Source organism: Triturus cristatus, unplaced genomic scaffold (assembly GCF_964204655.1).
Source record: "Triturus cristatus unplaced genomic scaffold, aTriCri1.1 SCAFFOLD_222, whole genome shotgun sequence".
Taxonomy (NCBI): domain Eukaryota; kingdom Metazoa; phylum Chordata; class Amphibia; order Caudata; family Salamandridae; genus Triturus; species Triturus cristatus.
In genome coordinates this window covers 1,235,834-1,305,289 of record NW_028187493.1, presented here as the reverse complement: position 1 = coordinate 1,305,289, position 69,456 = coordinate 1,235,834, and positions in this window count along the sequence as shown.

The window sequence follows — 69,456 nt, the reverse complement described above, 5'->3', positions numbered from 1 at the left end:
CTGGTTCTAGGGTTCTAGAGCAGCTCTGCTGACCTGATTCTAGGGCTCTAAAGCAGCTTTGCTGACTTGGTTCTCTGGCTTTGAAGCAGCTCAGCTGACCTGGTTCTCTGGCTCTAAAGCAGCTCTGCTGACCTTGTTCTTAGTCTCTATAGCAGCTCTGCAGACCTGGTTCTTAGGCTCTAGAGCAACTCTGCTGACCTGGTTCACTGGCTCTAAAACGGATCTGCTGACCTGTTTCTATGGCTTTGAAGCATCTCTGCTGACCTGGTTCTCTGGCTTTAGAGCAGCTCTGCTGACCTGGTTCTCTCCCTCTAAACCCGTTCTGCTGACCTGGTTCTCTGGCTCTAAGGCAGCTCTGCTGACCTGGTTCTCTCCCACTAAAGCAGCTCTGCTGACCTGTTTTCTCTTGCTCTACAGCAGCTCTGCTGACCTGGTTCTCAGGCACTTGAGCAGCTCCACTGACCTGGTTCTTAGCCTCTAGAGGAGCTCTGCTGACCTGTTTCTCAAGGCTCTAAAGCAGCTCTGCTGACCTAGTTCTCTGGCTCTAGAGCAACTCTGCTGACCTGGCTTTATTGCGCTAAAGCAGTTCTGCTGACCTGGTTCTCTGGCTTTGAAGCTGCTCTTCTGACCTGGTTCTCTGGCTCTACAGCAGCTCTGCTGACCTGGTTCTTAGGCTGTAGAGCAACTCTGCTGACCTGGTTCTCTGGCTCTACAATGGCTCTGCTGACCTGGTTTTCTGGCTTTGAAGCCGTGCTGCTGACCTGGTTTTCTGGCTCTAAAGCAGCTGTGCTGACCTGGTTCTCTGGCTCTAGAGCAGCTCTGCTGACCTTGTTCTTAGGCTCTAAAGCAGCTCTGCATTCCTGGTTCTTACGCTCTAGAGCAGCTCTGCTGACCTGGTTCTCTGGCTCTAAAACGGCTCTGCTGACCCGGTTCTCTGGCTTTGAAGCAGCTCTGCTGACCTGGTTCTCTGGCTTTGAAGCATCTCTGCTGACCTGGTTCTCTGGCTCTAGAGCATCTCTGCAGAGCTGGTTCTCTCCCTCTAAAGCAGTTCTGCTGACCTGGTTCTCTGGCTCTAAAGCAGCTCTGCTGACCTGGTTCTCTGGATCTAGAGCAGCTCTGCTGACCTGATTCTATGGCTCTAAAGCAGCTCTGCTGACTTGGTTCTCTGGCTTTGAAGCAGCTCAGCTGGTCTGGTTCTCTGGCTCTAAAGCAACTCTGCTGACCTTGTTCTTAGGCTCTAAAACGGCTCTGCTGACCTGGTTTTCTTTCTTTGAAGCCGCGCTGCTTACCTGGTTTTCTGGCTCTAAAGCAGCTCTGCTGACCTGGTTCTCTGGCTCTAGAGCAGCTCTGCTGACCTGGTTCTTAGGCTGTAGAGCAATTCTGCTGACCTGGTTCTCTGGCTCTACAACGGCTCTGCTGACCTGGTTTTCTGGCTTTGAAGGCGCGCTGCTAACCTGGTTTTCTGGCTCTAGAGCAGCTCTGCTGACCTTGTTCTTGGGCTCTAAAGCAGCTCTGCATTCCTGGTTCTTAGGGTCTAGAGCAGCTCTGCTTACCTGGTTCTCTGGCTCTAAAACGGCTCTGCTGACCCTGTTCTCTTGCTTTGAAGCAGCTCTGCTGACCTGGTTCTCTGGCTTTGAAGCAGCTCTGCTGACCTGGTTCTCTGGCTCTAGAGCAGCTCTGCTGACCTTGTTCTTAGGCTCTAAAGCAGCTCTGCATTCCTGGTTCTTAGGGTCTAGAGCAGCTCTGCTTACTTGGTTCTCTGGCTCTAAAACGGCTCTGCTGACCCTGTTCTCTTGCCTTGAAGCAGCTCTGCTGACCTGGTTCTCTGGCTTTGAAGCATCTCTGCTGACCTTGTTCTCTCGCTCTAGAGCAGTTCTGCTGACCTGGTTCCCTGGCTCTAAAGCAGCTCTGCTGACCTGGTTCTCTGGATCTAGAGCAGCTCTGTTGATCTGGTTCTAGGGCTCTAGAGCAGCTCTGCTGACCTGATTCTATGGCTCTAAAGAAGCTCTGCTGACTTGGTTCTCTGGCTCTAGAGCAGCTCTGCTGACCTGGATCTCTGGCTCTAGAGCAGCTCTGCTGACCTGATTCTATGGCTCTAAAGAAGCTCTGCTGACTTGGTTCTCTGGCTCTAGACCAGCTCTGCTGACCTGATTCTATGGCTCTAAATCAGCTCTGCTAACCTGGTTCTATGGCTCAATAACGGCTCTGCTGACATAGTTCTCTGGCTCTAGAGCAGCTCTGCTGCCCTGGCTCTATGGCGCTAAAGCAGCTCTGCTGACCTGGTTCTCTGGCTTTGAAGCAGTTCTGCTCACCTGGTTCTCTGGCTCTGAGCAGCTCTGCTGACCTGGTTCTTAGGCTGTAGAGCAGCTCTGCTGACCTGGTTCTCTGGCTCTACAAAATGAGGAAATATGAATTTTGTGATCAGTTATGTCCCCTATCGTAGACCCCAACGGCTCCATGTGCATGCTATAAGTACATGTATGTTCCCTCCTATTCCAGTTTTGAAGACGCAAATATATGTGTGTCCACCGTCAACATGTCCTCTTTCAGATCCGCCATGAATGGGTCAGATATTCCATTCCTAAGTATGAAAGGCCACCGACTTTATATGGTTCACTTTCCACATTTTACAGATTCAGGCGAGTAGGCCCGAATTCTGTCATCAAGCCTTTTCCTGCCTTCTGCCTCTGAAAACTCCAGTCTGAGCCCGCATCTGTGACCATGAACTTTGTCTTACTCCTTGCGCGGCTAACGGAGCCTGATCCAGCCTGTCGACTGCCAAAAACTGTATTTCACCTTCGAGATTATCTCCTTCGCTCCTCATCCGATGCATTCCTGTCTAGTAGTTTAGGTAAACATTCTTCCAGCTCCCGTGCAAAGGGCCAGGCTTCGCTGCCCTCATGCAAGTCATTCATAGCCCCGTTACCATGGAATATTCCTACCCCCTCGCATCTAGTGTAGACACTTAGACGCTTGTACACGCACTAACAGTCAGTATAGTCAGTATAGAATAAGATTCTATCCTAAGAGGCCTCTCTTTTTGGATAACACAGTTCTTTAAACATAGGATATTAGATATGATTCGGGATTAGGTTGACATAACCCCAGACTTCTGTCTCCACATGTAGAGCTAAATGTCAAGTCCCCTTCACCCTCTAGTTGCACGTCAATCACACGTCATGCGGCTGCGCGCGCATCTCTGCCAACTATTTCTGCTGACATTGCAGGATTCTCTTATGGATCCACCCACTTATGACGTCATGTATGATGACGTTTATTAAATTACGCCCTCTATTAGTTACGTATGCACCTTTTATCAGCTGTTACGCCTCTTGCATCTGTTTTACTGTAATGTGTTTTCTATAAAACTGCCTATCTGTTAATAATATATGTTCCTTCCTTCCTGAACTTTCGTGGTGATGGAATAGAAGGCCCACAATTCGAATTGTCTTCCTTTGTACAGGAATAAAGCATTTTAAAACCTCTAATACCACGGATTCTGCCTCTTATATTTACTGAGTTATTCTCGATAGATTTTACCGCATAAAAAATAGTACCGGTAACGAAATATTTACCACATAAATTGGCGCCCGAATAGGGACACTTTCTCATCTCACGCGCCGGCGGTGCGTTGCAGGCCCGGTCTCCTGCCACAGCTGAACGGACAACAAAAACGCGTATCTGCAGGATTTCCTGTGTCTCCTTCCGGCCAAGCGGGGACGACTGAGGCTGCGATCAACACCCAGACGAGGCGGTGAGAAGTGCGAAGTATCCCGACCAGAGCCTAGCTGAGAGAGCAAGATCCGAGGTATACAGAGACCCGCCAGGTTCCGAAGTTCCGAGTCCAGTCGAGTCGAATCCAGTCCGGTCCAGTTTCAAGTTCCGTTCCGAGGCCTTCCGTTCCGAGCTACCCGGTGAGTACCATTACCGGGGAGGCATTTAACGTGCACATAGTCTGTGCCGGTCAAGACGGGTTTGGGTACACAAATCCGGTCTGCACTGTTTTAGCAGTGTATCTGTACTGTTTAGCAGTATATATAGTATGTCTTGCATATAAATAAGTATTATCTAGTGTCAGTATTATGTCAGTAACCAGTTTCCTATTAGTTATCATTGTTCATAAAACTGTTAAGCGTTAAATGTTTTAAATACGTTCTATATACTGTGGTGTGAATGACTGTTCATTATTGTGTTTTTTTGTATAAAGTGTGTTCTAGTAATAAGGTCTAAAAATGCCGCTCTTTTCGAAACTAAGACAAATCAAAACTAGAAAAGGGGTACTCGAAGAAGCTGTTCCCATCCCACCGAGGGACACTCCAGGGTACTTTATGTATCATAAGCATGGCCTAGATGCCGTATTATTTCTTGATTTATGGGTGGACTACACGAAAGAATTACCAGAGAGTCAGAGATGGCCCGCAGCGGGGACCTGGGATGCAGATTGCATCATGAGAGTAGAAGAAGAATTATGGAAAAAGAAAGCCAGACAGTCACAGAAAGATGCCATTGAATTATGGCGTAAAGAATCATATAGACGTACAGAAAAAGCACTTAGACAGGAAAATAAGGGTAAGGAGAATTCAAATAAAGTCCGAGAAAATCTATTACTTGAGGAAGGTACCCGAGTAAAATCAGAACAAGTAGATAGACAAAGAAACGCCCTTATGAATGGTATGTATCCACTTCTGGCCGAAGGGTTACCTAAGGCTACTCCGGAAATACCAAAAGACTTGCCAACTCCATTGTTTCCGATAAAAGCACATCCCAAGGGACATCCCAGAACCGCAGAAGATGTTTTCCTTTCCCGCTATTTAGATGACGCAGCTCCCGAGTATGCTAATACCGCACCACATAGACTGCTTGCCGATGATGCTCATCGCCAAGAACATTCGTCTGTACCTCCGCAACAACACGCTTCGACACACATTCCGACAAGCACATCTGTTTCTACCGCTTTTCCCGCAACGACGGTTGCTGTCTCACCCTCAACCAATCCTTTCACGTCCAGCACCCCAGACGGTGCTACAGGAGGTACGACAGACATTTTTTCTACGCCACCCAGAGGAAATAAATTTTCCCTTAGAGAATTAGCACACCAACGTACGCCCAAACTAGCAACTCCCGACATGCTTAAGGAACTTCTAGTAGATTGTAGATATGATCCTGTACCCGGTAAACGGGACGAAATGCTGCTGTCATCATTACGTATTAGACGAGCTGCAATATATTTAACGAAGCTACCAGGAATGAATACACATTTAGAAAATATATATCACTTTGTCCAGTCAGGACGAGGTCCTGAAAGTATTAGCAGAGCCATGGAGTACCAGAAAGCGGAGGTACAGGGACAACTGTTACGTTTCCTCATAAACTGTGTAATTAGAAATCAAGACCGGCCTGGGGTAAATCCGGAAGAAATGCAAACACTTGTCACTTGGGGCCGGAATATATCAGAAGGAAGACATGATAGACAGTTATGTATAGTAGCTATGTACCGAAAGATCCGCAAAGAGGTAGAACGAATACACGAAGAAAGATCAGAGGTGCCGACGATAATTTCACACGTGTGTTTGTATACACGCCTATAACTAAACTGGAATTATTAGAAATGAAGAAAGTAGTACCCAGTCATGACAAAGATCCGGCAGGTTTCCACCGTGAGATAAAAGACATGTTACTCATGGGAGAGTATACCTACCCCGATATTATGAAAATATTAAAAGTCCTATTACCCGCAGGTGTTTATGAAAAACTCAAAGAAAAAGAATGGGAGGTAGGAGACCAAAAGATAGATTGGACAGCATTAGAAAACGAAGAAAAGGCCCGAGCTGCAGGAGCAGGGCTTGGGGATAAGACTACAGCACTAGCAGGATTACTAATACAGGTACTGCCACGTTTATTAACTACGAAAAAGGAAGACTGGGGTGCAATCTCAGCCTGTAAACAAAAACCAGATGAAGACACTAGTGATTTCTATTCCCGATTTGAAAAATGTTTTAGTATAAATAGTGGCATAAAAGCCAGTAGTGAGTCATATCCACATCTGTTTGTGACAAAATTAGTTGAAAATTCTCTGCTACAAGTCAAGAATAGCGTATTGAAATTCGAAAGTACCTGGCAAGGTAATACCCCATCACAGATGTTACAGATGTTACAATATCATCACAATAGAATTAGAGAAGAACAAGAACACGAACAAAGACGTATGAAAGATACGAAAATGAAAATGCTTGTTGCACAGTCAGTTCCAGCTGATAGTCATCAAAAAGGTGATTCCACAGGTCCTGCAAAAGGGACATGCAACTATTGTAAACAACCAGGTCATTATATACACGATTGTCCAGTCCTGAAACATAATATAGCCACAGGTAGAACACATGAGAGACCACGTCCACCCAGACAGGATCAGAATCAACAACAGACGCCTCAGCAGGCACAACCTAGGTTAGCTCCGCAACAATTAGCTCCGCAGCAGGCAGCTCCACAACAGATCGTAGTACCACCACAAGCGCAGCCTACTGCTGCAACTCAAGCAACAACACAACAAATGTATCAGTATGCACAAACAGATTATCCCGATTATCAGCGATACTCATGAGATAGCCTAGAGAGGGAAGTTGGCTTACCCCTTATAGAGGTTCCTGTAGACCAAGAGGGACCTTATGTACATAGTGAACTATTAGGGGAAGACAGAAAGTTTTTACTTGATACAGGGGCAAGCAGAACAACTATAAGACGCAGTGAAGTTCCAGGGGCACCCCTCTCAGGCTCACAGAATATTTCCCTTGGATTCTCAGGAAAACCTATAATTAATGACGTAACACAACCTCTTGCACTCACAGTAGGTCCATTAACACGTACCACAGATTTATTGCTTACTAAATCATGTCCAGAAAACTTGTTAGGTATAAAAACATTGAAAGCTCTAGGAGCCATAATATGTTGCTCTCCGGAAGGAGTACGACTATTTTTACGTGACTTTAAAGGTCACTACGTATCCAGAGACATGGATCACCGACTGCAGAATTTACCTACACATTTATGGGCACAAGGCCCCACTGATGTTGGTTGCATGAACATTACACCATATCGAGTTACACTGAAATCAGGAATAGTACTACCACGAATGCGACAATACAAGTTACCACCAGATGCTGTAGTGGCTTTACTGCAAATCATTGACGAGCTCATTGCACAAGGAGTGGTTGTCGAAACAGACTCCAATGTATGTAATTCTCCGATAATTCCGATTCTTAAAAGAACGGATCCAAAAGCTCCACCAGTATATCGATTAGTTATTGATCTGCGCGAATTAAATAAATGCATTGTACCACAATACCCTGTGGTCCCAGATATCTCTTCATTACTCACAGCTATTGACTCAGAAGCAACGTTTTTCACTGTAATTGATCTCAAGAATGCTTTCTTTAGTGTCCCAATCGATCCGGAAAGTCAATATTTGTTCGGTTTTAGTTTAAATGGACGAAGCTTTAAATTCACACGCGCACCTCAAGGATTTACAGAAAGCCCCAGCATCTATAGCCAAGCACTGAAACGAGAACTTGACAGTATCCACATGCCAGTTAACACTGCCTTGCTTCAATATGTCGATGATCTGCTGATCACCGCCCGAAGCGAACCTGAATGTGAAACAGCGTCACTGACGGTTTTGAAATTTCTGGCTGACAAGGGGCACAAGGTGTCCCCTTCTAAGCTGCAATTCTGTGTCCAGCGAGTTGTTTACCTTGGGCACTCGCTGTCCAAGGAGGGAAGGCAGCTTACACCCGACCGCATACAGTTAATTGCTAACATGCCACCACCCAAGACACAAAAGGAGGTACGGGCTTTTATAGGCCTCACTTCATACTGTAGGCAGTGGATCCCTCAATATGCATTTCTAGCAAAACCACTCATCCAGTTGACAACACAGGAGGCAGCCACATCGACTGTCCTCCCTTGGACTCCAGAACATACACACGCCTTTGAAAGCTTAAAGAAAGCTTTATGCCAAGCACCTGTCCTAGCAACACCATGTTACAGTAAACAGTTTACACTCTTTGTTACAGAACGCGAAGGTACTGCTTTGTCAGTACTCACTCAGGAACAAGCAGGATCGCACAAACCGTGTGCTTATTTCTCTAGTACATTAGATCCAGTAGCTCAGGCACTTCCAGCGTGCCTGAAATCAGTGGCAGCAACAGCTTTAGCAATCAGACAAAGCGATGCCATAGTGTTAGGACATCAATTGACAGTACAAGTACCACACGCAGTAGAGGTTCTCTTGAACCGCACACAAACACAACACTTGACTATAGCGAGACTCACCGGTTACGAATTAACACTGTTTCAGCCACATATAGAAATCAGACGTTGCAATACGTTAAATCCTGCCACACTGTTACCAGTGAGCGGAACAGATCCATTGGCACATGATTGTGTCGAAGTCATTACTATCACGACGAAACCCAGACAAGACTTGACAGATATCCCTTTGACAGATCCGGACTTGACATTGTATGTAGATGGGTCATGTATGAGAACAAGTACAGGAGAGTTAGTGGCCGCTTACGCAGTCACAACAGACACTGAAGTCATTGAAACAAATTGTATTAACACTTTGTCAGCTCAAGCAGCAGAGCTCACCGCTCTGACACAAGCCTGTATTCAAGCCATAAATAAAAAAGTCAACATATACACAGATTCACGTTATGCATTCGGAGTCGTCCATGACTTCGGCGTACTGTGGCGAGAGAGAGGTTATTTAACTTCTCACGGTGCCCACATCCAACACGGACCCCTCATTCAAGCCCTATTAGACGCGATTCATCTACCTACTGCAATATCGATTATGAAATGCAAAGCCCACACAAAAGTTATCGATATCATTTCCCAGGGTAATGACCTAGCTGACAGAACAGCTAAACAGACTGCTCAGAATCAGACTCACACAACTGACATGACAAAGACAATAGTTCCGACACCAACACATTGCATGACAGTTAAGGATCCCGCCCTTGATGTAATTGATATACAGACCCACGCTACACCAGAAGAAATAAAGAAATGGACTGAATTAGGAGGGATCCAAACAGATCAAGGATGGATGACGAAGGAAAAATCTATATGGTTTCTTCCCGACTCAATGGTCCAAGTCATCATTAACACTATACATAGTCCAGCGCACCTAGGAGAAAAAGCTATGCTAGACAGCATTCAACACATTTGGTTCAACAAACATTTACGAGCCGCAGCTAAACAAAAAGTTCGTACCTGTATGATATGTTGTCAGTTTAATCCAGGTAAAAGCATCCCCGTAGAACAGGGTGGATTTCAAACTCCCGATCATGCTTTTGAAGTCCTCCAGATGGATTATATCCAGATGGAACGATGTCGAGGATTCAAATATGTTCTTGTAGTTGTCTGTGCTCTTTCCCGTTGGACAGAAGCATACCCGGTTTCAGATTACACTGCCCCGACTACTGCCAAGCAGTTAGTTCGAGAATTCTTCCCACGGTACGGTTTACCACGTGTTGTCTATTCAGATAACGGCCAGCCGTTCTCATCCGAACTAATGAAACACGTTTCTCTTCTATTAGGCTATCAATGGAAATTTCACTGTGTCCGACATCCCGAGGCAGCAGGTCTCGTAGAACGCCATAATCAAACTCTGAAAATTAGATTGTCCAAAATATGTAGAGAAAAAGGAGTCGATTGGATAGTAGCCTTACCAGTTGCGCTCTTTTACATGAGAATGGTAGCACATTCTCGAACAGGGCTATCCCCGTATGAGGTGATCTTCGGTAGACCACCAAATATGTGAGGGACGCCTATACCTCGCAAAATCACTGACGTTGACTGTAATATGCTGACAGATTACCTGGCTTCCTTGATGTCTGCACTACAATCTTGTCGTTCACAGGTATCCGCAGCTTTTCCCGACAATACTGAGGTGAAACCCCATGACGTGGTTCCTGGGGACTTGGTGTTGGTCAGGAACTTTGACCGGAAGACCCAACTGGATCCTAGGTGGAAGTCACCGAAGTTAGTTTTACTCACCACAAGGACAGCCGTGAAAATCGAAGGAAGAAAAGGGTGGTTGCACTCGAGTCATATCAAGAAATTTTATGGACTACCACCCAGTATAGAGACTCAACCCTGTATTCCCTCACAGACAGACTCAAAGCTCCCCTTGGTTGAGCAATCGAACTCAGAACTATATAAACTAAAGTTGAGGTCCAGTAAGTCAGACAATTTGATTGTTTAAGTCCTCTCCAAGGTGAATCGGTTGAATTTGTCTCTGACATGTATCCTCTGGACCGGAATAGAGAAAGAAATAATCAAATGCTGCTCAAGAAGCAAGCGTATTGTAAATCATTTCGTAGTCATTGTACAGTAACATTATTAATTTTGTTTTTTCTAAGTCTTTTGATCATCATTGTCAGCATCCTATTGCACATGTATTACCCTATTCCTAAGCATGCTTATAATATAACTGCAGAACATTCTTTTAGTGAATTACCTCCACATGAATTGTCTTATAGATTTGCGCTGCGCAATAACACTTTCATTAGTATGTTACATCATTCCCATCAAACCAGCAATGCCACAAATTGTTGGATATGTGGCCGACTCCCTCCCTATCAGAACTATAAGGGAGTTTTGCCCCTCTTTCCCTATCCGTTTACACACAATGGCTCCTGTGGAGCATGGTTTAGTTTGATTAATTCCCTAGATTCAAATTCCGCGGTTTATCAAGACAACTGGGTATGGGGCAACCTGAACTTAGTTTTGCTTAAAGTCTGCTACCCTAACAAGGAGGGACTTCCCAAAAGAACAGGAACTGATCTAGAAAATGAAGTATATGGATTAGGTAATTTTACACTTAACCTCATGATCCTGAACGTTGAATCTGAAGCTACACCAATCTTGCCCGCCATGTCAGTATTCCCAGTAAAAGGGGAATTATGTATAAGAAAGAATGGCTCCATACACATGGGCCATAGTAAATGCACCACTGTAATAAAATTCAGTGATTAAGGCAAGTCTACATTTAGAGCTTCTCGTCATTCCTACTTTATATGTGGCCAGACCGCATATATATGTCTACCTTTAGATTGGGATGGTACCTGTTACATAGCATTCCTTCTACCACCTGTTTTCCTAGCTCCTCCTGATTATCATAGAAATACCCATTTAGTACACAATAGACAGCAGAGAGATCTCCCAATTGTCGATTACACTGAAACAGCATGGGAGAAATACACAGATTTCAATAAAGGTTTCTTTCCCTATATAGGTACAGTCACTAATAGTAAGCTGATACGTAGATTAACTAGAACCCTTGAAGCCGTAGTGAATGAAACTATTTCCGCCTTAGGCAATTTAACAGAAGAGCAGTCTGCTATGCGGATTGTTGTGCTCCAAAATCGTCTTGTCCTTGACGTCATCCTGGCCGATAGGGGCGGAGCTTGTAGGGTCATCGGATCAAGTTGCTGCATTTTTATCCCAGAAAATTCGCCGTCAGTATATAAAGCTATAACTCGCCTTCATAAGATTGTAAGCCAGATACACCAGAGTCCAGGCACCTGGACTTGGTCCGGTTGGTTCTGGGGCGTGTTGTCAGCCTGGGGATGGAGAATCCTATCCTTCCTAGGTATTGGCTTTCTCATACTATTCAGTTGCTGCTTATGTCTACAATGTGGGCCAGCGATTTGTGGTCTGTGTGCCACCTCGTGTAACCCACATCCAAGTATTCGTTCGAGATCCCGGAAGAAGAAAGAAGAACAAATGATGCTATATGAACAGATCGATGGATTTATGAAGATCGATATCTCCTAAGGGTCCGAAGGGGACAAGGAGGGAATGAGGAAATATGAATTTTGTGATCAGTTATGTCCCCTATCGTAGACCCCAACGTCTCCATGTGCATGCTATAAGTACATGTATGTTCCCTCCTATTCCAGTTTTGAAGACGCAAATATATGTGTGTCCACCGTCAACATGTCCTCTTTCAGATCCGCCATGAATGGGTCAGATATTCCATTCCTAAGTATGAAAGGCCACCGACTTTATATGGTTCACTTTCCACATTTTACAGATTCAGGCGAGTAGGCCCGAATTCTGTCATCAAGCCTTTTCCTGCCTTCTGCCTCTGAAAACTCCAGTCTGAGCCCGCATCTGTGACCATGAACTTTGTCTTACTCCTTGCGCGGCTAACGGAGCCTGATCCAGCCTGTCGACTGCCAAAAACTGTATTTCACCTTCGAGATTATCTCCTTCGCTCCTCATCCGATGCATTCCTGTCTAGTAGTTTAGGTAAACATTCTTCCAGCTCCCGTGCAAAGGGCCAGGCTTCGCTGCCCTCATGCAAGTCATTCATAGCCCCGTTACCATGGAATATTCCTACCCCCTCGCATCTAGTGTAGACACTTAGACGCTTGTACACGCACTAACAGTCAGTATAGTCAGTATAGAATAAGATTCTATCCTAAGAGGCCTCTCTTTTTGGATAACACAGTTCTTTAAACATAGGATATTAGATATGATTCGGGATTAGGTTGACATAGCCCCAGACTTCTGTCTCCACATGTAGAGCTAAATGTCAAGTCCCCTTCACCCTCTAGTTGCACGTCAATCACACGTCATGCGGCTGCGCGCGCATCTCTGCCAACTATTTCTGCTGACATTGCAGGATTCTCTTATGGATCCACCCACTTATGACGTCATGTATGATGACGTTTATTAAATTACGCCCTCTATTAGTTACGTATGCACCTTTTATCAGCTGTTACGCCTCTTGCATCTGTTTTACTGTAATGTGTTTTCTATAAAACTGCCTATCTGTTAATAATATATGTTCCTTCCTTCCTGAACTTTCGTGGTGATGGAATAGAAGGCCCACAATTCGAATTGTCTTCCTTTGTACAGGAATAAAGCATTTTAAAACCTCTAATACCACAGATTCTGCCTCTTATATTTACTGAGTTATTCTCGATAGATTTTACCGCATAAAAAATAGTACCGGTAACGAAATATTTACCACAAAAGGCTCTGCTGACCTGGTTCTCTGCCTTTGAAGCTGCTCTGCTGACCTGGTTCTCTGGCTTTGAAGCAGCTCTGCTGACCTGGTTCTCTGGCTCTAGAGCAGCTCTGCTGACCTTGTTCTTAGGCTCTATAGCAACTCTGGAGACCTGGTTCTTAGGCTCTAGAGCAGCTCTGCTGACCTGGTTCTCTTGCTCTAAAACGGCTCTGCTGACCTGGTTCTCTGGCTTTGAAGCATCTCTGCTGACCTGGTTCTCTGGCTCTAGAGCAGCTCTGCTGACCTGGTTCTCTCCCTCTAAAGCCGATCTGCTGACCTGGATCTCTGGCTCTAAAGCAGCTCTGCTGACTTGGTTCTCTCCCTCTAAAGCAACTCTGCTGACCTGTTTTCTCTGGCTCTACAGCAGCTCTGCTGACCTGGTTCTCAGGCTCTAGAGCAGCTAAACTGACCTGGTTCTTAGGCTCTAGAGGAGCTCTGCTGACCTGTTTCTCTGGCTCTAAAGTAGCTCTGCTGACCTAGTTCTCTGGCTCTAAAGCAGCTCTGCTGACCTGGTTCTCTGGCTCTACAACGGCTCTGCTGACCTGGTTCTCTGGCTTTGAAGCAGCTCTGCTGACCTGGTTCTCCGGCTCTAAAGCAGCTCTGCTGACCTTGTTCTCTTGCTCTAGAGCAGCTCTGCTGACCTTGTTCTTAGGCTCTAAAGCAGCTCTGCATTCCTGGTTCTTAGGCTCTAGAGCAGCTCTGCTGACCTGGTTCTCTGGCTCAAAAACGGCTCTGCTGACCTGGTTCTCCGGCTTTGAAGCAGCTCTTCCGACCTGGTTCTCTGGCTTTGACGCATCTCTGCTGACCTGGTTCTCTGGCTCTAGAGCATCTCTGCTGACCTGGTTCTCTCCCTCTAAAGCAGTTCTGCTGACCTGGTTCTCTGCCTCTAAAGCTGCTCTGCTGACCTGGTTCTCTGTCTCTATAGCAGCTCTGCAGACCTAGTTACTAGCCTCTAGAGCACCTCTGCTGACCTGGTTCTCTGACTCTAAAACGGCTCTGCTGACCTGGAACTCTGGCTTTGAAGCAGCTCTGCTGACCTGGTTCTATGGCTCTAAAGCAGCTCTGCTGACCTGGTTCTCTGGCGTTGAAGCAGCTCTGCTGACCTGGTTCTCTGGCTCTAGAGCAGCTCTGCTAACCTGGTTCTTAGGATGTAGAGCAAATCTGCTGACCTGTTTCTCTGGCTCTACAACGGCTCTGCTGACCTGGTTCTCTGGCTTTGAAGCAGCTCTGCTGACCTGGTTCTCCGGCTCTAAAGCAGCTCTGCTGACCTTGTTCTCTGGCTCTAGAGCAGCTCTGCTGACCTTGTTCTTAGGCTCTAAAGCAGCTCTGCATTCCTGGTTCTTAGGCTCTAGAGCAGCTCTGCTGACCTGGTTCTCTGGCTCAAAACGGCTCTGCTGACCTGGTTCTCTGGCTTTGAAGCAGCTCTGCTGACCTGGTTCTCTGGCTTTGACGCATCTCTGCTGACCTGGTTCTCTGGCTCTAGAGCATCTCTGCTGACCTGGTTCTCTCCCTCTAAAGCAGTTCTGCTGACCTGGTTCTCTGGCTCTAAAGCTGCTCTGCTGACCTAGTTCTCTGTCTCTATAGCAGCTCTGCAGACCTAGTTATTAGCCTCTAGAGCACCTCTGCTGACCTGGTTCTCTGACTCTAAAACGGCTCTGCTGACCTGGAACTCTGGCTTTGAAGCAGCTCTGCTGACCTGACCTAGTTCTATGGCTCTAAAGCAGCTCTGCTGACCTGGTTCTCTGGCGTTGAAGCAGCTCTGCTGACCTGGTTCTCTGGCTCTAGAGCAGCTCTGCTGACCTTGTTCTTAGGCTGTAGAGCAGCTCTGCTGACCTAGTTCTTTGGCACTAGAGCAGCTCTGCTGACCTGGTTCTCCGGCTTTGAAGCATGTCTGCTGACCTGGTTCTCTGGCTCTAGAGCAGCTCTGCTGACCTGGTTCTCTGACTCTAGAGCAGCTCTGCTGACCTGGTTCTCTGGCTCTAGAGCAGCTCTGCTGACCTGGTTCTCTGGCTCTAGAGCAGCTCTGCTGACCTGGTTCTCTGGCTCTAAAATGGCTCTGCTGACCTGGTTCTCTGGCTCTAGAGCAGCTCTGCTGACCTGGTTCTTAGGCTCTAGAGGAGCTCTGCTGACCTGGTTCTCTCCCTCTAAAGCCGATCTGCTGACCTGGATCTCTGGCTCTAAAGCAGCTCTGCTGACCTGGTTGTCTGGCTCTAAAGCTGCTCTGCTGACCTAGTTCTCTGGCTCTAGAACAACTTTGCTGACCTGGCTCTATTGCGCTAAAGCAGTTCTGCTGACCTGGTTCTCTGGCTTTGAAGCAGCTCTGTGGCCCTGGTTCTCTGGCTCTAGAGCAGCTCTGCTGACCTGGTTCTTAGGCTGTAGAGCACCTCTGCTGACCTGGTTCTCTGGCTCTACAGCGGCTCTGCTGACTTTGTTTTCTGGCTTTGAAGCAGCGCTACTGACCTGGTTTTCTGGCTCTAAAGCAGCTCTGCTGACCTGGTTCTCTGCCTCTAGAGCAGCTCTGCTGACCTTGTTCTTAGGCTCTACAGCAGCTCTGCATTCCTGGTTCTTAGGCTCTAGAGCAGCTCTGCTGACCTGGTTCTCTGGCTCTAAAATTTCTCTGCTGACCCGGTTCTCTGGCTTTGAAGCATCTCTGCTGACCTGGTTCTCTGTTTCTATAGCAGCTCTGCAGACCTGGTTCTAGGGTTCTAGAGCAGCTCTGCTGACCTGATTCTAGGGCTCTAAAGCAGCTTTGCTGACTTGGTTCTCTGGCTTTGAAGCAGCTCAGCTGACCTGGTTCTCTGGCTCTAAAGCAGCTCTGCTGATCTTGTTCTTAGGCTCTATAGCAGCTCTGCAGACCTGGTTCTTAGGCTCTAGAGCAACTCTGCTGACCTGGTTCACTGGCTCTAAAACGGATCTGCTGACCTGTTTCTATGGCTTTGAAGCATCTCTGCTGACCTGGTTCTCTGGCTTTAGAGCAGCTCTGCTGACCTGGTTCTCTCCCTCTCAACCCGTTCTGCTTGACTTGTTCTCTGGCTCTAAAGCAGCTCTGCTGACCTGGTTCTCTCCCACTAAAGCAGCTCTGCTGACCTGTTTTCTCTATCTCTACAGCAGCTCTGCTGACCTGGTTCTCAGGCACTTGAGCAGCTCCACTGACCTGGTTCTTAGCCTCTAGAGGAGCTCTGCTGACCTGTTTCTCAAGGCTCTAAAGCAGCTCTGCTGACCTAGTTCTCTGGCGCTAGAGCAACTCTGCTGACCTGGCTTTATTGCGCTAAAGCAGTTCTGCTGACCTGGTTCTCTGGCTTTGAAGCAGCTCTTCTGACCTGGTTCTCTGGCTCTACAGCAGCTCTGCTGACCTGGTTCTTAGGCTGTAGAGCAACTCTGCTGACCTGGTTCTCTGGCTCTACACCGGCTCTGCTGACCTGGTTTTCTGGCTTTGAAGCTGCGCTGCTGACCTGGTTTTCTGGCTCTAAAGCAGCTCTGCTGACCTGGTTCTCTGGCTGTATAGCAGCTCTGCTGACCTTGTTCTTAGGCTCTAAAGCAGCTCTGCATTCCTGGTTCTTAGGGTCTAGAGCAGCTCTGCTGACCTGGTTCTCTGGCTCTAAAACGGCTCTGCTGACCAGGTTCTCTGGCTTTGAAGCAGCTCTGCTGACCTGGTTCTCTCCCTCTAAAGCAGTTCTGCTGACCTGGTTCTCTGGCTCTAGAGCACCTCTGCTGACCTGGTTCTGTCCTTCTAAAACCGTTCTGCTGACCTGGTTCTCTGGCTAGAAAGCAGCTCTGCTGACCTGGTTCTCTCCCTCTAAAGCAGCTCTGCTGACCTGGTTTCCCTGGCTCTAGAGCAGCTCCACTGACCTGGTTCTTAGGCTCTAGAGGAGCTCTGCTGACCTGTTTCTTTGGCTCTAAAGCAGCTCTGCTGACCTGGTTCTCTGGCTTTGAAGCAGCTCTGCTGACCTGGTTCTCTGGCTCTAAAACGGCTCTGCTGACCTGGTTCTCTGGCTTTGAAGCAGCTCTGCTGACCTGGTTCTCTGGCTTTGACGCATCTCTGCTGACCTAGTTCTCTGTCTCTATAGCAGCTCTGCAAACCTGGATATTAGGCTCTAGAGCACCTCTGCTGACCTGGATCTCTGACTCTAAAACGGCTCTGCTGACCTGGAACTCTGGCTTTGAAGCAGCACTGCTGACCTGGTTCTATGGCTCTAAAACAGCTCTGCTGACCTGGTTCTCTGGCTTTGAAGCATGTCTACTGACCTGGCTCTCTGGCTCTAGAGCAGCTCTGCTGACCTGGTTCTCTGGCTCTAGAGCAGCTCTGCTGACCTGGTTCTCTGGCTCTAGAGCTGCTATGCTGACCTGGTTCTCTGGCTTTGAAGCATGTCTGCTGACCTGGTTCTCTGGCTCTAGAGCAGCTCTTCTGGCCTGGTTCTCTGGCTCTAGAGCAGCTCTGCTGAACTGGTTCTCTGGCTCTAGAGCAGCTCTGCTGACCTGGTTCGGTTCTCTGGCTCTAAAGCAGCTCTGCTGACCTGATTCTCTGGCTCTAAAGCAGCTCTGCTGACCTGGTTCTCTGGCTCTAAAGCTGCTCTGCTGACCTAGTTCTCTGGCTCTAGAACAACTTTGCTGACCTGGCTCTATTGCGCTAAAGCAGTTCTGCTGACCTGGTTCTCTGGCTTTGAAGCAGCTCTGTGGCCCTGGTTCTCTGGCTCTAGAGCAGCTCTGCTGACCAGGTTCTTAGGCTGTAGAGCACCTCTGCTGACCTGGTTCTCTGGCTCTACAACGGCTCTGCTGACTTTGTTTTCTGGCTTTGAAGCAGCGCTACTGACCTGGTTCTCTGCCTCTAGAGCAGCTCTGCTGACCTTGTTCTTAGGCTCTACAGCAGCTCTGCATTCCTGGTTCTTAGGCTCTAGAGCAGCTCTGCTGACCTGGTTCTCTGGCTCTAAAATTGCTCTGCTGACCCGGTTCTCTGGCTTTGAAGCATCTCTGCTGACCTGGTTCTCTGTTTCTATAGCAGCTCTGCAGACCTGGTTGTAGGGTTCTAGAGCAGCTCTGCTGACCTGATTCTAGGGCTCTAAAGCAGCTTTGCTGACTTGGTTCTCTGGCTTTGAAGCAGCTCAGCTGACCTGGTTCTCTGGCTCTAAAGCAGCTCTGCTGACCTTGTTCTTAGGCTCTATAGCAGCTCTACAGACCTGGTTCTTAGGCTCTAGAGCAACTCTGCTGACCTGGTTCACTGGCTCTAAAACGGATCTGCTGAACTGTTTCTATGGCTTTGAAGCATCTCTGCTGACCTGGTTCTCTGGCTTTAGAGCAGCTCTGCTGACCTGGTTCTCTCCCTCTAAACCCGTTCTGCTGACCTGGTTCTCTGGCTCTAAGGCAGCACTGCTGACCTGGTTCTCTCCCACTAAAGCAGCTCTGCTGACCTGTTTTCTCTGGCTCTACAGCAGCTCTGCTGACCTGGTTCTCAGGCACTTGAGCAGCTCCACTGACCTGGTTCTTAGCCTCTAGAGGAGCTCTGCTGACCTGTTTCTCAAGGCTCTAAAGCAGCTCTGCTGACCTAGTTCTCTGGCTCTAGAGCAACTCTGCTGACCTGGTTTTCTGGCTCTAAAGCAGCTGTGCTGACCTGGTTCTCTGGCTCTAGAGAAGCTCTGCTGACCTTGTTCTTAGGCTCTAAAGCAGCTCTGCATTCCTGGTTCTTACGCTCTAGAGCATCTCTGCTGACCTGGTTCTCTGGCTCTAGAGCATCTCTGCAGAGCTGGTTCTCTCCCTCTAAAGCAGTTCTGCTGACCTGGTTCTATGGCTCTAAAGCAGCTCTGCTGACCTGGTTCTCTGGATCTAGAGCAGCTCTGCTGACCTGATTCTATGGCTCTAAAGCAGCTCTGCTGACTTGGTTCTCTGGCTTTGAAGCAGCTCAGCTGACCTGGTTCTCTGGCTCTAAAGCAACTCTGCTGACCTTGTTCTTAGGCTTTAAAATGGCTCTGCTGACCTGGTTTTCTGTCTTTGAAGCCGCGCTGCTTACCTGGTTTTCTGGCTCTAAAGCAGCTCTGCTGACCTGGTTCTCTGGCTCTAGAGCAGCTCTGCTGACCTGGTTCTTAGGCTGTAGAGCAACTCTGCTGACCTGGTCCTCTGGCTCTACAACGGCTCTGCTGACCTGGTTTTCTGGCTTTGAAGGCGCGCTGCTGACCTGGTTTTCTGGCTCTAGAGCAGCTCTGCTGACCTTTTTCTTAGGCTCTAAAGCAGTTCTGCATTCCTGGTTCTTAAGGTCTAGAGCAGCTCTGCTTACCTGGTTCTCTGGCTCTAAAACGGCTCTGCTGACCCTGTTCTCTTGCTTTGAAGCAGCTCTGCTGACCTGGTTCTCTGGCTTTGAAGCAGCTCTGCTGACCTTGTTCTCTCGCTCTAGAGCAGTTCTGCTGACCTGGTTCCCTGGCTCTAAAGCAGCTCTGCTGACCTGGTTCTCTGGATCTAGAGCAGCTCTGCTGATCTGGTTCTAGGGCTCTAGAGCAGCTCTGCTGACCTGATTCTATGGCTCTAAAGAAGCTCTGCTGACTTGGTTCTCTGGCTCTAGAGCAGCTCTGCTGACCTGGATCTCTGGCTCTAGAGCAGCTCTGCTGACCTGATTCTATGGCTCTAAAGAAGCTCTGCTGACTTGGTTCTCTGGCTCTAGACCAGCTCTGCTGACCTGATTCTATGGCTCTAAATCAGCTCTGCTGACCTGGTTCTATGGCTCAATAACGGCTCTGCTGACATAGTTCTCTGGCTCTAGAGCAGCTCTGCTGCCCTGGCTCTATCGCGCTAAAGCAGCTCTGCTGACCTGGTTCTCTGGCTTTGAAGCAGTTCTGCTCACCTGGTTCTCTGGCTCTGAGCAGCTCTGCTGACCTGGTTCTTAGGCTGTAGAGCAGCTCTGCTGACCTGGTTCTCTGGCTCTACAAAGGCTCTGCTGACCTGGTTCTCTGCCTTTGAAGCTGCTCTGCTGACCTGGTTCTCTGGCTTTGAAGCAGCTCTGCTGACCTGGTTCTCTGGCTCTAGAGCAGCTCTGCTGACCTTGTTCTTAGGTTCTATAGCAACTCTGGAGACCTGGTTCTTAGGCTCTAGAGCAGCTCTGCTGACCTGGTTCTCTTGCTCTAAAACGGCTCTGCTGACCTGGTTCTCTGGCTTTGAAGCATCTCTGCTGACCTGGTTCTCTGGCTCTAGAGCAGCTCTGCTGACCTGGTTCTCTCCCTCTAAAGCCGATCTGCTGACCTGGATCTCTGGCTCTAAAGCAGCTCTGCTGACTTGGTTCTCTCCCTCTAAAGCAACTCTGCTGACCTGTTTTCTCTGGCTCTACAGCAGCTCTGCTGACCTGGTTCTCAGGCTCTAGAGCAGCTCCACTGACCTGGTTCTTAGGCTCTAGAGGAGCTCTGCTGACCTGTTTCTCTGGCTCTAAAGCAGCTCTGCTGACCTAGTTCTCTAGCTCTAGAGCAACTCTGCTGACCTGGTTCTCTGGCTCTACAACGGCTCTGCTGACCTGGTTCTCTGGCTTTGAAGCAGCTCTGCTGACCTGGTTCTCCGGCTCTAAAGCAGCTCTGCTGACCTTGTTCTCTTGCTCTAGAGCAGCTCTGCTGACCTTGTTCTTAGGCTCTAAAGCAGCTCTGCATTCCTGGTTCTAGGCTCTAGAGCAGCTCTGCTGAACTGGTTCTCTGGCTCAAAAACGGCTCTGATGACCTGGTTCTCTGGCTTTGAAGCAGCTCTTCTGACCTGGTTCTCTGGCTTTGACGCATCTCTGCTGACCTGGTTCTCTGGCTCTAGAGCATCTCTGCTGACCTGGTTCTCTCCCTCTAAAGCAGTTCTGCTGACCTGGTTCTCTGGCTCTAAAGCTGCTCTGCTGACCTGGTTCTGTGTCTCTATAGCAGCTCTGCAGACCTAGTAACTAGCCTCTAGAGCACCTCTGCTGACCTGGTTCTGATTCTAAAACGGCTCTGCTGACCTGGAACTCTGGCTTTGAAGCAGCTCTGCTGACCTGGTTCTATGGCTCTAAAGCAGCTCTGCTGACCTGGTTCTCTGGCGTTGAAGCAGCTCTGCTGACCTGGTTCTCTGGCTCTAGAGCAGCTCTGCTGACCTGGTTCTTAGGATGTAGAGCAACTCTGCTGACCTGTTTCTCTGGCTCTACAACGGCTCTGCTGACCTGGTTCTCTGGCTTTGAAGCAGCTCTGCTGACCTGGTTCTCTGGCTCTAAAGCAGCTCTGCTGACCTTGTTCTCTGGCTCTAGAGCAGCTCTGCTGACCTTGTTCTTAGGCTCTAAAGCAGCTCTGCATTCCTGGTTCTTAGGCTCTAGAGCAGCTCTGCTGACCTGGTTCTCTGGCTAGAAAACGGCTCTGCTGACCTGGTTCTCTGGCTTTGAAGCAGCTCTGCTGAACTGGTTCTCTGGCTTTGACTCATCTCTGCTGACCTGGTTCTCTGGCTCTAGAGCATCTCTGCTGACCTGGTTCTCTCCCTCTAAAGCAGTTCTGCTGACCTGGTTCTCTGGCTCTAAAGCTGCTCTGCTGACCTAGTTCTCTGTCTCTATAGCAGCTCTGCAGACCTAGTTATTAGCCTCTAGAGCACCTCTGCTGACCTGGTTCTCTGACTCTAAAACGGCTCTGCTGACCTGGAACTCTGGCTTTGAAGCAGCTCTGCTGACCTGGTTCTATGGCTCTAAAGCAGCTCTGCTGACCTGGTTCTCTGGCGTTGAAGCAGCTCTGCTGACCTGGTTCTCTGGCTCTAGAGCAGCTCTGCTGACCTTGTTCTTAGGCTGTAGAGCAGCTCTGCTGACCTAGTTCTCTGGCACTAGAGCAGCTCTGCTGACCTGGTTCTCCGGCTTTGAAGCATGTCTGCTGACCTGGTTCTCTGGCTCTAGAGCAGCTCTGCTGACCTGGTTCTCTGGCTCTAGAGCAGCTCTGCTGACCTGGATCTCTGGCTCTAGAGCAGCTCTGCTGACCTGATTCTATGGCTCTAAAGAAGCTCTGCTGACTTAGTTCTCTGGCTCTAGACCAGCTCTGCTGACCTGATTCTATGGCTCTAAATCAGCTCTGCTGACCTGGTTCTATGGCTCAATAACGGCTCTGCTGACATAGTTCTCTGGCTCTAGAGCAGCTCTGCTGCCCTGGCTCTATCGCGCTAAAGCAGCTCTGCTGACCTGGTTCTCTGGCTTTGAAGCAGTTCTGCTCACCTGGTTCTCTGGCTCTGAGCAGCTCTGCTGACCTGGTTCTTAGGCTGTAGAGCAGCTCTGCTGACCTGGTTCTCTGGCTCTACAAAGGCTCTGCTGACCTGGTTCTCTGCCTTTGAAGCTGCTCTGCTGACCTGGTTCTCTGGCTTTGAAGCAGCTCTGCTGACCTGGTTCTCTGGCTCTAGAGCAGCTCTGCTGACCTTGTTCTTAGGCTCTATAGCAACTCTGGAGACCTGGTTCTTAGGCTCTAGAGCAGCTCTGCTGACCTGGTTCTCTTGCTCTAAAACGGCTCTGCTGACCTGGTTCTCTGGCTTTGAAGCATCTCTGCTGACCTGGTTCTCTGGCTCTAGAGCAGCTCTGCTGACCTGGTTCTCTCCCTCTAAAGCCGATCTGCTGACCTGGATCTCTGGCTCTAAAGCAGCTCTGCTGACTTGGTTCTCTCCCTCTAAAGCAACTCTGCTGACCTGTTTTCTCTGGCTCTACAGCTGCTCTGCTGACCTGGTTCTCAGGCTCTAGAGCAGCTCCACTGACCTGGTTCTTAGGCTCTAGAGGAGCTCTGCTGACCTGTTTCTCTGGCTCTAAAGCAGCTCTGCTGACCTAGTTCTCTGGCTCTAGAGCAACTCTGCTGACCTGGTTCTCTGGCTCTACAACGGCTCTGCTGACCTGGTTCTCTGGCTTTGAAGCAGCTCTGCTGACCTGGTTCTCCGGCTCTAAAGCAGCTCTGCTGACCTTGTTCTCTTGCTCTAGAGCAGCTCTGCTGACCTTGTTCTTAGGCTCTAAAGCAGCTCTGCATTCCTGGTTCTAGGCTCTAGAGCAGCTCTGCTGAACTGGTTCTCTGGCTCAAAAACGGCTCTGATGACCTGGTTCTCTGGCTTTGAAGCAGCTCTTCTGACCTGGTTCTCTGGCTTTGACGCATCTCTGCTGACCTGGTTCTCTGGCTCTAGAGCATCTCTGCTGACCTGGTTCTCTCCCTCTAAAGCAGTTCTGCTGACCTGGTTCTCTGGCTCTAAAGCTGCTCTGCTGACCTGGTTCTGTGTCTCTATAGCAGCTCTGCAGACCTAGTAACTAGCCTCTAGAGCACCTCTGCTGACCTGGTTCTCTGACTCTAAAACGGCTCTGCTGACCTGGAACTCTGGCTTTGAAGCAGCTCTGCTGACCTGGTTCTATGGCTCTAAAGCAGCTCTGCTGACCTGGTTCTCTGGCGTTGAAGCAGCTCTGCTGACCTGGTTCTCTGGCTCTAGAGCAGCTCTGCTGACCTGGTTCTTAGGATGTAGAGCAACTCTGCTGACCTGTTTCTCTGGCTCTACAACGGCTCTGCTGACCTGGTTCTCTGGTTTTGAAGCAGCTCTGCTGACCTGGTTCTCCGGCTCTAAAGCAGCTCTGCTGACCTTGTTCTCTGGCTCTAGAGCAGCTCTGCTGACCTTGTTCTTAGGCTCTAAAGCAGCTCTGCATTCCTGGTTCTTAGGCTCTAGAGCAGCTCTGCTGACCTGGTTCTCTGGCTCAAAAACGGCTCTGCTGACCTGGTTCTCTGGCTTTGAAGCAGCTCTGCTGACCTGGTTCTCTGACTTTGACGCATCTCTGCTGACCTGGTTCTCTGGCTCTAGAGCATCTCTGCTGACCTGGTTCTCTCCCTCTAAAGCAGTTCTGCTGACCTGGTTCTCTGGCTCTAAAGCTGCTCTGCTGACCTAGTTCTCTGTCTCTATAGCAGCTCTGCAGACCTAGTTATTAGCCTCTAGAGCACCTCTGCTGACCTGGTTCTCTGACTCTAAAACGGCTCTGCTGACTTGGAACTCTGGCTTTGAAGCAGCTCTGCTGACCTGGTTCTATGGCTCTAAAGCAGCTCTGCTGACCTGGTTCTCTGGCGTTGAAGCAGCTCTGCTGACCTGGTTCTCTGGCTCTAGAGCAGCTCTGCTGACCTTGTTCTTAGGCTGTAGAGCAGCTCTGCTGACCTGGTTCTCTGGCTCTAGAGCAGCTCTGCTGACCTGGTTCTCTGGCTCTAAAATGGCTCTGCTGACCTGGTTCTCCGGCTTTGAAGCATGTCTGCTGACCTGGTTCTCTGGCTCTAGAGCAGCTCTGCTGACCTGGTTCTCTGGCTCTAGAGCAGCTCTGCTGACCTGGTTCTCTGGCTCTAGAGCAGCTCTGCTGACCTGGTTCTCTGGCTCTAAAATGGCTCTGCTGACCTGGTTCTCTGGCTCTAGAGCAGCTCTGCTGACCTGGTTCTTAGGCTCTAGAGGAGCTCTGCTGACCTGGTTCTCTGGCTCTAAAGCAGCTCTGCTGACCTGGTTCTCTGGTTCTAGAGCAGCTCTGCTGACCTGGCTCTTTGGCTCTAGAGCAGCTCTGCTGACCTGGTTCTCTAACTCTAGAGCAGTTCTGCTGACCTGGTTCTCTGGCTCTATAGCAGCTCTGCTGACCTGGTTCTCTGGCTCTAAAGCAGCTCTGCTGACCTGGTTCTATGGCTCTAAATCAGCTCTGCTGACCTGGTTCTCTGGCTCAACAACGGCTCTGCTGACATAGTTCTCTGGCTTTAGAGCAGCTCTGCTGCCCTGGCTCTATGGCGCTAAAGCAGCTCTGCTGACCTGGTTCTCTGGCTTTGAATCAGTTCTGCTGACCTGGTTCTCTGGCTCTAAGCAGCTCTGCTAACCTGGTTGTTAGGCTGTTTAGCAGCTCTGCTGACCTGGTTCTCTGGCTCTACAAAGGCTCTGCTGACCTGGTTCTCTGGGTTTGAAGCAGCTCTGCTGACCTGGTTCTCTGGCTTTAAAGCAGCTCTGCTGACCTGGTTCTCTGGCTCAAGAGCAGCTCTGCTGACCTTGTTCTTAGGCTCTATAGCAACTCTGCAGACCTGGTTCTTAGGCTCTAGAGCAGCTCTGCTGACCTGGTTCTCTGGCTCTAAAACGGCTCTGCTGACCTGGTTCTCTGGCTTTGAAGCATCTCTGCTGACCTGGTTCTCTGGCTCTAGAGCACCTCTGCTGACCTGGTTCTCTCCCTCTAAAACCGTTCTGCTGACCTGGTTCTCTGGCTCTAAAGCAGCTCGGCTGACCTGGTTCTCTCCCTCTAAAGCAGCTCTGCTGACCTGGTTTCGCTGGCTCTGCAGCAGCTCTGCTGACCTGGTTCTTAGGCTCCAGAGCAGCTCCACTGACCTGGTTCTTAGGCTCTAGAGGAGCTCTGCTGACCTGTTTCTCTGGCTCTAAAGCAGCTCTGCTGACCTAGTTCTCTGGCTCTAGAGCAACTCTGCTGACCTGGATCTATGGCGCTAAAGCAGTTCTGCTGACCTGGTTCTCTGGCTTTGAAGCAGCTCTGCTGACCTGGTTCTCCGGCTCTAAAGCAGCTCTGCTGACCTTGTTCTCTGGCTCTAGAGCAGCTCTGCTGACCTTGTTCTTAGGCTCTAAAGCAGCTCTGCATTCCTGGTTCTTAGGCTCTAGAGCAGCTCTGCTGACCTGCTTCTCTGGCTCTAAAACGGCTCTGCTGACCTGGTTCTCTGGCTTTGAAGCAGCTCTGCTGACCTGGTTCTCTGGCTTTGACGCATCTCTGCTGACCTGGTTCTCTGGCTCTAGAGCATCTCTGCTGACTTGATTCTCTCCCTCTAAAGCAGTTCTGCTGACCTGGTTCTCTGGCTCTAAAGCAGCTCATCTGACCTAGTTCTCTGTCTCTATAGCAGCTCTGCAGACCTGGTTATTAGGCTCTAGAGCACCTCTGCTGACCTGGTTCTCTGACTCTAAAACGGCTCTGCTGACCTGGAACTATGGCTTTAAAGCAGCTCTGCTGACCTGGTTCTATGGCTCTAAAGCAGCACTGCTGACCACTTTCTCTGGCTTTGAAGCATTTCTGCTGCCCTGGTTCTCTTGCTCTAGAGCAGCTCTGCTGACCTGGTTCTCTGGCTCTAGAGCAGCTCTGCTGACCTGGTTCTCTGGCTTTGAAGCATGTCTGCTGACCTGGTTCTCTGGCTCTAGAGCAGCTCTGCTGGCCTGGTTCTCTGGCTCTAGAGCAGCTCTGCTGAACTGGTTCTCTGGCTCTAGAGCAGCTCTGCTCACCTGGTTCTCTGGCTCTAGAGCAGCTCTGCTGACCTGGTTCTCTGGCTCTAAAGCAGCTCTGCTGATCTCGTTCTCTGGCTCTAAAGCTGCTCTGCTGACCTAGTTCTCTGGCTCTAGAACAACTTTGCTGACCTGGCTCTATTGCACTAAAGCAGTTCTGCTGACCTGGTTCTCTGGCTCTAGAGCAACTCTGCTGACCTGGATCTATGGCGCTAAAGCAGTTCTGCTGACCTGGTTCTATGGCTTTGAAGCAGCTCTGCTGACCAGGTTCTCTGGCTCTAGAGCAGCTCTGCTGACCTGGTTCTTAGGATGTAGAGCAACTCTGCTGACCTGTTTCTCTGGCTCTACAACGGCTCTGCTGACCTGGTTCTCTGGCTTTGAAGCAGCTCTGCTGACCTGGTTCTCCGGCTCTAAAGCAGCTCTGCTGACGTTGTTCTCTGGCTCTACAGCAGCTCTGCTGACCTTGTTCTTAGGCTCTAAAGCAGCTCTGCATTACTGGTTCTTAGGCTCTAGAGCAGCTCTGATGACCTGGTTCTCAGGCTCAAAAACGGCTCTGCTGAAATGGTTCTCTGGCTTTGAAGCAGCTCTACTGACCTGGTTTTCTGGCTTTGACGCATCTCTGCTGACCTGGTTCTCTGGCTCTAGAGCATCTCTGCTGACCTGGTTCTCTCCCTCTAAAGCAGTTCTACTGACCTGGTTCTCTGGCTCTAAAGCTGCTCTGCTGACCTAGTTCTCTGTCTCTATAGCAGCTCTGCAGACCTAGTTATTAGCCTCTAGAGCACCTCTGCTGACCTGGAACTCTGGCTTTGAAGCAGCTCTGCTGACCTGGTTCTCTGGCTCTAGAGCAGCTCTGCTGACCTGGTTCTCTGGCTTTGAAGCAGCTCTGCTGACCTGGTTCTATGGCTCTAAAGCAGCTCTGCTGACCTGGTTCTCTGGCGTTGAAGCAGCTCTGCTGACCTGGTTCTCTGGCTCTAGAGCAGCTCTGCTGACCTGGTTCTTAGGCTGTAGAGCAGCTCTGCTGACCTAGTTCTCTGGCTCTAGAGCAGCTCTGCTGACCTGGTTCTCTGGCTTTGAAGCATATCTGCTGACCTGGTTCTCTGGCTCTAGAGCAGCTCTGCTGACCTGGCTCTTTGGCTCTAGAGCAGCTCTGCTGACCTGGTTCTCTGGCTCTAAAGCAGCTCTGCTGACCTGGTTCTTAGGCTCTAGAGGAGCTCTGCTGACCTGGTTCTCTGGCTCTAAAGCAGCTCTGCTGACCTGGTTCTCTGGTTCTAGAGCAGCTCTGCTGACCTGGCTCTTTGGCTCTAGAGCAGCTCTGCTGACCTGGTTCTCTAGCTCTAGAGCAGCTCTGCTGACCTGGTTCTCTGGCTCTATAGCAGCTCTGCTGACCTGGTTCTCTGGCTCTAAAGCAGCTCTGCTGACCTGATTCTATGGCTCTAAATCAGCTCTGCTGGCCTGGTTCTCTGGCTAAACAACGGCTCTGCTGACATAGTTTTCTGGCTCTACAGCAGCTCTGCTGCCCTGGCTCTATGGCGCTAAAGCAGCTCTGCTGACCTGGTTCTCTGGCTTTGAATCAGTTCTGCTGACCTGGTTCTCTTGCTCTAAGCAGCTCTGCTGACCTGGCTTTATTGCGCTAAAGCAGTTCTGCCGACCTGGTTCTCTGGCTTTGAAGCAGCTCTGCTGACCTGGTTCTCTGGCTCTACAAAGGCTCTGCTGACCTGGTTCTCTGGGGTTGAAGCAGCTCTGCTGACCTGGTTCTCTGGCTTTAAAGCAGCTCTGCTGCCCTGGTTCTCTGGCTCAAGAGCTGCTCTGCTGACCTTGTTCTTAGGCTCTATATCAACTCTGCAGACCTGGTTCTTAGGCTCTAGAGCAGCTCTGCTGACCTGGTTCTCTTGCTCTAAAACGGCTCTGCTGACCTGGTTTTCTGGCTTTGAAGCATCTCTGCTGACCTGGTTCTCTGGCTCTAGAGCACCTCTGCTGACCTGGTTCTCTCCCTCTAAAACCGTTCTGCTGACCTGGTTCTCTGGCTCTAAAGTAGCTCTGCTGACCTGGTTCTCTCCCTCTAAAGCAGCTCTGCTGACCTGGTTTCCCTGGTTCTACAGCAGCTCTGCTGACCTGATTCTTAGGCTCTAGAGCAGCTCCACTGACCTGGTTTTTAGGCTCTAGAGGAGCTCTGCTGACCTGTTTCTTTGGCTCTAAAGCAGCTCTGCTGACCTAGTTCTCTGGCTCTAGAGCAACTCTGCTGACCTGGATCTATGGCGCTAAAGCAGTTCTGCTGACCTGGTTCTCTGGCTTTGAAGCAGCTCTGCTGACCTGGTTCTCTGGCTCTAAAACGGCTCTGCTGACCTGGTTCTCTGGCTTTGAAGCAGCTCTGCTTACCTGGTTCTCTGGCTTTGACGCATCTCTGCTGACCTGGTTCTCTGGCTCTAGAGCATCTCTGCTGACCTTGTTCTCTCCCTCTAAAGCAGTTCTGCTGACCTGGTTCTCTGGCTCTAAAGCAGCTCTGCTGACCTAGTTCTCTGTCTCTATAGCAGCTCTGCAGACCTGGTTATTAGGCTCTAGAGCACCTCTGCTGACCTGGTTCTCTGACTCTAAAACGGCTCTGCTGACCTGGAACTCTGGCTTTGAAGCAGCTCTGCTGACCTGGTTCTATGGCTCTAAAACAGCTCTGCTGACCTGGTTCTCTGGCTTTGAAGCATGTCTGCTTACCTGGTTCTCTGGCTCTAGAGCAGCTCTGCTGACCTGGTTCTCTGGCTCTAGAGCAGCTCTGCTGACCTGGTTCTCTCCCTCTAAAACCGTTCTGCTGACCTGGTTCTCTGGCTCTAAAGCAGCTCGGCTGACCTGGTTCTCTCCCTCTAAAGCAGCTCTGCTGACCTGGTTTCCCTGGCTCTGCAGCAGCTCTGCTGACCTGGTTCTTAGGCTCCAGAGCAGCTCCACTGACCTGGTTCTTAGGCTCTAGAGGAGCTCTGCTGACCTGTTTCTCTGGCTCTAAAGCAGCTCTGCTGACCTAGTTCTCTGGCTCTAGAGCAACTCTGCTGACCTGGATCTATGGCGCTAAAGCAGTTCTGCTGACCTGGTTCTCTGGCTTTGAAGCAGCTCTGCTGACCTGGTTCTCCGGCTCTAAAGCAGCTCTGCTGACCTTGTTCTCTGGCTCTAGAGCAGCTCTGCTGACCTTGTTCTTAGGCTCTAAAGCAGCTCTGCATTCCTGGTTCTTAGGCTCTAGAGCAGCTCTGCTGACCTGCTTCTCTGGCTCTAAAACGGCTCTGCTGACCTGGTTCTCTGGCTTTGAAGCAGCTCTGCTGACCTGGTTCTCTGGCTTTGACGCATCTCTGCTGACCTGGTTCTCTGGCTCTAGAGCATCTCTGCTGACTTGGTTCTCTCCCTCTAAAGCATTTCTGCTGACCTGGTTCTCTGGCTCTAAAGCAGCTCATCTGACCTAGTTCTCTGTCTCTATAGCAGCTCTGCAGACCTGGTTATTAGGCTCTAGAGCACCTCTGCTGACCTGGTTCTCTGACTCTAAAACGGCTCTGCTGACCTGGAACTATGGCTTTAAAGCAGCTCTGCTGACCTGGTTCTATGGCTCTAAAGCAGCACTGCTGACCACTTTCTCTGGCTTTGAAGCATTTCTGCTGCCCTGGTTCTCTTGCTCTAGAGCAGCTCTGCTGACCTGGTTCTCTGGCTCTAGAGCAGCTCTGCTGACCTGGTTCTCTGGCTTTGAAGCATGTCTGCTGACCTGGTTCTCTGGCTCTAGAGCAGCTCTGCTGGCCTGGTTCTCTGGCTCTAGAGCAGCTCTGCTGAACTGGTTCTCTGGCTCTAGAGCAGCTCTGCTCACCTGGTTCTCTGGCTCTAGAGCAGCTCTGCTGACCTGGTTCTCTGGCTCTAAAGCAGCTCTGCTGATCTCGTTCTCTGGCTCTAAAGCTGCTCTGCTGACCTAGTTCTCTGGCTCTAGAACAACTTTGCTGACCTGGCTCTATTGCACTAAAGCAGTTCTGCTGACCTGGTTCTCTGGCTCTAGAGCAACTCTGCTGACCTGGATCTATGGCGCTAAAGCAGTTCTGCTGACCTGGTTCTATGGCTTTGAAGCAGCTCTGCTGACCAGGTTCTCTGGCTCTAGAGCAGCTCTGCTGACCTGGTTCTTAGGATGTAGAGCAACTCTGCTGACCTGTTTCTCTGGCTCTACAACGGCTCTGCTGACCTGGTTCTCTGGCTTTGAAGCAGCTCTGCTGACCTGGTTCTCCGGCTCTAAAGCAGCTCTGCTGACGTTGTTCTCTGGCTCTACAGCAGCTCTGCTGACCTTGTTCTTAGGCTCTAAAGCAGCTCTGCATTACTGGTTCTTAGGCTCTAGAGCAGCTCTGATGACCTGGTTCTCAGGCTCAAAAACGGCTCTGCTGAAATGGTTCTCTGGCTTTGAAGCAGCTCTACTGACCTGGTTTTCTGGCTTTGACGCATCTCTGCTGACCTGGTTCTCTGGCTCTAGAGCATCTCTGCTGACCTGGTTCTCTCCCTCTAAAGCAGTTCTACTGACCTGGTTCTCTGGCTCTAAAGCTGCTCTGCTGACCTAGTTCTCTGTCTCTATAGCAGCTCTGCAGACCTAGTTATTAGCCTCTAGAGCACCTCTGCTGACCTGGAACTCTGGCTTTGAAGCAGCTCTGCTGACCTGGTTCTCTGGCTCTAGAGCAGCTCTGCTGACCTGGTTCTCTGGCTTTGAAGCAGCTCTGCTGACCTGGTTCTATGGCTCTAAAGCAGCTCTGCTGACCTGGTTCTCTGGCGTTGAAGCAGCTCTGCTGACCTGGTTCTCTGGCTCTAGAGCAGCTCTGCTGACCTGGTTCTTAGGCTGTAGAGCAGCTCTGCTGACCTAGTTCTCTGGCTCTAGAGCAGCTCTGCTGACCTGGTTCTCTGGCTTTGAAGCATATCTGCTGACCTGGTTCTCTGGCTCTAGAGCAGCTCTGCTGACCTGGCTCTTTGGCTCTAGAGCAGCTCTGCTGACCTGGTTCTCTGGCTCTAAAGCAGCTCTGCTGACCTGGTTCTTAGGCTCTAGAGGAGCTCTGCTGACCTGGTTCTCTGGCTCTAAAGCAGCTCTGCTGACCTGGTTCTCTGGTTCTAGAGCAGCTCTGCTGACCTGGCTCTTTGGCTCTAGAGCAGCTCTGCTGACCTGGTTCTCTAGCTCTAGAGCAGCTCTGCTGACCTGGTTCTCTGGCTCTATAGCAGCTCTGCTGACCTGGTTCTCTGGCTCTAAAGCAGCTCTGCTGACCTGATTCTATGGCTCTAAATCAGCTCTGCTGGCCTGGTTCTCTGGCTAAACAACGGCTCTGCTGACATAGTTTTCTGGCTCTACAGCAGCTCTGCTGCCCTGGCTCTATGGCGCTAAAGCAGCTCTGCTGACCTGGTTCTCTGGCTTTGAATCAGTTCTGCTGACCTGGTTCTCTTGCTCTAAGCAGCTCTGCTGACCTGGCTTTATTGCGCTAAAGCAGTTCTGCCGACCTGGTTCTCTGGCTTTGAAGCAGCTCTGCTGACCTGGTTCTCTGGCTCTACAAAGGCTCTGCTGACCTGGTTCTCTGGGGTTGAAGCAGCTCTGCTGACCTGGTTCTCTGGCTTTAAAGCAGCTCTGCTGCCCTGGTTCTCTGGCTCAAGAGCTGCTCTGCTGACCTTGTTCTTAGGCTCTATATCAACTCTGCAGACCTGGTTCTTAGGCTCTAGAGCAGCTCTGCTGACCTGGTTCTCTTGCTCTAAAACGGCTCTGCTGACCTGGTTCTCTGGCTTTGAAGCATCTCTGCTGACCTGGTTCTCTCCCTCTAAAACCGTTCTGCTGACCTGGTTCTCTGGCTCTAAAGTAGCTCTGCTGACCTGGTTCTCTCCCTCTAAAGCAGCTCTGCTGACCTGGTTTCCCTGGTTCTACAGCAGCTCTGCTGACCTGATTCTTAGGCTCTAGAGCAGCTCCACTGACCTGGTTTTTAGGCTCTAGAGGAGCTCTGCTGACCTGTTTCTTTGGCTCTAAAGCAGCTCTGCTGACCTAGTTCTCTGGCTCTAGAGCAACTCTGCTGACCTGGATCTATGGCGCTAAAGCAGTTCTGCTGACCTGGTTCTCTGGCTTTGAAGCAGCTCTGCTGACCTGGTTCTCTGGCTCTAAAACGGCTCTGCTGACCTGGTTCTCTGGCTTTGAAGCAGCTCTGCTTACCTGGTTCTCTGGCTTTGACGCATCTCTGCTGACCTGGTTCTCTGGCTCTAGAGCATCTCTGCTGACCTTGTTCTCTCCCTCTAAAGCAGTTCTGCTGACCTGGTTCTCTGGCTCTAAAGCAGCTCTGCTGACCTAGTTCTCTGTCTCTATAGCAGCTCTGCAGACCTGGTTATTAGGCTCTAGAGCACCTCTGCTGACCTGGTTCTCTGACTCTAAAACGGCTCTGCTGACCTGGAACTCTGGCTTTGAAGCAGCTCTGCTGACCTGGTTCTATGGCTCTAAAACAGCTCTGCTGACCTGGTTCTCTGGCTTTGAAGCATGTCTGCTTACCTGGTTCTCTGGCTCTAGAGCAGCTCTGCTGACCTGGTTCTCTGGCTCTAGAGCAGCTCTGCTGACCTGGTTCTCTCCCTCTAAAACCGTTCTGCTGACCTGGTTCTCTGGCTCTAAAGCAGCTATGCTGACCTGGTTCTCTCCCTCTAAAGCAGCTCTGCTGACCTGGTTTCCCTGGCTCTGCAGCAGCTCTGCAGACCTGGTTCTTAGGCTGCAGAGCAGCTCCACTGACCTGGTTCTTAGGCTCTAGAGGAGCTCTGCTGATGTAACGCCCTGAACGTCTCAGGATCGTTTAACAGACACGACAATGAGGACGCAACCACTTGTGAAGGGTTAGTTCTTTTAATGAAGGCAAATAAAATACAAAGAACAAACAAAAGTTATAGTCACTGGAATCCTCCAGGCTAAGTACGTTACCAGCCCACAGCACGGATGGTCCTAACCGTCCTCTGCATATACGCCGATCCCGGCGTATGCCAACAGAGGGCAGAAATGAAATGGCCGACAATGCCAATCGGTAGGCTGTGAGGGGCACGAAGATTGTTGGGGAGAATCGAGGAGTCAGGGAAACACCCAGCCGGGGTCTCTACCTGAAGGGAGCAGCCGCTCAACCTCTTCCTCAGACTGCACCGGGACGCGGAGTCACCTCCTGGTGATGCGTCACCGATACCCCAATCACAAGCAAGAAGACTGAACCGAGAGCAGCCGCTCGATCGATCCTGTGGACTTCCGAGTCTGTAACGCGGCAAACACCTCCTGGTGTGCGTTACAGCTGGCAGTCCCTGTGTCTCTGGTCGGGCTGGGAGTTACGACTCCAACCAGCAAAAGCGCCACTGCGCTTGGACTCAGCCGAGTCAAAAAGCGAAGCTCAATGGTTGACCGGTAGAGCTTCCGGGTCCTTCACAGGTGACGATGGGGCAAGACACGGCCCAGGGAGTAACGACTCGACCTACCTCCGTTCTTGCCTTACTGGAGCACCACTCCGGAACACTGCTCTTCACGAAGCAGGTACGTCGGTGTAAACACAATATCCGACAGCCTTGTACCTCCCTGTTCCTCCCTTTATAGGGCGTGTTTTCCTTGAGTTATGTTACAGCTCTCCTGTTTACATAAGGGCGTGTTTCCCTTGAGTTATGTAACAGCTCTCCTGTTTACATAAGGGCGTGTTTCCCTTGAGTTATGTAACAGCTCTCCTGTTTACATAAGGGCGTGTTTCCCTTGAGTTATGTAACAGCTCTGCTGTTTACATAAGGGCGTGTTTCCCTTGTATGACAGGAATTCTTGACAGCTGACCTGTTTCTCTGGCTCTAAAGCAGCTCTGCTGACCTGTTTCTCTGGCTCTAAAGCAGCTCTGCTGACCTAGTTCTCTGGCTCTAGAGCAACTCTGCTGACCTGGATCTATGGCGATAAAGCAGTTCTGCTGACCTGGTTCTCTGGCTTTGAAGCAGCTCTGCTGACCTGGTTCTCCGGCTCTAAAGCAGCTCTGCTGACCTTGTTCTCTGGCTCTAGAGCAGCTCTGCTGACCTTGTTCTTAGGCTCTAAAGCAGCTCTGCATTCCTGGTTCTTAGGCTCTAGAGCAGCTCTGCTGACCTGGTTCTCTGGCTCTAAAACGACTCTGCTGACCTGGTTCTCTGGCTTTGAAGCAGCTCTGCTGACCTGGTTCTCTGGCTTTGACGCATCTCTGCTGACCTGGTTCTCTGGCTCTAGAGCATCTCTGCTGACTTGGTTCTCTCCCTCTAAAGCAGTTCTGCTGGCCTGGTTCTCTGGCTCTAAAGCAGCTCTGCTGACCTAGTTCTCTGTCTCTATAGCAGCTCTGCAGACCTGGTTATTAGGCTCTAGAGCACCTCTGCTGACCTGGTTCTCTGACTCTAAAACGGCTCGGCTGACCTGGAACTCTGGCTTTGAAGCAGCTCTGCTGACCTGGTTCTATGGCTCTAAAGCAGCTCTGCTGACCTGGTTCTCTGGCTTTGAAGCATTTCTGCTGCCCTGGTTCTCTGCCTCTAGAGCAGCGCTGCTGACCTGGTTCTCTGGCTCTAGAACAGCTCTGCTGACCTGGTTCTCTGGCTTTGAAGCATGTCTGCTGACCTGGTTCTCTGGCTCTAGAGCAGCTCTGCTGGCCTGGTTCTCTGGCTCTAGAACAACTTTGCTGACCTGGCTCTATTGCGCTAAAGCAGTTCTGCTGACCTGGTTCGCTGGCTTTGAAGCAGCTCTGTGGCCCTGGTTCTCTGGCTCTAGAGCAGCTCTGCTGACCTGGTTCTCTGGCTCTACAACGGCTCTGGTGACTTTGTTTTCTGGCTTTGAAGCAGCGCTACTGACCTGGTTTTCTGGCTCTAAAGCAGCTCTGCTGACCTGATTCTCTGCCTCTAGAGCAGCTCTGCTGACCTTGTTCTTAGGCTCTACAGCAGCTCTGCATTCCTGGTTCTTAGGCTCTAGAGCAGCTCTGCTGACCTGGTTCTAAAATAGCTCTGCTGACCCGGTTCTCTGGCTTTGAAGCTTCTCTGCTGACCTGGTTCTCTGTTTCTATAGCAGCTCTGCAGACCTGGTTCTTAGGCTCTAGAGCAACTCTGCTGACTTGGTTCTCTGGCTTTGAAGCAGCTCAGCTGACCTGGTTCTCTGGCTCTATAGCAGCTCTGCAGACCTTGTTCTTAGGCTCTAGAGCAGCTCTGCTGACCTGGTTCTCTGGCTCTAGAGCAGCTCTGCTGACCTGGTTCTCTGGCTCTAGAGCAGCTCTGCTGACCTGGTTCTCTGGCTCTAGAGCAGCTCTGCTGACCTGGTTCTCTGGCTCTAAAGCAGCTCTGCTGACCTGATTCTCTGGCTCTAAAGCAGCTCTGCTGATCTGGTTCTCTGGCTCTAAAGCTGCTCTGCTGACCTAGTTCTTTGGCTCTAGAACAACTTTGCTGACCTGGCTCTATTGCGCTAAAGCAGTTCTGCTGACCTGGTTCTCTGGCTTTGAAGCAGCTCTGTGGCCCTGGTTCTCTGGCTCTAGAGCAGCTCTGCTGACCTGGTTCTTAGGCTGTAGAGCACCTCTGCTGACCTGGTTCTCTGGCTCTACAACGGCTCTGGTGACTTTGTTTTCTGGCTTTGAAGCAGCGCTACTGACCTGGTTTTCTGGCTCTAAAGCAGCTCTGCTGACCTGATTCTCTGCCTCTAGAGCAGCTCTGCTAACCTTGTTCTTAGGCTCTACAGCAGCTCTGCATTCCTGGTTCTTAGGCTCTAGAGCAGCTCTGCTGACCTGGTTCTAAAATGGCTCTGCTGACCCGGTTCTCTGGCTTTGAAGCATCTCTGCTGACCTGGTTCTCTGTTTCTATAGCAGCTCTGCAGACCTGGTTCTTAGGCTCTAGAGCAACTCTGCTGACTTGGTTCTCTGGCTTTGAAGCAGCTCAGCTGACCTGGTTCTCTGGCTCTATAGCAGCTCTGCAGACCTTGTTCTTAGGCTCTAGAGCAACTCTGCTGACCTGGTTCACTGGCTCTAAAACGGATCTGCTGACCTGGTTCTATGGCTTTGAAGCATATCTGCTGACCTGGTTCTCTGGCTCTAGAGCAGCTCTGCTGACCTGGTTCTCTCCCTCTAAAGCCGTTCTGCTGACCTGGTTCTCTGGCTCTAAAGCAGCTCTGCTGACCTGGTTCTCTCCCTCTAAAGCAGCTCTGCTGACCTGGTTTCTCTGGCTCTACAGCAGCTCTGCTGACCTGGTTCTCAGGCACTTGAGCAGCTCCACTGATCTGGTTCTCTGGCTCAACAACGGCTCTGCTGACATAGTTCTCTGGCTCTAGAGCAGCTCTGCTGCCCTGGCTCTATGGCGCTAAAGCAGCTCTGCCGACCTGGTTCTCTGGCTTTGAAGCAGCTCTGCTGACCTGGTTCTCTGGCTCTACAAAGGCTCTGCTGACCTGGTTCTCTGGGTTTGAAGCAGCTCTGCTGACCCGGTTCTCTGGCTTTAAAGCAGCTCTGCTGACCTGGTTCTCTGGCTCAAGAGCTGCTCTGCTGACCTTGTTCTTAGGCTCTATAGCAACTCTGCAGACCTGGTTCTTAGGCTCTAGAGCAGCTCTGCTGACCTGGTTCTCTGGCTCTAAAACGGCTCTGCTGACCTGGTTCTCTGGCTTTGAAGCATCTCTGCTGACCTGGTTCTCTGACTCTAGAGCACCTCTGCTGACCTGGTTCTCTCCCTCTAAAACCGTTCTGCTGACCTGGTTCTCTGGCTCTAAAGCAGCTCTGCTGACCTGGTTCTCTCCCTCTAAAGCAGCTCTGCTGACCTGGTTTCCCTGGCTCTGCAGCAGCTCTGCTGACCTGGTTCTTAGTCTGCAGAGCAGCTCCACTGACCTGGTTCTTAGGCTCTAGAGGAGCTCTGCTGACCTGTTTCCCTGGCTCTAAAGCAGCTCTGCTGACCTAGTTCTCTGGCTCTAGAGCAACTCTGCTGACCTGGATCTATGGCACTAAAGCAGTTCTGCTGACCTGGTTCTCCGGCTCTAAAGCAGCTCTGCTGACCTTGTTCTCTGGCTCTAGAGCAGCTCTGCTGACCTTGTTCTTAGGCTCTAAAGCAGCTCTGCATTCCTGGTTCTTAGGCTCTAGAGCAGCTCTGCTGACCTGGTTCTCTGGCTCTAAAACGGCTCTGCTGACCTGGTTCTCTGGCTTTGAAGCAGCTCTGCTGACCTGGTTCTCTGGCTTTGACGCATCTCTGCTGACCTGGTTCTCTGGCTCTAGAGCATCTCTGCTGACTTGGTTCTCTCCCTCTAAAGCAGTTCTGCTGACCTGGTTCTCTGGCTCTAAAGCAGCTCTGCTGACCTAGTTCTCTGTCTCTATAGCAGCTCTGCAGACCTGGTTATTAGGCTCTAGAGCACCTCTGCTGACCTGGTTCTCTGACTCTAAAACGGCTCGGCTGACCTGGGACTCTGGCTTTGAAGCAGCTCTGCTGACCTGGTTCTATGGCTCTAGAGCAGCGCTGCTGACCTGGTTCTCTGGCTCTAGAACAGCTCTGCTGACCTGGTTCTCTGGCTCTAGAGCAGCTCTGCTGACCTGGATCTCTGGCTTTGAAGCATGTCTGCTGACCTGGTTCTCTGGCTCTAGAGCAGCTCTGCTGGCCTGGTTCTCTGGCTCTAGAGCAGCTCTGCTGAACTGGTTCTCTGGCTCTAGAGCAGCTCTGCTGACCTGGTTCTCTGGCTCTAGAGCAGCTCTGGTGACCTGGTTCTCTGGCTCTAGAGCAGCTCTGCTGACCTGGTTCTCTGGCTCTAAAGCAGCTCTGCTGACCTGATTCTCTGGCTCTAAATCAGCTCTGCTGATCTGGTTCTCTGGCTCTAAAGCTGCTCTGCTGACCTAGTTCTTTGGCTCTAGAACAACTTTGCTGACCTGGCTCTATTGCGCTAAAGCAGTTCTGCTGACCTGGTTCTCTGGCTTTGAAGCAGCTCTGTGGCCCTGGTTCTCTGGCTCTAGAGCAGCTCTGCTGACCTGGTTCTTAGGCTGTAGAGCACCTCTGCTGACCTGGTTCTCTGACTCTAAAACGGCTCTGCTGACCTGGAACTCTGGCTTTGAAGCAGCTCTGCTGACCTGGTTCTATGGCTCTAAAGCAGCTCTGCTGACCTGATTCTCTGGCTTTAAGCATTTCTGCTGCCCTGGTTCTCTGGCTCTAGAGCAGCTCTGCTGACCTGGTTCTCTGGCTCTAGAGCAGCTCTGCTGACCTGGTTCTCTGGCTCTAGAGCAGCTCTGCTGACCTGGTTCTCTGGCTTTGAAGCATGTCTGCTGGCCTGGTTCTCTGGCTCTAGAGCAGCTCTGCTGGCCTGGTTCTCTGGCTCTAGAGCAGCTCTGCTGAACTGGTTCTCTGGCTCTAGAGCAGCTCTGCTGACCTGGATCTCTGGCTCTAGAGCAGCTCTGCTGACCTGGTTCTCTGGCTCTAGAGCAGCTATGCTGACCTGGTTCTCTGGCTCTAAAGCAGCTCTGCTGACCTGATTCTCTGGCTCTAAAGCAGCTCTGCTGATCTGGTTCTCTGGCTCTAAAGCTGCTCTGCTGACCTAGTTCTCTGGCTCTAGAACAACTTTGCTGACCTGGCTCTACTGCGCTAAAGCAGTTCTGCTGACCTGGTTCTCTGGCTTTGAGAAAGAGAACAACCAACTGATGGTTGACGCTGCGCACTGTGCTAAGGGTAACGAAGTTACAAATGATTAATCACATTGGCAAAACAATCATCGGATACAAAATGTTGTGTTCATAGAAACATATATTTTCCTCATATATGCAATGAAACAATATCACATTTTATCAACATATAAAATGAAAAATCACACTTAATGGTGGTCATCCACCTGAAACGATTCTGATAAGAAATCTTATACATAATACATTTGAGTGATCACATGATGTTAATTTGGTGAGCCCAATGCATTTCGGGACTATGCTGTCCCTTCATCAGGGGCGATCTGTGAAATAGAATACATAAATATCACAATCGATGATAAACGCTAAGGTTTACATTCAAGAATGCTCCATGGTGAAAACAACTTGAGTCATATGGTGGATAACAATGCCTTTAACCCAGATACATGATGAAAAGACCTTGTTGATCATGCTGGACACGAGTGATGTAAAATATAGAAAAAAATTAAACAATTATGTCACCCAGAAGAGTGAATACACCAAGATGGTGTTGGTGAATTAGGTAGAAACAGTTGAAAGAGGTGTGTAGAAAAAGAAGGGGAAATGAAAAGGTGGCTGGAAATAGCCTCACCTCAAGTATTGTGTTTTGATCTCAAAGAATCAATGAAGATATGCGTAAAAACCGGACTGCGACGTTATGAACTGAAAGGCAATGAAAATAAGGCATGAAACCAAGAATAGGAAACAGAAAAAAGTAAAGAAGAGGACTAGTCCCTACTTACCAACTAGGTAATATAGACTAATGCTAAGGCATGGGCTGAAAGAAATGTATGAAAACCTCATGTAAAAAAGAACTGAGAAGAAACAACAAAGTAAAAGCACTACAAATGCAGAACCTGTGCATAAAATACTCACTTGAAAGTGAAAAGGGGAGATGGCGTACCGGAGCCTAGGTGTTTTTATAAGAGTCACGTAGTCGGAACGCGATGATCTGGTGCGAACCAGACACCAATGGTTGGCGCTGAAACTGAAGATTTACTGCTGGTGCTGGGGCAAACGCTGTGACAAATAATAAAAATACGAGTAACGTTAACTAGAAGCCTACGGTCTTTTTTACATGAGGTTTTCATACATTTCTTTCAGCCCATGCCTTAGCATCAGTCTATATTACCTAGTTGGTAAGTAGGGACTAGTCCTCTTCTTTACTTTTTTCTGTTTCCTATTCTTGGTTTCATGCCTTATTTTCATTGCCTTTCAGTTCATAACGTCGCAGTCCGGTTTTTACGCATATCTTCATTCATTCTTTGAGATCAAAACACAATACTTGAGGTGAGGCTATTTCCAGCCACCTTTTCATTTCCCCTTCTTTTTCTACACACCTCTTTCAACTGTTTCTACCTAATTCACCAACACCATCTTGGTGTATTCACTCTTCTGGGTGACATAATTGTTTAATTTTTTTCTATATTTTACATCACTCGTGTCCAGCATGATCAACAAGGTCTTTTCATCATGTATCTGGGTTAAAGGCATTGTTATCCACCATATGACTCAAGTTGTTTTCACCATGGAGCATTCTTGAATGTAAACCTTAGCGTTTATCATCGATTGTGATATTTATGTATTCTCTTTCACAGATCGCCCCTGATGAAGGGACAGCATAGTCCCGAAATGCATTGGGCTCACCAAATTAACATCATGTGATCACTCAAATGTATTATGTATAAGATTTCTTATCAGAATCGTTTCAGGTGGATGACCACCATTAAGTGTGATTTTTCATTTTATATGTTGATAAAATGTGATATTGTTTCATTGCATATATGAGGAAAATATATGTTTCTATGAACACAACATTTTGTATCCGATGATTGTTTTGCCAATGTGATTAATCATTTGTAACTTCGTTACCCTTAGCACAGTGCGCAGCGTCAACCATCAGTTGGTTGTTCTCTTTCTTCAGTCTTTCATATGCTCGATAGACAGCGAGCATAACGCTGCAGCACCTATATCATTTACTAAAAGATAATTGATAAGTAAGTCAACAGGAGTGCGCTGCCCCCCCTTTTTTGTACTCGCATTTCTCTGGCTTTGAAGCAGCTCTGTGGCCCTGGTTCTCTGGCTCTAGAGCAGCTCCGCTGACCTGGTTCTTAGGCTGTAGAGCACCTCTGCTGACCTGGTTCTCTGGCTCTACAACAGCTCTGCTGACTTTGTTTTCTGGCTTTGAAGCAGCGCTCCTGACCTGGTTTCCTGGCTCTAAAGCAGCTCTGCTGACCTGATTCTCTGCCTCTAGAGCAGCTCTGCTGACCTTGTTCTTAGGCTCTACAGCAGCTCTGCATTCCTGGTTCTTAGGCTCTAGAGCAGCTCTGCTGACCTGGTTCTCTGGCTCTAAAATGGCTCTGCTGACCCGGTTCTCTGGCTTTGAAGCATCTCTGCTGACCTGGTTCTCTGTTTCTATAGCAGCTCTGCAGACCTGGTTCTCTGGATCTAGAGCAGCTCTGCTGATCTGGTTCTAGGGTTCTAGAGCAGCTCTGCTGACCAGATTCTAGGGCTCTAAAGCAGTTCTGCTGACTTGGTTCTCTGGCTTTGAAGAAGCTCAGCTGACCTGGTTCTCTGGCTCTAAAGCAGCTCTGCTGACCTTGTTCTTAGGCTCTATAGCAGCTCTGCAGACCTTGTTCTTAGGCTCTAGAGCAACTCTGCTGACCTGGTTCACTGGCTCTAAAACGGATCTGCTGACCTGGTTCTATGGCTTTGAAGCATCTCTGCTGACCTGGTTCTCTGGCTCTAGAGCAGCTCTGCTGACCTGGTTCTCTCCCTCTAAAGCCGTTCTGCTGACCTGGTTCTCTGGCTCTAAAGCAGCTCTGCTGACCTGGTTCTCTCCCTCTAAAGCAGCTCTGCTGACCTGGTTTCTCTGGCTCTACAGCAGCTCTGCTGACCTGGTTCTCAGGCACTTGAGCAGCTCCACTGACCTGGTTCTTAGCCTCTAGAGGAGCTCTGCTGACCTGTTTCTCAAGGCTCTAAAGAAGCTCTGCTGACCTAGTTCTCTGGCTCTAGAGCAACTCTGCTGACCTGGCTCTATTGCGCTAAAGCAGTTCTGCTGACCTGGTTCTCTGGCTTTGAAGCATGTCTGCTGACCTGGTTCTCTGGCTCTAGAGCAGCTCTGCTGGCCTGGTTCTCTGGCTCTAGAGCAGCTCTGCTGAACTGGTTCTCTGGCTCTAGAGCAGCTCTGCTGACCTGGTTCTCTGGCTCTAGAGCAGCTCTGCTGACCTGGTTCTCTGGCTCTAAAGCAGCTCTGCTGACCTGATTCTCTGGCTCTAAAGCAGCTCTGCTGATCTGGTTCTCTGGCTCTAAAGCTGCTCTGCTGACCTAGTTCACTGGCTCTAGAACAACTTTGCTGACCTGGCTCTACTGCGCTAAAGCAGTTCTGCTGACCTGGTTCTCTGGCTTTGAAGCAGCTCTGTGGCCCTGGTTCGCTGGCTCTAGAGCAGCTCTGTTGACCTGGTTCTTAGGCTGTAGAGCACCTCTGCTGACCTGGTTCTCTGGCTCTACAACGGCTCTGCTGACCTGGTTTTCTGGCTTTGAAGCTGCGCTGCTGACCTGGTTTTCTGGCTCTAAAGCAGCTCTGCTGACCTGGTTCTTTGGCTGTATAGCAGCTCTGCTGACCTGGTTCTCTGGCTCTAAAACGGCTCTGCTGACCAGGTTCTCTGGCTTTGAAGCAGCTCTGCTGATCTGGTTCTCTGGCTTTGAAGCATCTCTGCTGACCTGGTTCTCTGGCTCTAGAGCATCTCTGCAGACCTGGTTCTCTCCCTCTAAAGCAGTTCTGCTGACCTGGTTCTCTGGCTCTAGAGCACCTCTGCTGACCTGGTTCTTAGGCTGTAGAGCACCTCTGCTGACCTGGTTCTCTGGCTCTACAACGGCTCTGCTGACCTGGTTTTCTGGCTTTGAAGCTGCGCTGCTGACCTGGTTTTCTGGCTCTAAAGCAGCTCTGCTGACCTGGTTCTTTGGCTGTATAGCAGCTCTGCTGACCTGGTTCTCTGGCTCTAAAACGGCTCTGCTGACCAGGTTCTCTGGCTTTGAAGCAGCTCTGCTGATCTGGTTCTCTGGCTCTAAAGCTGCTCTGCTGACCTAGTTCTCTGGCTCTAGAACAACTTTGCTGACCTGGCTCTACTGCGCTAAAGCAGTTCTGCTGACCTGGTTCTCTGGCTTTGAGAAAGAGAACAACCAACTGATGGTTGACGCTGCGCACTGTGCTAAGGGTAACGAAGTTACAAATGATTAATCACATTGGCAAAACAATCATCGGATACAAAATGTTGTGTTCATAGAAACATATATTTTCCTCATATATGCAATGAAACAATATCACATTTTATCAACATATAAAATGAAAAATCACACTTAATGGTGGTCATCCACCTGAAACGATTCTGATAAGAAATCTTATACATAATACATTTGAGTGATCACATGATGTTAATTTGGTGAGCTCAATGCATTTCGGGACTATGCTGTCCCTTCATCAGGGGCGATCTGTGAAATAGAATACATAAATATCACAATCGATGATAAACGCTAAGGTTTACATTCAAGAATGCTCCATGGTGAAAACAACTTGAGTCATATGGTGGATAACAATGCCTTTAACCCAGATACATGATGAAAAGACCTTGTTGATCATGCTGGACACGAGTGATGTAAAATATAGAAAAAAATTAAACAATTATGTCACCCAGAAGAGTGAATACACCAAGATGGTGTTGGTGAATTAGGTAGAAACAGTTGAAAGAGGTGTGTAGAAAAAGAAGGGGAAATGAAAAGGTGGCTGGAAATAGCCTCACCTCAAGTATTGTGTTTTGATCTCAAAGAATCAATGAAGATATGCGTAAAAACCGGACTGCGACGTTATGAACTGAAAGGCAATGAAAATAAGGCATGAAACCAAGAATAGGAAACAGAAAAAAGTAAAGAAGAGGACTAGTCCCTACTTACCAACTAGGTAATATAGACTAATGCTAAGGCATGGGCTGAAAGAAATGTATGAAAACCTCATGTAAAAAAGAACTGAGAAGAAACAACAAAGTAAAAGCACTACAAATGCAGAACCTGTGCATAAAATACTCACTTGAAAGTGAAAAGGGGAGATGGCGTACCGGAGCCTAGGTGTTTTTATAAGAGTCACGTAGTCGGAACGCGATGATCTGGTGCGAACCAGACACCAATGGTTGGCGCTGAAACTGAAGATTTACTGCTGGTGCTGGGGCAAACGCTGTGACAAATAATAAAAATACGAGTAACGTTAACTAGAAGCCTACGGTCTTTTTTACATGAGGTTTTCATACATTTCTTTCAGCCCATGCCTTAGCATCAGTCTATATTACCTAGTTGGTAAGTAGGGACTAGTCCTCTTCTTTACTTTTTTCTGTTTCCTATTCTTGGTTTCATGCCTTATTTTCATTGCCTTTCAGTTCATAACGTCGCAGTCCGGTTTTTACGCATATCTTCATTCATTCTTTGAGATCAAAACACAATACTTGAGGTGAGGCTATTTCCAGCCACCTTTTCATTTCCCCTTCTTTTTCTACACACCTCTTTCAACTGTTTCTACCTAATTCACCAACACCATCTTGGTGTATTCACTCTTCTGGGTGACATAATTGTTTAATTTTTTTCTATATTTTACATCACTCGTGTCCAGCATGATCAACAAGGTCTTTTCATCATGTATCTGGGTTAAAGGCATTGTTATCCACCATATGACTCAAGTTGTTTTCACCATGGAGCATTCTTGAATGTAAACCTTAGCGTTTATCATCGATTGTGATATTTATGTATTCTCTTTCACAGATCGCCCCTGATGAAGGGACAGCATAGTCCCGAAATGCATTGGGCTCACCAAATTAACATCATGTGATCACTCAAATGTATTATGTATAAGATTTCTTATCAGAATCGTTTCAGGTGGATGACCACCATTAAGTGTGATTTTTCATTTTATATGTTGATAAAATGTGATATTGTTTCATTGCATATATGAGGAAAATATATGTTTCTATGAACACAACATTTTGTATCCGATGATTGTTTTGCCAATGTGATTAATCATTTGTAACTTCGTTACCCTTAGCACAGTGCGCAGCGTCAACCATCAGTTGGTTGTTCTCTTTCTTCAGTCTTTCATATGCTCGATAGACAGCGAGCATAACGCTGCAGCACCTATATCATTTACTAAAAGATAATTGATAAGTAAGTCAACAGGAGTGCGCTGCCCCCCCTTTTTTGTACTCGCATTTCTCTGGCTTTGAAGCAGCTCTGTGGCCCTGGTTCTCTGGCTCTAGAGCAGCTCTGCTGACCTGGTTCTTAGGCTGTAGAGCACCTCTGCTGACCTGGTTCTCTGGCTCTACAACAGCTCTGCTGACTTTGTTTTCTGGCTTTGAAGCAGCGCTCCTGACCTGGTTTCCTGGCTCTAAAGCAGCTCTGCTGACCTGATTCTCTGCCTCTAGAGCAGCTCTGCTGACCTTGTTCTTAGGCTCTACAGCAGCTCTGCATTCCTGGTTCTTAGGCTCTAGAGCAGCTCTGCTGACCTGGTTCTCTGGCTCTAAAATGGCTCTGCTGACCCGGTTCTCTGGCTTTGAAGCATCTCTGCTGACCTGGTTCTCTGTTTCTATAGCAGCTCTGCAGACCTGGTTCTCTGGATCTAGAGCAGCTCTGCTGATCTGGTTCTAGGGTTCTAGAGCAGCTCTGCTGACCAGATTCTAGGGCTCTAAAGCAGTTCTGCTGACTTGGTTCTCTGGCTTTGAAGAAGCTCAGCTGACCTGGTTCTCTGGCTCTAAAGCAGCTCTGCTGACCTTGTTCTTAGGCTCTATAGCAGCTCTGCAGACCTTGTTCTTAGGCTCTAGAGCAACTCTGCTGACCTGGTTCACTGGCTCTAAAACGGATCTGCTGACCTGGTTCTATGGCTTTGAAGCATCTCTGCTGACCTGGTTCTCTGGCTCTAGAGCAGCTCTGCTGACCTGGTTCTCTCCCTCTAAAGCCGTTCTGCTGACCTGGTTCTCTGGCTCTAAAGCAGCTCTGCTGACCTGGTTCTCTCCCTCTAAAGCAGCTCTGCTGACCTGGTTTCTCTGGCTCTACAGCAGCTCTGCTGACCTGGTTCTCAGGCACTTGAGCAGCTCCACTGACCTGGTTCTTAGCCTCTAGAGGAGCTCTGCTGACCTGTTTCTCAAGGCTCTAAAGAAGCTCTGCTGACCTAGTTCTCTGGCTCTAGAGCAACTCTGCTGACCTGGCTCTATTGCGCTAAAGCAGTTCTGCTGACCTGGTTCTCTGGCTTTGAAGCATGTCTGCTGACCTGGTTCTCTGGCTCTAGAGCAGCTCTGCTGGCCTGGTTCTCTGGCTCTAGAGCAGCTCTGCTGAACTGGTTCTCTGGCTCTAGAGCAGCTCTGCTGACCTGGTTCTCTGGCTCTAGAGCAGCTCTGCTGACCTGGTTCTCTGGCTCTAAAGCAGCTCTGCTGACCTGATTCTCTGGCTCTAAAGCAGCTCTGCTGATCTGGTTCTCTGGCTCTAAAGCTGCTCTGCTGACCTAGTTCACTGGCTCTAGAACAACTTTGCTGACCTGGCTCTACTGCGCTAAAGCAGTTCTGCTGACCTGGTTCTCTGGCTTTGAAGCAGCTCTGTGGCCCTGGTTCGCTGGCTCTAGAGCAGCTCTGTTGACCTGGTTCTTAGGCTGTAGAGCACCTCTGCTGACCTGGTTCTCTGGCTCTACAACGGCTCTGCTGACCTGGTTTTCTGGCTTTGAAGCTGCGCTGCTGACCTGGTTTTCTGGCTCTAAAGCAGCTCTGCTGACCTGGTTCTTTGGCTGTATAGCAGCTCTGCTGACCTGGTTCTCTGGCTCTAAAACGGCTCTGCTGACCAGGTTCTCTGGCTTTGAAGCAGCTCTGCTGACCTGGTTCTCTGGCTTTGAAGCATCTCTGCTGACCTGGTTCTCTGGCTCTAGAGCATCTCTGCAGACCTGGTTCTCTCCCTCTAAAGCAGTTCTGCTGACCTGGTTCTCTGGCTCTAGAGCACCTCTGCTGACCTGGTTCTCTCCCTCTAAAACCGTTCTGCTGACCTGGTTCTCTGGCTAGAAAGCAGCTCTGCTGACCTGGTTCTTAGGCTCTAGAGCATCTCTGCTGACCTGGATCTATGGCGCTAAAGCAGTTCTGCTGACCTGGTTCTCTGGCTTTGAAGCAGCTCTGCTGACCTGGTTCTCTTGCTCTAAAAAGGCTCTGCTGACCTGGTTCTCTGGCTTTGACGCAGCTCTGCTGACCTGGTTCTCTGGCTTTGACGCATCTCTGCTGACCTGGTTCTCTGGCTTTGACGCATCTCTGCTGACCTAGTTCTCTGTCTCTATAGCAGCTCTGCAGACCTGGTTATTAGGCTCTAGAGCACCTCTGCTGACCTGGTTCTCTGACTCTAAAACGGCTCTGCTGACCTGGAACTCTGGCTTTGAAGCAGCTCTGCTGACCTGGTTCTACGGCTCTAAAACAGCTCTGCTGACCTGGTTCTCTGACTTTGAAGCATGTCTGCTGACCTGGCTCTCTGGCTCTAGAGCAGCTCTGCTGACCTGGTTCTCTGGCTCTAGAGCAGCTCTGCTGACCTGGTTCTCTGGCTCTAGAGCAGCTATGCTGACCTGGTTCTCTGGCTTTGAAGCATGTCTGCTGACCTGGTTCTCTGGCTCTAGAGCAGCTCTGCTGGCCTGGTTCTCTGGCTCTAGAGCAGCTCTGCTGAACTGGTTCTCTGGCTCTAGAGCAGCTCTGCTGACCTGGTTCGGTTCTCTGGCTCTAGAGCAGCTCTGCTGACCTAGTTCTCTATCTCTAAAGCAGCTCTGCTGACCTGATTCTCTGGCTCTAAAGCAGCCTTGCTGACCTGGTTCTCTGGCTCTAAAGCTGCTCTGCTGACCTAGTTCTCTGGCTCTAGAACAACTTTGCTGACCTGGCTCTATTGCGCTAAAGCAGTTCTGCTGACCTGGTTCTCTGGCTTTGAAGCAGCTCTGTGGCCCTGGTTCTCTGGCTCTAGAGCAGCTCTGCTGACCTGGTTCTTAGGCTGTAGAGCACCTCTGCTGACCTGGTTCTCTGGCTCTACAACGGCTCTGCTGACTTTGTTTTCTGGCTTTGAAGCAGCGCTACTGACCTGGTTTTCTGGCTCTAAAGCAGCTCTGCTGACCTGGTTCTCTGCCTCTAGAGCAGCTCTGCTGACCTTGTTCTTAGGCTCTACAGCAGCTCTGCATTCCTGGTTCTTAGGCTCTAGAGCAGCTCTGCTGACCTGGTTCTCTGGCTCTAAATTTGCTCTGCTGACCCGGTTCTCTGGCTTTGAAGCATCTCTGCTGACCTGGTTCTCTGTTTCTATAGCAGCTCTGCAGACCTGGTTCTAGGGTTCTAGAGCAGCTCTGCTGACCCGATTCTAGGGCTCTAAAGCAGCTTTGCTGACTTGGTTCTCTGGCTTTGAAGCAGCTCAGCTGACCTGGTTCTCTGGCTCTAAAGCAGCTCTGCTGACCTTGTTCTTAGGCTCTATAGCAGCTCTGCAGACCTGGTTCTTAGGCTCTAGAGCAACTCTGCTGACCTGGTTCACTGGCTCTAAAACGGATCTGCTGACCTGTTTCTGTGGCTTTGAAGCATCTCTGCTGACCTGGTTCTCTGGCTTTAGAGCAGCTCTGCTGACCTGGTTCTCTCCCTCTCAACCCGTTCTGCTGACCTGGTTCTCTGGCTCTAAAGCAGCTCTGCTGACCTGGTTCTCTCCCACTAAAGCAGCTCTGCTGACCTGTTTTCCCTGGCTCTACAGCAGCTCTGCCTACCTGGTTCTCAGGCACTTGAGCAGCTCCACTGACCTGTTTCTTAGCCTCTAGAGGAGCTCTGCTGACCTGTTTCTCAAGGCTCTAAAGCAGCTCTGCTGACCTAGTTCTCTGGCTCTAGAGCAACTCTGCTGACCTGGCTTTATTGCGCTAAAGCAGTTCTGCTGACCTGGTTCTCTGGCTTTGAAGCAGCTCTTCTGACCTGGTTCTCTGGCTCTACAGCAGCTCTGCTGACCTGGTTCTTAGGCTGTAGAGCAACTCTGCTGACCTGGTTCTCTGGCTCTACAACGGCTCTGCTGACCTGGTTTTCTGGCTTTGAAGCTGCGCTGCTGACCTGGTTTTCTGGCTCTAAAGCAGCTCTGCTGACCTGGTTCTCTGGCTGTATAGCAGCTCTGCTGACCTTGTTCTTAGGCTCTAAAGCAGCTCTGCATTCCTGGTTCTTAGGGTCTAGAGCAGCTCTGCTGACCTGGTTCTCTGGCTCTAAAACGGCTCTGCTGACCAGGTTCTCTGGCTTTGAAGCAGCTCTGCTGACCTGGATCTCTGGCTTTGAAGCATCTCTGCTGACCTGGTTCTCTGGCTCTAGAGCATCTCTGCAGACCTGGTTCTCTCCCTCTAAAGCAGTTCTGCTGACCTGGTTCTCTGGCTCTAGAGCACCTCTGCTGACCTGGTTCTCTCCCTCTAAAACCGTTCTGCTGACCTGGTTCTCTGGCTAGAAAGCAGCTCTGCTGACCTGGTTCTCTCCCTCTAAAGCAGCTCTGCTGACCTGGTTTCCCTGGCTCTACAGCAGCTCTGCTGACCTGGTTCTTAGGCTCTAGAGCAGCTCCACTGACCTGGTTCTTAGGCTCTAGAGGAGCTCTGCTGACCTGTTTCTTTGGCTCTAAAGCAGCTCTGCTGACCTAGTTCTCTGGCTCTAGAGCATCTCTGCTGACCTGGATCTATGGCGCTAAAGCAGTTCTGCTGACCTGGTTCTCTGGCTTTGAAGCAGCTCTGCTGACCTGGTTCTCTGGCTCTAAAATGGCTCTGCTGACCTGGTTCTCTGGCTTTGAAGCAGCTCTGCTGACCTAGTTCTCTGTCTCTATAGCAGCTCTGCAAACCTGGTTATTAGGCTCTAGAGCACCTCTGCTGACCTGGTTCTCTGGCTCTAGAGCAGCTATGCTGACCTGGTTCTCTGGCTTTGAAGCATGTCTGCTGACCTGGTTCTCTGGCTCTAGAGCAGCTCTGCTGGCCTGGTTCTCTGGCTCTAGAGCAGCTCTGCTGAACTGGTTCTCTGGCTCTAGAGCAGCTCTGCTGACCTGGTTCGGTTCTCTGGCTCTAGAGCAGCTCTGCTGACCTAGTTCTCTGGCTCTAAAGCAGCTCTGCTGACTTGATTCTCTGGCTCTAAAGCAGCTCTGCTGACCTGGTTCTCTGGCTCTAAAGCTGCTCTGCTAACCTAGTTCTCTGGCTCTAGAACAACTTTGCTGACCTGGCTCTATTGCGCTAAAGCAGTTCTGCTGACCTGGTTCTCTGGCTTTGAAGCAGCTCTGTGGCCCTGGTTCTCTGGCTCTAGAGCAGCTCTGCTGACCTGGTTCTTAGGCTGTAGAGCACCTCTGCTGACCTGGTTCTCTGGCTCTACAACGGCTCTGCTGACTTTGTTTTCTGGCTTTGAAGCAGCGCTACTGACCAGGTTTTCTGGCTCTAAAGCAGGTCTGCTGACCTGGTTCTCTGCCTCTAGAGCAGCTCTGCTGACCTTGTTCTTAGGCTCTACAGCAGCTCTGCATTCCTGGTTCTTAGGCTCTAGAGCAGCTCTGCTGACCTGGTTCTCTGGCTCTAAAATTGCTCTGCTGACACGGTTCTCTGGCTTTGAAGCATCTCTGCTGACCTGGTTCTCTGTTTCTATAGCAGCTCTGCAGACCTGGTTCTAGGGTTCTAGAGCAGCTCTGCTGACCTGATTCTAGGGCTCTAAAGCAGCTTTGCTGACTTGGTTCTCTGGCTTTGAAGCAGCTCAGCTGACCTGGTTCTCTGGCTCTAAAGCAGCTCTGCTGACCTTGTTCTTAGGCTCTATAGCAGCTCTGCAGACCTGGTTCTTAGGCTCTAGAGCAACTCTGCTGACCTGGTTCACTGGCTCTAAAACGGATCTGCTGACCTGTTTCTATGGCTTTGAAGCATCTCTGCTGACCTGGTTCTCTGGCTTTAGAGCAGCTCTGCTGACCTGGTTCTCTCCCTCTAAACCCGTTCTGCTGACCTGGTTCTCTGGCTCTAAGGCAGCTCTGCTGACCTGGTTCTCTCCCACTAAAGCAGCTCTGCTGACCTGTTTTCTCTGGCTCTACAGCAGCTCTGCTGACCTGGTTCTCAGGCACTTGAGCAGCTCCACTGACCTGGTTCTTAGCCTCTAGAGGAGCTCTGCTGACCTGTTTCTCAAGGCTCTAAAGCAGCTCTGCTGACCTAGTTCTCTGGCTCTAGAGCAACTCTGCTGACCTGGCTTTATTGCGCTAAAGCAGTTCTGCTGACCTGGTTCTCTGGCTTTGAAGCTGCTCTTCTGACCTGGTTCTCTGGCTCTACAGCAGCTCTGCTGACCTGGTTCTTAGGCTGTAGAGCAACTCTGCTGACCTGGTTCTCTGGCTCTACAATGGCTCTGCTGACCTGGTTTTCTGGCTTTGAAGCCGTGCTGCTGACCTGGTTTTCTGGCTCTAAAGCAGCTGTGCTGACCTGGTTCTCTGGCTCTAGAGCAGCTCTGCTGACCTTGTTCTTAGGCTCTAAAGCAGCTCTGCATTCCTGGTTCTTACGCTCTAGAGCAGCTCTGCTGACCTGGTTCTCTGGCTATAAAACGGCTCTGCTGACCCGGTTCTCTGGCTTTGAAGCAGCTCTGCTGACCTGGTTCTCTGGCTTTGAAGCATCTCTGCTGACCTGGTTCTCTGGCTCTAGAGCATCTCTGCAGAGCTGGTTCTCTCCCTCTAAAGCAGTTCTGCTGACCTGGTTCTCTGGCTCTAAAGCAGCTCTGCTGACCTGGTTCTCTGGATCTAGAGCAGCTCTGCTGACCTGATTCTATGGCTCTAAAGCAGCTCTGCTGACTTGGTTCTCTGGCTTTGAAGCAGCTCAGCTGGTCTGGTTCTCTGGCTCTAAAGCAACTCTGCTGACCTTGTTCTTAGGCTCTAAAACGGCTCTGCTGACCTGGTTTTCTGTCTTTGAAGCCGCGCTGCTTACCTGGTTTTCTGGCTCTAAAGCAGCTCTGCTGACCTGGTTCTCTGGCTCTAGAGCAGCTCTGCTGACCTGGTTCTTAGGCTGTAGAGCAATTCTGCTGACCTGGTTCTCTGGCTCTACAACGGCTCTGCTGACCTGGTTTTCTGGCTTTGAAGGCGCGCTGCTGACCTGGTTTTCTGGCTCTAGAGCAGCTCTGCTGACCTTGTTCTTAGGCTCTAAAGCAGCTCTGCATTCCTGGTTCTTAGGGTCTAGAGCAGCTCTGCTTACCTGGTTCTCTGGCTCTAAAACGGCTCTGCTGACCCTGTTCTCTTGCTTTGAAGCAGCTCTGCTGACCTGGTTCTCTGGCTTTGAAGCAGCTCTGCTGACCTGGTTCTCTGGCTCTAGAGCAGCTCTGCTGACCTTGTTCTTAGGCTCTAAAGCAGCTCTGCATTCCTGGTTCTTAGGGTCTAGAGCAGCTCTGCTTACTTGGTTCTCTGGCTCTAAAACGGCTCTGCTGACCCTGTTCTCTTGCCTTGAAGCAGCTCTGCTGACCTGGTTCTCTGGCTTTGAAGCATCTCTGCTGACCTTGTTCTCTCGCTCTAGAGCAGTTCTGCTGACCTGGTTCCCTGGCTCTAAAGCAGCTCTGCTGACCTGGTTCTCTGGATCTAGAGCAGCTCTGCTGATCTGGTTCTAGGGCTCTAGAGCAGCTCTGCTGACCTGATTCTATGGCTCTAAAGAAGCTCTGCTGACTTGGTTCTCTGGCTCTAGAGCAGCTCTGCTGACCTGGATCTCTGGCTCTAGAGCAGCTCTGCTGACCTGATTCTATGGCTCTAAAGAAGCTCTGCTGACTTGGTTCTCTGGCTCTAGACCAGCTCTGCTGACCTGATTCTATGGCTCTAAATCAGCTCTGCTAACCTGGTTCTATGGCTCAATAACGGCTCTGCTGACATAGTTCTCTGGCTCTAGAGCAGCTCTGCTGCCCTGGCTCTATGGCGCTAAAGCAGCTCTGCTGACCTGGTTCTCTGGCTTTGAAGCAGTTCTGCTCACCTGGTTCTCTGGCTCTGAGCAGCTCTGCTGACCTGGTTCTTAGGCTGTAGAGCAGCTCTGCTGACCTGGTTCTCTGGCTCTACAAAGGCTCTGCTGACCTGGTTCTCTGCCTTTGAAGCTGCTCTGCTGACCTGGTTCTCTGGCTTTGAAGCAGCTCTGCTGACCTGGTTCTCTGGCTCTAGAGCAGCTCTGCTGACCTTGTTCTTAGGCTCTATAGCAACTCTGGAGACCTGGTTCTTAGGCTCTAGAGCAGCTCTGCTGACCTGGTTCTCTTGCTCTAAAACGGCTCTGCTGACCTGGTTCTCTGACTTTGAAGCATCTCTGCTGACCTGGTTCTCTGGCTCTAGAGCAGCTCTGCTGACCTGGTTCTCTCCCTCTAAAGCCGATCTGCTGACCTGGATGTCTGGCTCTAAAGCAGCTCTGCTGACTTGGTTCTCTCCCTCTAAAGCAACTCTGCTGACCTGTTTTCTCTGGCTCTACAGCAGCTCTGCTGACCTGGTTCTCAGGCTCTAGAGCAGCTCCACTGACCTGGTTCTTAGGCTCTAGAGGAGCTCTGCTGACCTGTTTCTCTGGCTCTAAAGTAGCTCTGCTGACCTAGTTCTCTGGCTCTAAAGCAGCTCTGCTGACCTGGTTCTCTGGCTCTACAACGGCTCTGCTGACCTGGTTCTCTGGCTTTGAAGCAGCTCTGCTGACCTGGTTCTCCGGCTCTAAAGCAGCTCTGCTGACCTTGTTCTCTTGCTCTAGAGCAGCTCTGCTGACCTTGTTCTTAGGCTCTAAAGCAGCTCTGCATTCCTGGTTCTTAGGCTCTAGAGCAGCTCTGCTGACCTGGTTCTCTGGCTCAAAAACGGCTCTGCTGACCTGGTTCTCCGGCTTTAAAGCAGCTCTTCCGACCTGGTTCTCTGGCTTTGACGCATCTCTGCTGACCTGGTTCTCTGGCTCTAGAGCATCTCTGCTGACCTGGTTCTCTCCCTCTAAAGCAGTTCTGCTGACCTGGTTCTCTGGCTCTAAAGCTGCTCTGCTGACCTGGTTCTCTGTCTCTATAGCAGCTCTGCAGACCTAGTTACTAGCCTCTAGAGCACCTCTGCTGACCTGGTTCTCTGACTCTAAAACGGCTCTGCTGACCTGGAACTCTGGCTTTGAAGCAGCTCTGCTGACCTGGTTCTATGGCTCTAAAGCAGCTCTGCTGACCTGGTTCTCTGGCGTTGAAGCAGCTCTGCTGACCTGGTTCTCTGGCTCTAGAGCAGCTCTGCTAACCTGGTTCTTAGGATGTAGAGCAACTCTGCTGACCTGTTTCTCTGGCTCTACAACGGCTCTGCTGACCTGGTTCTCTGGCTTTGAAGCAGCTCTGCTGACCTGGTTCTCCGGCTCTAAAGCAGCTCTGCTGACCTTGTTCTCTGGCTCTAGAACATCTCTGCTGACCTGGTTCTCTCCCTCTAAAGCAGTTCTGCTGACCTGGTTCTCTGGCTCTAAAGCTGCTCTGCTGACCTAGTTCTCTGTCTCTATAGCAGCTCTGCAGACCTAGTTATTAGCCTCTAGAGCACCTCTGCTGACCTGGTTCTCTGACTCTAAAACGGCTCTGCTGACCTGGAACTCTGGCTTTGAAGCAGCTCTGCTGACCTGACCTAGTTCTATGGCTCTAAAGCAGCTCTGCTGACCTGGTTCTCTGGCGTTGAAGCAGCTCTGCTGACCTGGTTCTCTGGCTCTAGAGCAGCTCTGCTGACCTTGTTCTTAGGCTGTAGAGCAGCTCTGCTGACCTAGTTCTCTGGCACTAGAGCAGCTCTGCTGACCTGGTTCTCCGGCTTTGAAGCATGTCTGCTGACCTGGTTCTCTGGCTCTAGAGCAGCTCTGCTGACCTGGTTCTCTGACTCTAGAGCAGCTCTGCTGACCGGGTTCTTTGGCTCTAGAGCAGCTCTGCTGACCTGGTTCTCTGGCTCTAAAATGGCTCTGCTGACCTGGTTCTCTGGCTCTAGAGCAGCTCTGCTGACCTGGTTCTTAGGCTCTAGAGGAGCTCTGCTGACCTGGTTCTCTCCCTCTAAAGCCGATCTGCTGACCTGGATCTCTGGCTCTAAAGCAGCTCTGCTGACCTGGTTCTCTGGCTCTAAAGCTGCTCTGCTGACCTAGTTCTCTGGCTCTAGAACAACTTTGCTGACCTGGCTCTATTGCGCTAAAGCAGTTCTGCTGACCTGGTTCTCTGGCTTTGAAGCAGCTCTGTGGCCCTGGTTCTCTGGCTCTAGAGCAGCTCTGCTGACCTGGTTCTTAGGCTGTAGAGCACCTCTGCTGACCTGGTTCTCTGGCTCTACAACGGCTCTGCTGACTTTGTTTTCTGGCTTTGAAGCAGCGCTACTGACCTGGTTTTCTGGCGCTAAAGCAGCTCTGCTGACCTGGTTCTCTGCCTCTAGAGCAGCTCTGCTGACCTTGTTCTTAGGCTCTACAGCAGCTCTGCATTCCTGGTTCTTAGGCTCTAGAGCAGCTCTGCTGACCTGGTTCTCTGGCTCTAAAATTTCTCCGCTGACTCGGTTCTCTGGCTTTGAAGCATCTCTGCTGACCTGGTTCTCTGTTTCTATAGCAGCTCTGCAGACCTGGTTCTAGGGTTCTAGAGCAGCTCTGCTGACCTGATTCTAGGGCTCTAAAGCAGCTTTACTGACTTGGTTCTCTGGCTTTGAAGCAGCTCAGCTGACCTGGTTCTCTGGCTCTAAAGCAGCTCTGCTGATCTTGTTCTTAGGCTCTATAGCAGCTCTGCAGACCTGGTTCTTAGGCTCTAGAGCAACTCTGCTGACCTGGTTCACTGGCTCTAAAACGGATCTGCTGACCTGTTTCTATGGCTTTGAAGCATCTCTGCTGACCTGGTTCTCTGGCTGTAGAGCAGCTCTGCTGACCTGGTTCTCTCCCTCTCAACCCGTTCTGCTTGACTTGTTCTCTGGCTCTAAAGCAGCTCTGCTGACCTGGTTCTCTCCCACTAAAGCAGCTCTGCTGACCTGTTTTCTCTATCTCTACAGCAGCTCTGCTGACCTGGTTCTCAGGCACTTGAGCAGCTCCACTGACCTGGTTCTTAGCCTCTAGAGGAGCTCTGCTGACCTGTTTCTCAAGGCTCTAAAGCAGCTCTGCTGACCTAGTTCTCTGGCTCTAGAGCAACTCTGCTGACCTGGCTTTATTGCGCTAAAGCAGTTCTGCTGACCTGGTTCTCTGGCTTTGAAGCAGCTCTTCTGACCTGGTTCTCTGGCTCTACTGCAGCTCTGCTGACCTGGTTCTTAGGCTGTAGAGCAACTCTGCTGACCTGGTTCTCTGGCTCTACAACGGCTCTGCTGACCTGGTTTTCTGGCTTTGAAGCTGCGCTGCTGACCTGGTTTTCTGGCTCTAAAGCAGCTCTGCTGACCTGGTTCTCTGGCTGTATAGCAGCTCTGCTGACCTTGTTCTTAGGCTCTAAAGCAGCTCTGCATTCCTGGTTCTTAGGGTCTAGAGCAGCTCTGCTGACCTGGTTCTCTGGCTCTAAAACGGCTCTGCTGACCAGGTTCTCTGGCTTTGAAGCAGCTCTGCTGACCTGGTTCTCTCCCTCTAAAGCAGTTCTGCTGACCTGGTTCTCTGGCTCTAGAGCACCTCTGCTGACCTGGTTCTCTCCCTCTAAAACCGTTCTGCTGACCTGGTTCTCTGGCTAGAAAGCAGCTCTGCTGACCTGGTTCTCTCCCTCTAAAGCAGCTCTGCTGACCTGGTTTCCCTGGCTCTACAGCAGCTCTGCTGACCTGGTTCTTAGGCTCTAGAGCAGCTCCACTGACCTGGTTCTTAGGCTCTAGAGGAGCTCTGCTGACCTGTTTCTTTGGCTCTAAAGCAGCTCTGCTGACCTGGTTCTCTGGCTTTGAAGCAGCTCTGCTGACCTGGTTCTCTGGCTCTAAAACGGCTCTGCTGACCTGGTTCTCTGGCTTTGACGCAGCTCTGCTGACCTGGTTCTCTGGCTTTGACGCATCTCTGCTGACCTAGTTCTCTGTCTCTATAGCAGCTCTGCAGACCTGGTTATTAGGCTCTAGAGCACCTCTGCTGACCTGGTTCTCTGACTCTAAAACGGCTCTGCTGACCTGGAACTCTGGCTTTGAAGCAGCTCTGCTGACCTGGTTCTACGGCTCTAAAACAGCTCTGCTGACCTGGTTCTCTGGCTTTGAAGCATGTCTGCTGACCTGGCTCTCTGGCTCTAGAGCAGCTCTGCTGACCTGGTTCTCTGGCTCTAGAGCAGCTCTGCTGACCTGGTTCTCTGGCTCTAGAGCAGCTATGCTGACCTGGTTCTCTGGCTTTGAAGCATGTCTGCTGACCTGGTTCTCTGGCTCTAGAGCAGCTCTGCTGGCCTGGTTCTCTGGCTCTAGAGCAGCTCTGCTGAACTGGTTCTCTGGCTCTAGAGCAGCTCTGCTGACCTGGTTCGGTTCTCTGGCTCTAGAGCAGCTCTGCTGACCTAGTTCTCTATCTCTAAAGCAGCTCTGCTGACCTGATTCTCTGGCTCTAAAGCAGCCTTGCTGACCTGGTTCTCTGGCTCTAAAGCTGCTCTGATGACCTAGTTCTCTGGCTCTAGAACAACTTTGCTGACCTGGCTCTATTGCGCTAAAGCAGTTCTGCTGACCTGGTTCTCTGGCTTTGAAGCAGCTCTGTGGCCCTGGTTCTCTGGCTCTAGAGCAGCTCTGCTGACCTGGTTCTTAGGCTGTAGAGCACCTCTGCTGACCTGGTTCTCTGGCTCTACAACGGCTCTGCTGACTTTGTTTTCTGGCTTTGAAGCAGCGCTACTGACCTGGTTTTCTGGCTCTAAAGCAGCTCTGCTGACCTGGTTCTCTGCCTCTAGAGCAGCTCTGCTGACCTTGTTCTTAGGCTCTACAGCAGCTCTGCATTCCTGGTTCTTAGGCTCTAGAGCAGCTCTGCTGACCTGGTTCTCTGGCTCTAAATTTGCTCTGCTGACCCGGTTCTCTGGCTTTGAAGCATCTCTGCTGACCTGGTTCTCTGTTTCTATAGCAGCTCTGCAGACCTGGTTCTAGGGTTCTAGAGCAGCTCTGCTGACCTGATTCTAGGGCTCTAAAGCAGCTTTGCTGACTTGGTTCTCTGGCTTTGAAGCAGCTCAGCTGACCTGGTTCTCTGGCTCTAAAGCAGCTCTGCTGACCTTGTTCTTAGGCTCTATAGCAGCTCTGAAGACCTGGTTCTTAGGCTCTAGAGCAACTCTGCTGACCTGGTTCACTGGCTCTAAAACGGATCTGCTGACCTGTTTCTGTGGCTTTGAAGCATCTCTGCTGACCTGGTTCTCTGGCTTTAGAGCAGCTCTGCTGACCTGGTTCTCTCCCTCTCAACCCGTTCTGCTGACCTGGTTCTCTGGCTCTAAAGCAGCTCTGCTGACCTGGTTCTCTCCCACTAAAGCAGCTCTGCTGACCTGTTTTCCCTGGCTCTACAGCAGCTCTGCTGACCTGGTTCTCAGGCACTTGAGCAGCTCCACTGACCTGGTTCTTAGCCTCTAGAGGAGCTCTGCTGACCTGTTTCTCAAGGCTCTAAAGCAGCTCTGCTGACCTAGTTCTCTGGCTCTAGAGCAACTCTGCTGACCTGGCTTTATTGCGCTAAAGCAGTTCTGCTGACCTGGTTCTCTGGCTTTGAAGCAGCTCTTCTGACCTGGTTCTCTGGCTCTACAGTAGCTCTGCTGACCTGGTTCTTAGGGTCTAGAGCAACTCTGCTGACCTGGTTCTCTGGCTCTACAACGGCTCTGCTGACCTGGTTTTCTGGCTTTGAAGCTGCGCTGCTGACCTGGTTTTCTGGCTCTAAAGCAGCTCTGCTGACCTGGTTCTCTGGCTGTATAGCAGCTCTGCTGACCTTGTTCTTAGGCTCTAAAGCAGCTCTGCATTCCTGGTTCTTAGGGTCTAGAGCAGCTCTGCTGACCTGGTTCTCTGGCTCTAAAACGGCTCTGCTGACCAGGTTCTCTGGCTTTGAAGCAGCTCTGCTGACCTGGATCTCTGGCTTTGAAGCATCTCTGCTGACCTGGTTCTCTGGCTCTAGAGCATCTCTGCAGACCTGGTTCTCTCCCTCTAAAGCAGTTCTGCTGACCTGGTTCTCTGGCTCTAGAGCACCTCTGCTGACCTGGTTCTCTCCCTCTAAAACCGTTCTGCTGACCTGGTTCTCTGGCTAGAAAGCAGCTCTGCTGACCTGGGTCTCTCCCTCTAAAGCAGCTCTGCTGACCTGGTTTCCCTGGCTTTACAGCAGCTCTGCTGACCTGGTTCTTAGGCTCTAGAACAGCTCCACTGACCTGGTTCTTAGGCTCTAGAGGAGCTCTGCTGACCTGTTTCTTTGGCTCTAAAGCAGCTCTGCTGACCTAGTTCTCTGGCTCTAGAGCATCTCTGCTGACCTGGATCTATGGCGCTAAAGCAGTTCTGCTGACCTGGTTCTCTGGCTTTGAAGCAGCTCTGCTGACCTGGTTCTCTGGCTCTAAAATGCCTCTGCTGACCTGGTTTTCTGGCTTTGAAGCAGCTCTGCTGACCTAGTTCTCTGTCTCTATAGCAGCTCTGCAAACCTGGTTATTAGGCTCTAGAGCACCTCTGCTGACCTGGTTCTCTGGCTCTAGAGCAGCTATGCTGACCTGGTTCTCTGGCTTTGAAGCATGTCTGCTGACCTGGTTTTCTGGCTCTAGAGCAGCTCTGCTGGCCTGGTTCTCTGGCTCTAGAGCAGCTCTGCTGAACTGGTTCTCTGGCTCTAATGCAGCTCTGCTGACCTGGTTCTCTGGCTCTAAAATTGCTCTGCTGACCCGGTTCTCTGGCTTTGAAGCATCTCTGCTGACCTGGTTCTCTGTTTCTATAGCAGCTCTGCAGACCTGGTTCTAGGGTTCTAGAGCAGCTCTGCTGACCTGATTCTAGGGCTCTAAAGCAGCTTTGCTGACTTGGTTCTCTGGCTTTGAAGCAGCTCAGCTGACCTGGTTCTCTGGCTCTAAAGCAGCTCTGCTGACCTTGTTCTTAGGCTCTATAGCAGCTCTGCAGACCTGGTTCTTAGGCTCTAGAGCAACTCTGCTGACCTGGTTCACTGGCTCTAAAACGGATCTGCTGACCTGTTTCTATGGCTTTGAAGCATCTCTGCTGACCTGGTTCTCTGGCTTTAGAGCAGCTCTGCTGACCTGGTTCTCTCCCTCTAAACCCGTTCTGTTGACCTGGTTCTCTGGCTCTAAGGCAGCTCTGCTGACCTGGTTCTCTCCCACTAAAGCAGCTCTGCTGACCTGTTTTCTCTGGCTCTACAGCAGCTCTGCTGACCTGGTTCTCAGGCACTTGAGCAGCTCCACTGACCTGGTTCTTAGCCTCTAGAGGAGCTCTGCTGACCTGTTTCTCAAGGCTCTAAAGCAGCTCTGCTGACCTAGTTCTCTGGCTCTAGAGCAACTCTGCTGACCTGGCTTTATTGCGCTAAAGCAGTTCTGCTGACCTGGTTCTCTGGCTTTGAAGCTGCTCTTCTGACCTGGTTCTCTGGCTCTACAGCAGCTCTGCTGACCTGGTTCTTAGGCTGTAGAGCAACTCTGCTGACCTGGTTCTCTGGCTCTACAATGGCTCTGCTGACCTGGTTTTCTGGCTTTGAAGCCGTGCTGCTGACCTGGTTTTCTGGCTCTAAAGCAGCTGTGCTGACCTGGTTCTCTGGCTCTAGAGCAGCTCTGCTGACCTTGTTCTTAGGCTCTAAAGCAGCTCTGCATTCCTGGTTCTTACGCTCTAGAGCAGCTCTGCTGACCTGGTTCTCTGGCTATAAAACGGCTCTGCTGACCCGGTTCTCTGGCTTTGAAGCAGCTCTGCTGACCTGGTTCTCTGGCTCTAAAACGGCTCTGCTGACCCGGTTCTCTGGCTTTGAAGCAGCTCTGCTGACCTGGTTCTCTGGCTTTGAAGCATCTCTGCTGACCTGGTTCTCTGGCTCTAGAGCATCTCTGCAGAGCTGGTTCTCTCCCTCTAAAGCAGTTCTGCTGACCTGGTTCTCTGGCTCTAAAGCAGCTCTGCTGACCTGGTTCTCTGGATCTAGAGCAGCTCTGCTGACCTGATTCTATGGCTCTAAAGCAGCTCTGCTGACTTGGTTCTCTGGCTTTGAAGCAGCTCAGCTGGTCTGGTTCTCTGGCTCTAAAGCAACTCTGCTGACCTTGTTCTTAGGCTCTAAAACGGCTCTGCTGACCTGGTTTTCTGTCTTTGAAGCCGCGCTGCTTACCTGGTTTTCTGGCTCTAAAGCAGCTCTGCTGACCTGGTTCTCTGGCTCTAGAGCAGCTCTGCTGACCTGGTTCTTAGGCTGTAGAGCAATTCTGCTGACCTGGCTTTCTGGCTTTGAAGGCGCGCTGCTGACCTGGTTTTCTGGCTCTAGAGCAGCTCTGCTGACCTTGTTCTTAGGCTCTAAAGCAGCTCTGCATTCCTGGTTCTTAGGGTCTAGAGCAGCTCTGCTTACCTGGTTCTCTGGCTCTAAAACGGCTCTGCTGACCCTGTTCTCTTGCTTTGAAGCAGCTCTGCTGACCTGGTTCTCTGGCTTTGAAGCAGCTCTGCTGACCTGGTTCTCTGGCTCTAGAGCAGCTCTGCTGACCTTGTTCTTAGGCTCTAAAGCAGCTCTGCATTCCTGGTTCTTAGGGTCTAGAGCAGCTCTGCTTACTTGGTTCTCTGGCTCTAAAACGGCTCTGCTGACCCTGTTCTCTTGCCTTGAAGCAGCTCTGCTGACCTGGTTCTCTGGCTTTGAAGCATCTCTGCTGACCTTGTTCTCTCGCTCTAGAGCAGTTCTGCTGACCTGGTTCCCTGGCTCTAAAGCAGCTCTGCTGACCTGGTTCTCTGGATCTAGAGCAGCTCTGCTGATCTGGTTCTAGGGCTCTAGAGCAGCTCTGCTGACCTGATTCTATGGCTCTAAAGAAGCTCTGCTGACTTGGTTCTCTGGCTCTAGAGCAGCTCTGCTGACCTGGATCTCTGGCTCTAGAGCAGCTCTGCTGACCTGATTCTATGGCTCTAAAGAAGCTCTGCTGACTTGGTTCTCTGGCTCTAGACCAGCTCTGCTGACCTGATTCTATGGCTCTAAATCAGCTCTGCTAACCTGGTTCTATGGCTCAATAACGGCTCTGCTGACATAGTTCTCTGGCTCTAGAGCAGCTCTGCTGCCCTGGCTCTATGGCGCTAAAGCAGCTCTGCTGACCTGGTTCTCTGGCTTTGAAGCAGTTCTGCTCACCTGGTTCTCTGGCTCTGAGCAGCTCTGCTGACCTGGTTCTTAGGCTGTAGAGCAGCTCTGCTGACCTGGTTCTCTGGCTCTACAAAGGCTCTGCTGACCTGGTTCTCTGCCTTTGAAGCTGCTCTGCTGACCTGGTTCTCTGGCTTTGAAGCAGCTCTGCTGACCTGGTTCTCTGGCTCTAGAGCAGCTCTGCTGACCTTGTTCTTAGGCTCTATAGCAACTCTGGAGACCTGGTTCTTAGGCTCTAGAGCAGCTCTGCTGACCTGGTTCTCTTGCTCTAAAACGGCTCTGCTGACCTGGTACTCTGGCTTTGAAGCATCTCTGCTGACCTGGTTCTCTGGCTCTAGAGCAGCTCTGCTGACCTGGTTCTCTCCCTCTAAAGCCGATATGCTGACCTGGATCTCTGGCTCTAAAGCAGCTCTGCTGACTTGGTTATCTCCCTCTAAAGCAACTCTGCTGACCTGTTTTCTCTGGCTCTACAGCAGCTCTGCTGACCTGGTTCTCAGGCTCTAGAGCAGCTCCACTGACCTGGTTCTTAGGCTCTAGAGGAGCTCTGCTGACCTGTTTCTCTGGCTCTAAAGTAGCTCTGCTGACCTAGTTCTCTGGCTCTAAAGCAGCTCTGCTGACCTGGTTCTCTGGCTCTACAACGGCTCTGCTGACCTGGTTCTCTGGCTTTGAAGCAGCTCTGCTGACCTGGTTCTCCGGCTCTAAAGCAGCTCTGCTGACCTTGTTCTCTTGCTCTAGAGCAGCTCTGCTGACCTTGTTCTTAGGCTCTAAAGCAGCTCTGCATTCCTGGTTCTTAGGCTCTAGAGCAGCTCTGCTGACCTGGTTCTCTGGCTCAAAAACGGCTCTGCTGACCTGGTTCTCCGGCTTTGAAGCAGCTCTTCCGACCTGGTTCTCTGGCTTTGACGCATCTCTGCTGACCTGGTTCTCTGGCTCTAGAGCATCTCTGCTGACCTGGTTCTCTCCCTCTAAAGCAGTTCTGCTGACCTGGTTCTCTGGCTCTAAAGCTGCTCTGCTGACCTGGTTCTCTGTCTCTATAGCAGCTCTGCAGACCTAGTTACTAGCCTCTAGAGCACCTCTGCTGACCTGGTTCTCTGACTCTAAAACGGCTCTGCTGACCTGGAACTCTGGCTTTGAAGCAGCTCTGCTGACCTGGTTCTATGGCTCTAAAGCAGCTCTGCTGACCTGGTTCTCTGGCGTTGAAGCAGCTCTGCTGACCTGGTTCTCTGGCTCTAGAGCAGCTCTGCTAACCTGGTTCTTAGGATGTAGAGCAACTCTGCTGACCTGTTTCTCTGGCTCTACAACGGCTCTGCTGACCTGGTTCTCTGCCTTTGAAGCAGCTCTGCTGACCTGGTTCTCCGGCTCTAAAGCAGCTCTGCTGACCTTGTTCTCTGGCTCTAGAGCAGCTCTGCTGACCTGGTTCTCTCCCTCTAAAGCAGTTCTGCTGACCTGGTTCTCTGGCTCTAAAGCTGCTCTGCTGACCTAGTTCTCTGTCTCTATAGCAGCTCTGCAGACCTAGTTATTAGCCTCTAGAGCACCTCTGCTGACCTGGTTCTCTGACTTTGAAGCAGCTCTGCTGACCTAGTTCTATGGCTCTAAAGCAGCTCTGCTGACCTGGTTCTCTGGCGTTGAAGCAGCTCTGCTGACCTGGTTCTCTGGCTCTAGAGCAGCTCTGCTGACCTTGTTCTTAGGCTGTAGAGCAGCTCTGCTGACCTAGTTCTCTGGCACTAGAGCAGCTCTGCTGACCTGGTTCTCCGGCTTTGAAGCATGTCTGCTGACCTTGTTCTCTGGCTCTAGAGCAGCTCTGCTGACCTGGTTCTCTGACTCTAGAGCAGCTCTGCTGACCTGGTTCTCTGGCTCTAGAGCAGCTCTGCTGACCTGGATCTCTGGCTCTAAAATGGCTCTGCTGACCTGGTTCTCTGGCTCTAGAGCAGCTCTACTGACCTGGTTCTTAGGCTCTAGAGGAGCTCTGCTGACCTGGTTCTCTCCCTCTAAAGCCGATCTGCTGACCTGGATCTCTGGCTCTAAAGCAGCTCTGCTGACCTGGTTCTCTGGCTCTAAAGCTGCTCTGCTGACCTAGTTCTCTGGCTCTAGAACAACTTTGCTGACCTGGCTCTATTGCGCTAAAGCAGTTCTGCTGACCTGGTTCTCTGGCTTTGAAGCAGCTCTGTGGCCCTGGTTCTCTGGCTCTAGAGCAGCTCTGCTGACCTGGTTCTTAGGCTGTAGAGCACCTCTGCTGACCTGGTTCTCTGGCTCTACAACGGCTCTGCTGACTTTGTTTTCTGGCTTTGAAGCAGCGCTACTGACCTGGTTTTCTGGCTCTAAAGCAGCTCTGCTGACCTGGTTCTCTGCCTCTAGAGCAGCTCTGCTGACCTTGTTCTTAGGCTCTACAGCAGCTCTGCATTCCTGGTTCTTAGGCTCTAGAGCAGCTCTGCTGACCTGGTTCTCTGGCTCTAAAATTTCTCTGCTGACCCGGTTCTCTGGCTTTGAAGCATCTCTGCTGACCTGGTTCTCTGTTTCTATAGCAGCTCTGCAGACCTGGTTCTAGGGTTCTAGAGCAGCTCTGCTGACCTGATTCTAGGGCTCTAAAGCAGCTTTGCTGACTTGGTTCTCTGGCTTTGAAGCAGCTCAGCTGACCTGGTTCTCTGGCTCTAAAGCAGCTCTGCTGATCTTGTTCTTAGGCTCTATAGCAGCTCTGCAGACCTGGTTCTTAGGCTCTAGAGCAACTCTGCTGACCTGGTTCACTGGCTCTAAAACGGATCTGCTGACCTGTTTCTATGGCTTTGAAGCATCTCTGCTGACCTGGTTCTCTGGCTTTAGAGCAGCTCTGCTGACCTGGTTCTCTCCCTCTCAACCCGTTCTGCTTGACTTGTTCTCTGGCTCTAAAGCAGCTCTGCTGACCTGGTTCTCTCCCACTAAAGCAGCTCTGCTGACCTGTTTTCTCTATCTCTACAGCAGCTCTGCTGACCTGGTTCTCAGGCACTTGAGCAGCTCCACTGACCTGGTTCTTAGCCTCTAGAGGAGCTCTGCTGACCTGTTTCTCAAGGCTCTAAAGCAGCTCTGCTGACCTAGTTCTCTGGCTCTAGAGCAACTCTGCTGACCTGGCTTTATTGCGCTAAAGCAGTTCTGCTGACCTGGTTCTCTGGCTTTGAAGCAGCTCTTCTGACCTGGTTCTCTGGCTCTACAGCAGCTCTGCTGACCTGGTTCTTAGGCTGTAGAGCAACTCTGCTGACCTGGTTCTCTGGCTCTACAACGGCTCTGCTGACCTGGTTTTCTGGCTTTGAAGCTGCGCTGCTGACCTGGTTTTCTGGCTCTAAAGCAGCTCTGCTGACCTGGTTCTCTGGCTGTATAGCAGCTCTGCTGACCTTGTTCTTAGGCTCTAAAGTAGCTCTGCATTCCTGGTTCTTAGGGTCTAGAGCAGCTCTGCTGACCTGGTTCTCTGGCTCTAAAACGGCTCTGCTGACCAGGTTCTCTGGCTTTGAAGCAGCTCTGCTGACCTGGTTCTCTCCCTCTAAAGCAGTTCTGCTGACCTGGTTCTCTGGCTCTAGAGCACCTCTGCTGACCTGGTTCTCTCTCTCTAAAACCGTTCTGCTGACCTGGTTCTTTGGCTAGAAAGCAGCTCTGCTGACCTGGTTCTCTCCCTCTAAAGCAGCTCTGCTGACCTGGTTTCCCTGGCTCTACAGCAGCTCTGCTGACCTGGTTCTTAGGCTCTAGAGCAGCTCCACTGACCTGGTTCTTAGGCTCTAGAGGAGCTCTGCTGACCTGTTTCTTTGGCTCTAAAGCAGCTCTGCTGACCTGGTTCTCTGGCTTTGAAGCAGCTCTGCTGACCTGGTTCTCTGGCTCTAAAACGGCTCTGCTGACCTGGTTCTCTGGCTTTGAAGCAGCTCTGCTGACCTGGTTCTCTGGCTTTGACGCATCTCTGCTGACCTAGTTCTCTGTCTCTATAGCAGCTCTGCAAACCTGGTTATTAGGCTCTAGAGCACCTCTGCTGACCTGGTTCTCTGACTCTAAAACGGCTCTGCTGACCTGGAACTCTGGCTTTGAAGCAGCTCTGCTGACCTGATTCTATGGCTCTAAAACAGCTCTGCTGACCTGGTTCTCTGGCTTTGAAGCATGTCTACTGACCTGGCTCTCTGGCTCTAGAGCAGCTCTGCTGACCTGGTTCTCTGGCTCTAGAGCAGCTCTGCTGACCTGGTTCTCTGGCTCTAGAGCTGCTATGCTGACCTGGTTCTCTGGCTTTGAAGCATGTCTGCTGACCTGGTTCTCTGGCTCTAGAGCAGCTCTGCTGGCCTGGTTCTCTGGCTCTAGAGCAGCTCTGCTGAACTGGTTCTCTGGCTCTAGAGCAGCTCTGCTGACCTGGTTCGGTTCTCTGGCTCTAAAGCAGCTCTGCTGACCTGATTCTCTGGCTCTAAAGCAGCTCTGCTGACCTGGTTCTCTGGCTCTAAAGCTGCTCTGCTGACCTAGTTCTCTGGCTCTAGAACAACTTTGCTGACCTGGCTCTATTGCGCTAAAGCAGTTCTGCTGACCTGGTTCTCTGGCTTTGAAGCAGCTCTGTGGCCCTGGTTCTCTGGCTCTAGAGCAGCTCTGCTGACCTGGTTCTTAGGCTGTAGAGCACCTCTGCTGACCTGGTTCTCTGGCTCTACAACGGCTCTGCTGACTTTGTTTTCTGGCTTTGAAGCAGCGCTACTGACCTGGTTTTCTGGCTCTAAAGCAGCTCTGCTGACCTGGTTCTCTGCCTCTAGAGCAGCTCTGCTGACCTTGTTCTTAGGCTCTACAGCAGCTCTGCATTCCTGGTTCTTAGGCTCTAGAGCAGCTCTGCTGACCTGGTTCTCTGGCTCTAAAATTGCTCTGCTGACCTGGTTCTCTGGCTTTGAAGCATCTCTGCTGACCTGGTTCTCTGTTTCTATAGCAGCTCTGCAGACCTGGTTCTAGGGTTCTAGAGCAGCTCTGCTGACCTGATTCTAGGGCTCTAAAGCAGCTTTGCTGACTTGGTTCTCTGGCTTTGAAGCAGTTCAGCTGACCTGGTTCTCTGGCTCTAAAGCAGCTCTGCTGACCTTGTTCTTAGGCTCTATAGCAGCTCTGCAGACCTGCTTCTTAGGCTCTAGAGCAACTCTGCTGACCTGGTTCACTGGCTCTAAAACGGATCTGCTGAACTGTTTCTATGGCTTTGAAGCATCTCTGCTGACCTGGTTCTCTGGCTTTAGAGCAGCTCTGCTGACCTGGTTCTCTCCCTCTAAACCCGTTCTGCTGACCTGGTTCTCTGGCTCTAAGGCAGCTCTGCTGACCTGGTTCTCTCCCACTAAAGCAGCTCTGCTGACCTGTTTTCTCTGGCTCTACAGCAGCTCTGCTGACCTGGTTCTCAGGCACTTGAGCAGCTCCACTGACCTGGTTCTTAGCCTCTAGAGGAGCTCTGCTGACCTGTTTCTCAAGGCTCTAAAGCAGCTCTGCTGACCTAGTTCTCTGGCTCTAGAGCAATTCTGCTGACCTGGTTTTCTGGCTCTAAAGCAGCTGTGCTGACCTGGTTCTCTGGCTCTAGAGCAGCTCTGCTGACCTTGTTCTTAGGCTCTAAAGCAGCTCTGCCTTCCTGGTTCTTACGCTCTAGAGCAGCTCTGCTGACCTGGTTCTCTGGCTCTAAAACGGCTCTGCTGACCCGGTTCTCTGGCTTTGAAGCAGCTCTGCTGACCTGGTTCTCTGGCTTTGAAGCATCTCTGCTGACCTGGTTCTCTGGCTCTAGAGCATCTCTGCAGAGCTGGTTCTCTCCCTCTAAAGCAGTTCTGCTGACCTGGTTCTATGGCTCTAAAGCAGCTCTGCTGACCTGGTTCTCTGGATCTAGAGCAGCTCTGCTGACCTGATTCTATGGCTCTAAAGCAGCTCTGCTGACTTGGTTCTCTGGCTTTGAAGCAGCTCAGCTGACCTGGTTCTCTGGCTCTAAGGCAACTCTGCTGACCTTGTTCTTAGGCTCTAAAACGGCTCTGCTGACCTGGTTTTCTGTCTTTGAAGCCGCGCTGCTTACCTGGTTTTCTGGCTCTAAAGCAGCTCTGCTGACCTGGTTCTCTGGCTCTAGAGCAGCTCTGCTGACCTGGTTCTTAGGCTGTAGAGCAACTCTGCTGACCTGGTCCTCTGGCTCTACAACGGCTCTGCTGACCTGGTTTTCTGGCTTTGAAGGCGCGCTGCTGACCTGGTTTTCTGGCTCTAGAGCAGCTCTGCTGACCTTGTTCTTAGGCTCTAAAGCAGCTCTGCATTCCTGGTTCTTAGGGTCTAGAGCAGCTCTGCTTACCTGGTTCTCTGGCTCTAAAATGGCTCTGCTGACCCTGTTCTCTTGCTTTGAAGCAGCTCTGCTGACCTGGTTCTCTGGCTTTGAAGCATCTCTGCTGACCTTGTTCTCTCGCTCTAGAGCAGTTCTGCTGACCTGGTTCCCTGGCTCTAAAGCAGCTCTGCTGACCTGGTTCTCTGGATCTAGAGCAGCTCTGCTGATCTGGTTCTAGGGCTCTAGAGCAGCTCTGCTGACCTGATTCTTTGGCTCTAAAGAAGCTCTGCTGACTTGGTTCTCTGGCTCTAGAGCAGCTCTGCTGACCTGGATCTCTGGCTCTAGAGCAGCTCTGCTGACCTGATTCTATGGCTCTAAAGAAGCTCTGCTGACTTGGTTCTCTGGCCCTAGACCAGCTCTGCTGACCTGATTCTATGGCTCTAAATCAGCTCTGCTGACCTGGTTCTATGGCTCAATAACGGCTCTGCTGACATAGTTCTCTGGCTCTAGAGCAGCTCTGCTGCCCTGGCTCTATCGCGCTAAAGCAGCTCTGCTGACCTGGTTCTCTGGCTTTGAAGCAGTTCTGCTCACCTGGTTCTCTGGCTCTGAGCAGCTCTGCTGACCTGGTTCTTAGGCTGTAGAGCAGCTCTGCTGACCTGGTTCTCTGGCTCTACAAAGGCTCTGCTGACCTGGTTCTCTGCCTTTGAAGCTGCTCTGCTGACCTGGTTCTCTGGCTTTGAAGCAGCTCTGCTGACCTGGTTCTCTGGCTCTAGAGCAGCTCTGCTGACCTTGTTCTTAGGCTCTATAGCAACTCTGGAGACCTGGTTCTTAGGCTCTAGAGCAGCTCTGCTGACCTGGTTCTCTTGCTCTAAAACGGCTCTGCTGACCTGGTTCTCTGGCTTTGAAGCATCTCTGCTGACCTGGTTCTCTGGCTCTAGAGCAGCTCTGCTGACCTGGTTCTCTCCCTCTAAAGCCGATCTGCTGACCTGGATCTCTGGCTCTAAAGCAGCTCTGCTGACTTGGTTCTCTCCCTCTAAAGCAACTCTGCTGACCTGTTTTCTCTGGCTCTACAGCAGCTCTGCTGACCTGGTTCTCAGGCTCTAGAGCAGCTCCACTGACCTGGTTCTTAGGCTCTAGAGGAGCTCTGCTGACCTGTTTCTCTGGCTCTAAAGCA